The 51,588-nt window shown below is 39.7% G+C and overlaps 1 protein-coding gene across 1 annotated transcript; it reads left to right on the forward strand.

Moving 5' to 3' along the window:
• The first annotated feature begins 6,302 nt into the window (after window positions 1–6,302).
• On the forward strand, window positions 6,303–43,137 carry PHGDH (phosphoglycerate dehydrogenase). Its single transcript, XM_074188574.1, has 12 exons — window positions 6,303–6,494; window positions 14,589–14,740; window positions 16,900–16,965; window positions 17,949–18,003; window positions 18,099–18,197; window positions 31,062–31,194; window positions 32,061–32,209; window positions 34,025–34,177; window positions 36,990–37,122; window positions 39,727–39,857; window positions 41,527–41,764; window positions 42,808–43,137. The coding sequence occupies exons 1-12, from the start codon at window positions 6,357–6,359 to the stop codon at window positions 42,960–42,962; spliced, it is 1,602 nt and encodes a 533-aa protein (XP_074044675.1). The 5' UTR covers window positions 6,303–6,356; the 3' UTR covers window positions 42,963–43,137.
• The last annotated feature ends 8,451 nt before the right edge of the window (window positions 43,138–51,588 follow it).

Genomic DNA, 51,588 nt, shown 5'->3' on the forward strand with positions numbered 1-51,588 from the left:
CCCTGACCAAAGAGAGAATAAAAGACAGGGGAAAGATCAAAAGGCCATTTCAGAAGAGGAAAGAAATGGAAAAATGCCTACATGTGAAGCCTCAAAGGAGATTATGTTCTCAAATCCAAAAAGTCCTCTTAGAAGAGCTCAAAAAGGATTTTGGAAATCAACTTAAAGAGGTAGAAGAAAAATTGAGAAAAGAAATGAAAATTATACAAGAGAGTTATGAAAAAAAGAGTCAACAGTTTGGAGAAGGAAGCCCAAAAATTGACTGATGAAAATAACTCCTTTAAAAATAGAATTGGCCAAATGGAAAAAGAGCTACATAAGTTAACTGAAGAAAAAAATCATTAAAAATTAGAACTGGGCAATTAGAAGCTAATAAACTCTATAAAACATCAAGAATCCACCAAACAAAATCAAAAGACTGGAAAAACAGAAGAAAATGCATAGTAACATGTAAGAAAAGCAGGAAAACAGAACCAGGAGAGGTAACTTAAGAATTATTGGACTACCCAAAAGTCATGGTCAAAAATAAAGAGCCTAGACAATATTTTGCTGGACAATTTCTAAAATTCTAGAATGAGAGCGTAAAATAGTCCTTGAAAGAATCTACCTATCACCTCCTAAAAGAGATGCCAAAATGAAAATGCCTAAGAATATAGAAGCCAAATTCCAGAATTAGCAGCTTAAGAAGAAAATATTTCAGCAACCAGAAGAAACCCACAAAAACAAAAAACATAAAATACAAAGGACTCACAGTTAGGATTACACAGAACCTTACAGTTTCAACATTAAAGGATAGGAGAGTCTAGAATATTATATTCAGGAAGGCCAAGGAACTTGGATTACAACCAAAAATCAACTATAAACATAATCTTTCAGTGAAAGGGGGACTTTCAAACTTACCTTAAAAAAAGACCAGACTTTAACAGAAAATTTGATTCTCAAATACAAGACTCAAGAGATGCATAAAAAGGTAAACAGGAAGAGATAAAAACAAGTATGTTATTCACTGTTATTAAACTGTTTACATTCCCTAACTCTTGAGTACTGTATTTTTTTGAGGACAGTTAAAAAGCATATTCTTAAAGGGTGTGTATATGTTGATTTTGATGTGATGATTTAAAAAACAAACATAAAAAAGAATTATGCTGATAGAGAAGGTACAGGCAGAGTAGGGTAAATCATACCAGATGAGAAGACTCAAATTCCTACTTGTTATAAAAGAGAGAAAGAAGGGAGGGATTGAATCTTACTCTCAATAGATTAGGCTTAAAGAGGGAATAACATAGACTCTCAGTTGGAATTAGTAATTTATACTACGCTAGTAAAGGAAACTAGAAAGAAAAGAGAAGGAAGGGTTGATAGAAGGGAGAGCAGAAGTGGTAGGGGAAAAGGGGGGCACAGATAGAAGAGAGGACAGTTTGAGGGAGGTAGTGGTCAAAAGCAAAATACTGGTGAGTAGGGATAGGGTGAGAGGAGAGAGAAAAAAGAACAAATGGAGGAAAATACAGTTAGCAATCATAACTATGAATGTGATGGAATTAATTCTTTCATAAAATGGCAGTGGCTAGCAGAATAGATTAAAAACCAGACTCCTACAACAGGTTCTTTACAAGAAACAAGAAACAGAGTAATGGTAGAAAGCTAGAATGGAATATTATATGCTTAAGCTGAAGTAAAAAAACAAGCAGGGTAGCAATCTTGATCTTAAACAAAGCAAAAGAAAAATTAGATTTTTTAAATTAAATTTAATTTAAAATTTTTTCTTAATTAAAGAGATAAGGAGGGGGCAGTTAGGTGGCCAGTGGATAGAGCACCGGCTCTGGAGTCAGATGGACCCAAGTTCAAATCTGGCCTCAGACACTCAATAATTACCTAACTGTCTGACCCTGGGCAAGTCACTTAACCCCACTGCCTTGCAAAGAGAGAGAGAGAGAGAGAGATAAGGAAAGGAACTACATCCTACTAAAAGGCACCAGAGACAATGAAGCAATTTCAATATTAAACAAATATGCACCATGTTGCATAGCATCCAAATTCTTAGAGAAGTTGAGTTACAAGAAAAAATAGCAGACTATACTAGGTAAATCTAACCTCAAAAAAAAAGTTAAGGAGGTAAATAAAATTTTGGAACAGTTAGCTATGATAGACCTCTGAAAAAACCTGAAGAGAAATAGAAAAGAATATACCCTTTTCCCCCCCAATGCTACATAATAATAATGTTTGTCCTTCATTTTCCAAGAAGACTACCACATCAGGGAGGTGACGCCATGACAAGTACATGAATTGGATTTGAGTGTGGGGATGCTGTACTAAGTCACCAGCTTCACTTTCTCCCCCGGAGCCATCTGGGCTTGTCAATTAGTACATGGCTGTAGTCATTTACTGCAGTTTTGTTTGAAGCTATCCTAATTCGCTGGTCCATTACTCTATTTCTTTTTTTTTTTAGCTTTTGGTTTTTTTTTTGTTTTTTGCAAGGCAAATGGGATTAAGTGGTTTGCCCAAGGCCACACAGCTAGGTAATTATTAAGTGTCTGAGACCGAATTTGAACCCAGGTACTCCTGACTCCAAGGCCAGTGCTTTATCCACTACGCCACCTAGCCGCTCCCATTACTCTATTTCTTAACCAGTACCAAGCAGTTTTGATGACTGCTGCTTTATAGTATAGTTTTAGATCTCGTACAGCTAGGCCACTTTTCTTTCTATTTTTTTCATCAATTCCCTTGCTATTTGTGACCCTTTGTTGCTCCAGATGAATTTTGTTACTATTTTTTCTAGCTTGGTAAAGTAATTATTTGATAGTTTGATTGGTATGGCACTCAAGTAATTTAATTTGGGTAGAATTGTCATTTTTATTATATTGGCTCAACCTAACCATGAGCATTTGACATTTTTCCAATTATTTAGATTTAATTTTATTTGGGTGAGAAGTACTTTACAATTGTATTCATACAGTTTCTGGGTTTGTCTTGGGAGGTGGATTCCCAAGGATTTAATGTTGTCTACAGTTATTTTAAATGGAATTTCTCTTTCTATCTCTTGTTCTTGGCCTTTGTTGTTCATATATAAAAATGCTGAAGATTTATGAGAGTTTATTTTATACCTTGCTACTTTACAAAATTTGTTAATTGTTTCAAGGATTTTTGTAGATGATTTTTTTTTGAGTTCTCTAAGGTATACCATCATATCATCTGCAAAAAGTGAAAGCTTTACTTCTTGGTTGCCAATTCTAATTCCTTCAAGCTCCTTTTTTTCTCTGATTGCTACAGTTAACATTTCTAATACTATATTGAATACTAATGGTGATAATGGGAATCTTTGTTTCACCCCTGATTTTATTGGAAATGCTCTGAGTTTATTACTGTTACATATAATATTTGTTGATGGCTTTACATAGATACTATTTATTATTTTAAGGCAAACTCCATTGATTCCTAAACTTTCTAGTGTTTTTAATAGGAATGGATGTTGCATTTTATCAAAGGCTTTTTCAGCATCTATTGAAATAATCATATGATTTCTGTGTGTTTCACTATTGATATGTTTAATTATGTTAAGTGTTTTCCTAATGTTGAACTATCCCTGACTGCCTGGTATAAATCCTACCTGATTGTGGTGTATTATCCCAGTAATAACTTGCTATAATCTCTTTGCTAAAATTTTATTTAAGATTTTTGAATCAATATTCACTAGGGAAATTGGTCTATAATTTTCTTTGTCTCTTTTGGTTTAGACATTAGCACCATGCTGGTGTCATAAAAGGAGTTTGGCAGAATTGCTTCTTCTCCTATTCTTCTATTTTTTTTTTGTTTTTGTTTTTTAGGGGTTTTTTTTACAAGGCAAACAGGGTTAAGTGGCTTGCCCAAGGCCACACAGCTAGGTCATTATTAAGTGTCTGAGACCGGATTTGAACCCAGGAACTCCTGACTCCAGGGCTGGTGCTTTTATCCACTATGCCACCTAGCTGCCCTATTCTTCTCCTATTTTTAAAATAGTTTATGTAGAATAGGAATTAATTGTTTCTTAAACGTTTGAAAGAATTAACTTGTAAATCCATCTAGACCTGGAGACTCTTTTTTAGGGAGTTTATCAATGGTTTCTTCAATTTCTTTTTCTGAAATGGGGTTATTTAAGTAATTTATTTCCTTTTCTGTTAATTTGGGCAGTTTGTATTTTTGTAAATATTCATCCATTTCACTGAGGTTATCCAATTTATTGGCATACAGTTCGGCAAAGCAGATCTGAATTATCTCTTTAATTTCCTTCTCATTGGTGGTTAGTTCACCCTTTTCATTTTTGATACTGGTAATTTGGTTATCTTCTTTCCTTTTTTAAATTAGATTTACCAAAGGTTTGTCTACTTTATTGGTTTTTCCATAAAACTAACTCTTAGTTTTATTTATGAAATCAATGATCATTATTTTCTTGCTTTCAATTTTGTTAATCTCTACCCTGATTTTCAGAAATTCTAATTTGGTATTTAATGGGGATGCTTAATTTGTTCTTTTCTAGCTTTTTTAGCTACATATCCAATTCATTGTTCTCCTCTTTCTCTTTTTTTTTATTCATATAGGCATTTAGAGATATAAAGTTTCCCCTCAAAACTGCCTTGGATGCATCCCATAAATTTTTGTATGATGTCTCCTTCTTGTCATTTTCTTGGATATAATTATTGATTATTTGCTGTTTGATCCACCCATGATTTAAGATATAATTAGTTAATTTCCAATTAGTTCTTGGTTTATCTTTCCATGACCCTTTATTACATATAATTTTTAAAGCATCATGGTCTAAGAAGTGTGTATTTATTTCTGCCTTTCTGCATTTGGTTATAAGGTTTTTGTGCCCTAGTACATGGTCAATTTTGGTATAGATGCCATGTGCTACTGAGAAAAAGGTATATTCTTTTCTATCCTCATTAAGTTTTCTCCAGAGATCTATCATCTCTAAATTGTCTAAGATTTCATTCACCTTCTTAACTACCTTCTCATTTATTTTGTAGTTAGATTTATCTAGTTCTGAGAGAGGGAGATTGAAGCCTCTAATTATTAAAGTTTTGCTGGCCATGTCTCCTTGTAATTCACTCAGCTTTTCCTCTAGGAATCTGGATGCTATACCACTAGGTACATATGTGTTTAAGTAATGGTATAGCTTCATCACAAATGGTGCCTTTTTAAGAAGATATAGTTTCCTTCCTTATCCCTGTCAATGAGATTGATTTTTGCTTTTACTTTGTCTAAAATTAGGGTCTCTACCGCAGCTGAGGCATAATATATTTTGCTCCAAACTTTTACCTTTTACCCTGTGTGTGTGTCTCTCTGCTTCAAATGTGTTTCTTGTAAACAACATATTGTAGGATTCTGTTTATTAATCCATTCTATCTGCTTCTTTTTTCTTTCCTTTTCATTCATTCTTCCTCACCAAAATTTTACTACCTTTCCCTTTGACTTTTCTTTTAAAAATATAACTTTCAATTTATTTTCATTTGGCGGGGGGGGGGGGGGGGGGGGGGGGGGGGAGGCAGCTAGGTGGTGTAGTGGATAAAGCACTCGGCCTGGAATCAAGAGGACCTGAATTCAAATCTGACCTCAGATGCTTCATAATTGCCTAGCTGAGTGACCTTGGGCATATCACTTTAACCCCATTGCCTTAAATAAATAAGGGAAAAAATAACTATTTTCACTTATACCTTTGCCTTCCCTTTTATCAAGCCCTTCTTCCCTTATCTTTCCCTATTTTCAAGAGGTAAATGGTCACCCCGAGCATCTAACGGTCTGCCTGTCTGGTTTGTATCTCTCCTTTGGTCTCTAAGTAGCAAGTCTCAGGATACATGGCAGAGGGTACCCGGCCTGAAAAGGGCAGATGTGGGTTCAGACGCGAATATGGGGCAAAGCTCTTGTGTTTTCAGTTTCCTCGTGCAAAATGAGGAAGCTGCCCTTCCTCTTGAGTCTCCCTCAGTCTCCAAGTCCTATGACCCTTCCTCAGGGCATCCTGCGTGCTCCGTTGGCTACCCAGGGAGCTGGACTTCGGCCTCTTCGTCGGAGGCTAACAGAGAGCCGGGCACCGTGGCCAGAGGATGGAGGGAAGCAGTGGGAGGGAAGCAGTGCAGGCGCCGTCCTGTCCCGCTGAGGGTGGGCTCCTCCGCAGGTGGCTGCCCCTTCTGTGGGTGCGCGGCTCCGCGGGTGGAGTGGGCGGGGAGACGGGGCGTGCCCCGAGTGGGCGGGGTCATGCAGATCGAGAGCCTGTCTGCCCAATCACGGCCGCGAGCCGAGGCGAGGAGGCGCGAGGCCGCGGCCCCCGAGGCCAGTCTGCCGCGGAGCCCGAGCCCCGCTGCCCCGCGCCGACCCGCCAGTCCACCATGGCCTTCGCCAGTCTCCGCAAGGTCCTCATCAGCGACAGCCTGGACCCCTGCTGCCGCCAGATCCTGGAGGCCGGGGGGCTGCAGGTGGTGGAGAGGCCGAACCTGGGCCGCGAGGAGCTGCTGGCGGAGCTGCGGGTGGGTGAGCGCCCCCCCCGGGAGCCCCAAACTTCCCGCCGCCGCCGCGGGCTCCACCCGCAGGTGTTCCGGGGCGGGCAGGGCAGGGCGCTGGGGATGCGGCCAGAGCCTGGGCTGGGGGCGCCGCGTGGTGCCTCCCCGAGGACTGGGGGTGCAGGAGTGGGGCTGGGGGCCCCCGGAGGACTGGGGGTGCAGGGGTGGACCCGGGGAGGGGGCGCGAGCTGGCACTGAGGGCGGCGCTGGGGGCGCGGGGGCCCGCACGGGCGGGAGCGCTCCGTGCGGGACTGGGGGCGCGTCCGCTGGACCTGGGGGCGCAGCGGGGTCCTGACTCGGGGTGCCGAGGCCGCGGGGGAGGGGCCGCCTCCGTCTGATGCAAGACTGAGGCGCGCTTTCGCTGCCCGGCCCGGGGGGCGGGGGGTGCCACGCGGCCTCGCTCCGCAGAAGCGCGGGGGCCTGAGCCCGGCCTCGGGCGGTCGGGGCCGGGAGGGGCCTCCGAGCCCACCGCCCGCGTCCTACAGAGGGGGAAACTGAGGCCCGCCCGGGAGAGGGACGGGCCCCCTCCCCGAGGTGCCAGGGCACCCCCAGACACCTCCCCAAAACAAGCCTGGCCAAACTCAGCGTTCTCGGAAGTCTGATTGTTGGAGAGAGAGAGAAGAGAAAAATGATTTGATTGCTTTTGGGGGTCACCCACCCCACCCACGGGCACCTCCACCCCCTGCCCTCCCTGGCCCCCTCCCCCACCATTCAGCCCTTTTGACAAGCCCTTGAACTTCTCACCCCTTCCGGTCTTTCCCCAAAGTCTCCAGACTTCTGGGACTACACTCTACAGACTTGGGATGGCAAAGGCCATCGGCGCGCAGGAGCTGTGCAGTTTAAAGGCAGAGCAAAGCTTATTAGCTTCCACTGCTAAAAGTTGCTTTTTATGAATTCTGATGCTTCCCAATCGGATCTGATTCTTCTCCACACACACAGCCTATTGGATTAGATTGCTTTCTGTCAGGAGTAGAGGGGAAGGGAAGAGAAAGGAAAATGTAAAACTCAAAACCTTGCAAAAAAAAGTATGATCGTTGAGAACGACCATTGCTTGTAATTCGGAAAAAAATATTTTAAAATCAAAGTATTAAACAAAGGATCTCTAGGCTTCCCAAGTTCTCCTCGTGCCTCATCTCCAGGTCCTTCAGATCACACCAGACATGCCCCAAGGACACAGCTCAGCCGAGTCCATACACCTCTGCTCCCTTAATTATTCAGGACACAGCTCAGCCCACTCCATACACCTCTGCCCCCTTAATTATTCAGGACACAGCTCAGCCCACTCCATACACCTCTGCCCCCTTAATTATTCAGGACAGGGAACATGGGCTGTGAACTGATATCTAGAAAGTGTGTTCTAGGATATGCCTAGAAATGAGGGAGTTAGACTATGTAAGACCTGGTTCTTAATCTCTACACAAGATATCATTTACCTAAATGCTAAATTCTTTAAGAAGTAGGGGGGGGGGGGGGGTTAGGTAGGTAGTTCAGTGGGTGGAGCCACCAGACTTGGAATCAGGAGAACCTGAGTTCAAATTCAACCTCAGACACTTGATACAAGCTATGTGACCCTGGGCAAGTCACTTAACCCCAATTGCCTAGCAAAAAAAAAAACAGTAAACGATATGAACAGTGCAATCAGTAGATAGAAATAGGAAGAGTTTTCTGTGGAGTGGAATAGTTAGAGAAGGTTTTGTGGAAGTCAGAATCCTGCACCCATATGTAAATTGACTCAGATCTGACTCCATGGAGAGGAGTAGGGCGAACATTCTAGAGAAGCAGCTACAGGCTTAGAGTCAAACCCAGTCTCAGACACTCCTTGGCTGTATGACCCTGGGTGAGTCATTTAACTTCTGGTCTGCCTCAGTTTCTTCCACAGTAAAATTAGAATAATAGCATTCCTTTAAATGGGTAAAGAGATTTGCAAATCCTTTGTAAAAGGCTAGATAAATTCCAACTATTAGGAGCATGAAAACAAAGAAAGCCTAGAGGACAAATTGTGCTGATCACAGTACTTGCAGAACAGTCTGTGCTGGAGAGTGTCCTGGGGGAGTCATGGGACATAAGGTGGCAGTTAGGACTGGGTCAGAAGGCATTGCAAAAGCCAGGGTCCCAGGATCCCAGTAGAGTCTTGTCCTTTCAGTTAAATATCCCATTTCCCCATTATGTTCAAATGTAAGTAGCTGTAAAGATGGTCAATCCCCTGATTAAAGTCTGCAAATTGGGGCCTGGGCTTGTTGAGCCTCTTAAGAGGGTGTGAGGAGCGGACTTTGCTCTCAGCCCTGTTGGGACACTTCAGAGGAGGCTTCAGAGCATCACAGAGCACTTTGCAACCATTAACTTATTAACCTTTGCAACATCACCCTTCTCTCCCAGGACTGATGGTCACTTACCTGCTGATTAACATAGAGGATCATGCTGTTGGGAGGGTCCTTCGTGAGCAACCCGTTCCTGAAAACAAATTCCTACTGTATCATCTCTCTCAGGTGGCCATTGGTGGAATGCCTTCAGGGAGGACAAAGCCTACCCACTCCCTCCTAATGTACCCTATTCCACATTTGAATAATTCTAGGAATTTTTTTCTCCAACATCAAGCTTAATTTTACCTCCCTTACAAAAAAAAAAAAAAAAGCCTCCCTGTAAATTCCATCTCTTATCCCTCTGAACTAGGAAGATTAACTCTATAAAACTTATATGATAGTCTTTCAAATGCTTGAAGACATCTCTCACAGCCCCTTCCTCAATCTTTCCCCTCTTAAACAACCCCATTTCCTTGAATCAATATTCATATAACACAAAACTCAGGCATTTCCCTAAGCCAGTTACCCACCCTCCTCCAATTATTGACCAATTTTATCAGTGTCCTTTCTGAATGCATCCACTAGAAGTGAACACTGTACTCCCAGTGTGGGCTGATGAGGGCAGAGTACATCCGTGATATCAGACATATCCCTAATCTGGACCCTACGCTTCTCCTGAGGCAGCCTGCTATTGCAATAGCTTCCTTGGTCATCACATCAGGATGTTGACAACCATCAAATCCTGGATTTAGGGCCAAGGGGGACCATGAAACTCCCCCCCCTCACTTGAGAGATGAGGACCCATAATTCAGGGGAAATGGAGCAATTTGTCCAAGGCTACATTGCAAATAAATTGCTGACTCCAGTTTTGAAGTAGGGGAGAGCATACTCAGCACTCTTTCCACATTGTGTTTGTGAAGCTGATTTTTTTACAATCCCAAATGTAATATCATATCCTTCATACATTTAATCATTTTTGTCTGTTTGGTGTTCTCTAGATATACAGATCCATACATATATAATATATATGCTAGAACTTTGGATCATAGCAAACATATACACACATAGGCATGTAAAATACACATATATATGTGGTGGTGGTGGTTGTGGTGGTGGTGATATTTGTCCTTCGTTCTCAAGGAGGACAGTGATGCCATGACATGCAAATGAACTGGATTTAATGAGGGGCATCATAGCCATATGCCTAGCAACACATATATGTAGATGTGATACACACATATATGTGCATATGTGAATTATGATGCACATATAAACATATATATCTCTAGCTTGTCTGTATATATATATATTTATATATACACACACACACACACACACACACACACACACATATATATATATATATATATATATATGTTGGAGGGAAGGTCCTTCCTCTTTCATCCAGTACACTCAACTCAGTGTCATTGGCAAATCTGGAAAGCCTGCCATCTGATATCTTCCTCCAAGTCACTGAAGTCTGACCATCCGGCTATAGTTCTGCAACTCTCTAATTGCTTTCTGGCCAACTCACATCTTTTTGTTTGTATACACACCCATACACACACACACACACACACTCATACACATATGTGCATATAATGTGTATAAATTATTCAGTGTGTATATACATTGAATAATTTTTTTATATAATTTATATAATATGTGTATTTATATAAAATGAGAAACTTTATTAAATACTTGACTAAAAAAGCAGCTAAACTCCTAGTATGACATTCCATTGACATACTAATTTAGTAGTCTATCAAAAATAAAGGAAGAAAATGGTCATTTATTAGATGTCTCCTATGAGGCAGCCACAGATTATCTTAATTGATACTCACAACCTCTCTAGGAGGAGGGTACTTTTAGTTTCTATCTTTTATCCATGGGAAACTGAGGGTAGGTGACTTGCCCAGAGTCACACATCTAGGCTGTGGTGGATTTGAACTTAGAGCTTCCTACTTTCAGTTGCATCACATCTCTGCTTTCCTTCAGAAAAGGAAATTAGCTGGGCCTGACCTGTTTGTCAGGAAACCTTGTTTGTTTTTTGTAACCACTGTTTCTTTCTCTAAGTATTAACCAACCACCATCCCCCCCTTTTTTTTCATCAAGATCATCTAAAATTTTCTTGGAGATCAAAATAAGGATGGAATTTTTCTCTCTCCTTTGGGGCCTCTCCCAGCTTCCTAAATCTTTCAAATAAGGGGTCTCAGTGGTGACATCCAAGTCTTTTCAGAAGCTGAAAACAAACCAGTCCACATGAACTCACCAAAATGGGGCTTTCTTCTATTTCTGTTCTTTATTGTGCCGATCAATTCTCCTTTAGCCATATTTGTTCTGACCTTTCCAGCCCAGTGCTCTTTCTTCTTGGCAGAGAAAATGAGCAGAATATAAATTGAGAAACTCTCACAAATTACCATCTCATCTATTCAAAGCAATGATCCTAACCCTTCTTTCATTTTCCTCTTTTTCCAAATAAAAATTAAAATAAAAAATTTGAAAACCCTTTAACTCATTCTAAGTTTTATAGAATTGTACCATGCTTTTGTAACTTGCTCTGGATCTGTATTCTGGACATAGCTTCTTAAAATCTAAAATATTGATGAGTTCCCTAAGCATCCCTATTGATCTATCTAGATAATTGTCCTTTCTCATCATGGAAATTATTCTGCTCAAGTCTCAGAAAGTTGTTTTTGAGAACTTCCTGTCTCTTTCAGTTTTTCTTTACCTGTAGAATTTTACACTGGGAGATCCTATTTACCTTTTGAAACCTCTCTCTCCAAATCTTGGGTACATATCAGACTCCAGAGTTCTGCTCTCTCTTTGTCTCTCTCTCCTTCCCTTCCTCTCTCTATCCTTCTTCCTCTGTCTCTCTCTTCTCCCCCTCCTCACTTTCTCTCTCTCCCTCCACCACAAACCCACTAATCACTTCCCTCTGAAGTTCCCATCATTTCCATCCCATCACATATCTCCAATTTCCCCTTCATTATTTCCTCTACCTTTTGGAGGATGAAATAAATGATCATTAAGACAAGTCAAGAAACTGTTAATTGCTCTAATTGTTTAACAAAAAGAGGGCCAGAAGAAGTCTAGAGCTAAAGCCTTTGCTCATCCTCATAATCTATTTTCTTCTAGGAATGTGGGGCTCCTGCACATTACCTATAAGAGAAGTCCCTTAGCTTTGTAGAAATACAAATATCAGGGGCTTCTTGCAAATCACTCAACAACTGCCCCCGGCTCTCCCAGCTTCCTGGGAGTGGGATTCTCAGTTTTATTTATTCCTTTTTTTAATCTTTATTTTTATTTTGTTTTTTCTTTATTTATTACTTATATATTTAATATCTCAGCTATTGAATGGCTACAGATGGCTTGTTTTCCTATTTCAGAAATGGGCCACCAGTCTAGAGAAACCACTCAGTGCTCCTGAGATATTAGTAATGACTCTGAGATTTATCACTCTCTTAGATACTGGTGACTGTTAGGCCAGTCTTAGAATGAATAGAAGCATAGATAGAAATGGGGTTTGGAAGAAGAGGAAGGGGGGGAGGCAGCTAGGTGGCTCAGTCATAGTCGATAAAGGACCAGCCCTGGAGTCAGGAGTACCTGGGTTCAAATCCAGTCTCAGACACTTAATAATGACCTAACTGTGTGGCCTTGGGCAAGCCACTTAACTCCGTTTGCCTTGCAAAAAAAAAAAAACCTAAAAAAAATATAAAGAAGAGGAAGAGCTAGATAGTCTCTAAGTAAAGTTTGCAATTCTTTATGAAAGGTCAGCAATCCACACAGCCCAGACAATCCAGTGCACAGTGGTATTTAAAAATGTGAGAGAGAGAAAAAAAAGCAAAACCAAAAAAAATGCCATTCTTAGCTAAGCCCTTGGATTGTCATTTGCCAAATTTTGCTTCAGATCCAATTCTCCCAAGGCAAAGTTTAATGTAGGGGAACTTTTCTTCGTTCCAAGATGGAAAAGCAAGCCCATTCTCTGAATCCCCTTTTTTCTCCTTTGTAAAATTTATCTGTCAACTATTGAGTAAGGGATTAAGAACCATTAAGATCTAAGGAGGCGTAGGTGAGCTCACAATGAGAAGGACCCTCTTTCTGACTAACCCAAGGTGCCAGTGCTCCAACTGCACTCCTTTACTACCACGCCATCAGTAGAAAGAGGACTAACTTGAGCTTTGGGATTTCTCTGGTGGTGGCTGTTGGTTGAGTTAAATTTTTTTATTTCTCTTTTCTGTAGTCTTCCAATTCTGCTAGACCCCACCTTGGCTCTTTCTTAGGTTGCTTGCCCCAGCTTGTTGGACCCAAGGTAGTATTGCAAAACCATAGTTGAAGCACTCACCATTCAAAACTAACCCCTTAAGTTTCACTGCCTTCATGGCCTAGATCCTTGAACGCAGGAAAAAAAGGGAAAGAAACATTGAATGTGACATCTTGAAGAGGGAGAGGGCTAGTCCATCTCCTTCATTTCACAGATGAAAAAAAAACTGATACACAAGGAAGTTACCTGAAGTCACCTGCCTCAGTCCAAATCCCCTGAATTCTAACCCATTTTATTTTGTGGTGCATCACATGGGCTCTGAACCTGGAGCCAGAAGCCAACTTGCTTCCCATCCTGCAAGTAATGGAACCTCTCATCATGTGTCTAGGCAAGATTATTCTTGTTCTGGGAAGCTATGCATTAAATAATTCAAGATTGCATCAGAAACCTAAAATGGGGACTCCGGAGGCTTTCCTCAGGCTACCCACTACTTGCTGAGCTGGTTGTCGCTCATGGGATTTTAGAGAGTTCTTCCATCTGCCCTTCCCTTCTGTCTGGTACATAACAGGCATTTAAGAAATGTTTATTGATTGATTAGCTAATTCTGTCTAGAACTAATGTGCTCCCAATTTGGAGCAATTTCCACATCTCTGCTGATTAAAATTACTTTATATATCAATTTGAGATTTGCAAAACCTCACGACAACTATTATTATGATTTGAACCTCACAACAACTATTATTATCCCCATTTTACAAATGAGGAAGTCGAGGCAGACAGAGGTGAAATGACTTGTGCAGGGTGACAGTATCTGAGATTGGATTTGAACTCAGATCTCCCTGAATCCAGACCCAGAGTTCTAACCACTGGCTTTCTTCTAAGACCCAATTCAAGTCTCACTTCATCCACAAATGTTTCCTCTATAATGACCTCCCAGAGCTAAGAAGAGCCCATAAGAGACTACTCTCTTGGGGCAGTCTAGTGGATAGTGTTAGACTTGAGTCAGAAGGACCTGAGATTAAATTCTGCTAGCTGTGTGACCCTGAGCAGGTCACTTAACATGCTGCCTACCTCAGTTTCCTCATCTGTACAATGGGGACAATAACAGCCCAGGCTTTGTGGTAAGGATCAAATGAGATAATGAGGGTAAACTTTACTGGTTGTGTCAATACTATGTATTTGTATTTCTCTTTCCCCAAGTTTCTTGCCACTTAAGTCTCTCCTATGCATTAATCACATTTTATATTACAGATCTTACAATAATTCTCCTTATCAACTGAAAGTTCCTTGGGAATAAAAACTGTGCCATTTATTTTTGCATCCTGGGTGAATAAGCCAGGACCTCATCCATAGAGTAGGAAATACGTGTTGGTTGGTTGATATTATGTGAATTAAATTTCAAACACTATGTGCTTTTTCTTATATAAAATGTGATCTGTCTAGGACTTGAGAACATCAGAGCTTGGATTTCAAATATATTTCTTTCTTATGTTCCAGGACTGTGAGGGGCTGATTGTCCGCTCAGGGACCAAAGTGACCGCTGATGTCATCAATGCTGCTGAGAAGCTCCAGGTGGTGGGCAGGGCTGGCACTGGGGTGGACAATGTGGACTTGGAGGCTGCCACAAGAAAAGGTGTCCTCGTCATGAAGTGAGTATGGGCCATGAGGGACTGTGGGCTAGGGAAGAGTGATCTCAGGATCACTTCAGACTCTGGACCATTATAAGAAAATCATTTTGTAATTCTCCAAACCCTGTATAAATTTGAATAAACAATAGTAATGAAAGCGTTTGATGGAAAAAAGTTGTCAACTGGCAAACAAGGGAAAATGCTAATTATCGTTGGTCGAGGATAGAACAAATTCAGAAAGCCATCTACTCTAACTTTCCATTTCCAAATGGTTTGACCATGAAGAAAGATGGTGTATGTGAAATATAATACTAGTTAGCATTTTTATATGACTTTAAGGTTTGCAAAGAACTTTACCTATGTGATTTCATCTGAATCTCACAATCACTGTATGAAATAGATGCTATCATTCCCTTTTAAAAAGGAGGAAATTGAGGTTGAAGATAGTTAAGTGATTTGCCAAGGGAAATGCTAGGTAATTAAGTATCTAGGAAAGGATTTGAACTTAGATCTTCCTCATATCATCTATCCATTGAGCTACCTATGTTCCCCAGAAAGTCTGTACAGAAGTTTTGCCTCCTCTCCACAAGGTAGAGACAAAATGGGTATCTTTCAGAAATGGTCCAGAAAACTGGAAACAGATGTTACATAATGACATCCATTGTTGCCACTTGCTGAAAGAGAGATGCCAGAATCCACCATTTTCATTCTATTCACCAACTAAAGATGTTCTTAGGCTCTCCTCTGTTCTTATTGGGCTGCTATTTTCCTTGAGATCACCCTTTCAGTCTAAATTCACAGTGCAGAGTTGACTTGGACAATTCCATGTCAGATGTAAATAAAGAGCAATAAGAATAATCACTATTACCCAATTACTGCAATCAAGAAGGCAGAGATTCCTGCCAATAGTCCTCTTTGCCCAGACTAGAGATATCTACAATCAATATATTTGAAGAGTACTGTTTAAAAATGATTTCATTATATTGCTTTTGCAGAGCCCTTGAAGAAATGGATAAAATATGTCTCTATGGGATTTGATGTTTCTTATTCACTTTGCTTGTTTGTCTTTATTTGTGTTTTTGTTTATATGAGTTTCCCTGTCCCGGAGGAAGTCTTATTTACTCTATCATGATCTGAGCTCTCAATGTTCTTGGACACAATGGACACTGAGGGTTTTTCAGAGTTAAATATGAGTCATAAATAATCTAAGGACCACGGCATCCTTGATGTATCTTCTAAGACCTTCTTTGCATTTTCTGAGACATTTGTCCTGGATTCATGCAGGCAGATATAGTAGGACTCAGGTATAAGCAGCATCTATCCAGAACCACTGCCCCAACCCTATAAATTTAATATATAATATATATATTATCTATAGATAAAGCTATAAGTCTCCCTATAGATATATAGCTACATCTCTAGATCTAGATATCTTATATAGATATCGATCAATCGATTGATAGATAGATGGAAAGATAGATAGATAGAAAGACAGACAGAATGTTCTACATTTTATGAGTCTAGAAGTTAATTGTTATCAGTAAGACAAGAGAGTTGGGAGTAAGAAGGATTGCACATTAGTGCCACCATTTTCTTGGATAAACTTGGGTGCAACATTTTAATTTCCTTGTAACTTCTAAGACCTAAAAGAAATGATGTTTTCCCTTCCCCCCTTAGCTTTCTCCAAACCCTATCTCAAAACAACTCTTCCCTACAAACAATTTTTAAGTAAAATTTTTCCTCTAAGACTTCATTTTCCATTATATAAAACAGTGATAATTCATTTTTAAAAAATTTTGTTTATTTAAGACAATGAGATTAAGTGACTCCCCAAAGTCACACAGCTAGGCAATTATTAAATGTCTGAGGTCACATTTGAACTCAGGTCCTCCTGACTCTAGGGCTGGTGGTTTATCCACTGTGTGCCACCTAGCTGCTCCCAGCAGTGACTATTATTGTCAGAGGAAGGATGTAATACATAAAGAAGAAAGTCCTGAGACCAAGGATCTGACAAAGAGAATATTATGAGAATTGAAGAGAAATAGGTCAGGAAAGAGAACCCATGATGAGACATTAATATTGAAATTTGACTGAAATTATTTAACATTCTGCTTTGAATGGGAACATCTGCTTTAGTTCACTAGTTCCACTAATGAGTTTTTCTTTGCTTTGGTCTTCAGCACTCCTAATGGGAACAGCCTCAGTGCTGCTGAGCTTACCTGTGGGATGATCATGAGCCTGGCCAGGTAAGTTTATCCACCCATTAATCCAATGCTAATAGTTCAGTGGCATTGAACAAATCAGCCAAGAGAAGCTTTGATATTCTATATCAGTATCCAAATTAATTGAAAACAATGTTAAACAGCTTTATCTAAATTAATTGAATAAAAAAATTGTTAAACAGCTCACAGCCAAGCAAAAACTCCTGAGATATTCTACTGGAGGTCCCCTTTGGAGGTACTTTTGAAGTTTTAAGTGATTCCTTTATAGGGTATCTATTCAACTAGCTTCAAATCCCCTGATCTACTATGACCCAGTTCCTATGTCTCCTTATTTTTACAAGAATAGATTGAGAATTTTTTTAGGTTTTTACAAGGCAATGGGGTTAAGTGACTTGCCCAAGGTCACACAGGTAGGTAATTATTAAGTGTCTGAGTTCAGATTTGAACGGTACTCCTGACTCCAGAGCCAGTGCTCTATCTGTGCCACCTAGACGCCTCAAGAATGAGAAATTTTTAAAATATTTTGCTAATATCTCATTGTAGGTTCAAGATTTGCCTCCTTCAACTTACTTTTAAAGTTTAGACAAGCCATTTAATCAACTGCTGCCTCAGTCTCTTCATCTGTAAAATGAAAGGTTGGACTAGATGGTTTCTGAAGACCCCTTCAGCTCTAAATTTGTGATGCTATGAGCTATATAGCCAGTTGCTAGACACTTGCCTCTCATCTAGAGCTTAAAGTTTAAATTTTAGACTCCTCCTTAAGTATATTCCCCAGAAATTCCCTCAGCATTTCTAACTATATCTAAGAAGCACTGGAGAGGCTTCTAGGGCAGAGATTCTGTCTCTATTCCTAGCCACCCTATGGGTTCCTAGGATTGAACTTCTGCTATCTCTGTGAGTTAAAATGATGATGAGAAAGGCTGTGATTGTTCAGGTCCAGAGTCCCCATGTCCTTTCTAGGAAGATGGGCATCATGACTTCCACTGCCTCTGGTTCTCTCTTTCCAGGCAGATCCCCCAAGCAGCAGCTTCAATGAAGAATGGAAAATGGGAACGAAAAAAGGTGAGTAACTGGAGGAGTCACTATTTCTTCCCCCACTTCCCATATGAACATTGGTGACGACTTGATGACCATGCCTTTTATCTGTTCTGCTGTAGTTCATGGGGACCGAGCTTCATGGAAAGACTCTGGGGATCCTGGGTCTGGGGAGAATTGGGAGAGAGGTGGCCACCAGGATGCAGTCCTTTGGGATGAAGGTAAGGAGCAAGAAGCCCACACTCGTGAGGCAGTCATTTGAAGAAAAATGAAATCACCTTCAAAGCAGCTGTAATGGACTAATCCCAGAATGGGTTCTTTCTTCCTATAGGGCAAAGTGGTATTTTTTTTAAGTGCTGTGGGATAACCCAACAAGACTGTTTACTTTTGGTCTACCTGTCTTAAAAGGATAAAAGAACGCAGGTAACACCAGTGACCTGCAGCCTCTTGTCCCAGGGACTTTAGCATCCTTATGGAGAGGTCAGATCTAGCCACAGACACCTACTAGCTCTGTAACTCCGGACAAGTTGCTTCACCCTATTTGCCTCACTTTCCTCATATATCAGATGAGCTGGAGAAAGAAATGGCAAACCAGTCTACTACCTCTGCCAAGAAAACTCCAAATGAGATTCCAAAGGGTCAGACACAACTGAACAATAACACTCATCTCTGAATCATTCTCAAATTCCATTATCCTGACCATCAATGTTTCTTTGAGTTGTAGATAAGTAGAGCCTCCTTCCAGTTTCCAAACTCTATTTTTATCACTCTCCCTTAACATTTTTCCCAGATTGAGTGACCAACATGTATCACTATATTTTAAAGATTGCATTATTATAATAAAATCTCCCTTATTTTTCTACAGCAAAGAGAATGGTTGATTCCTCAAGCCTGCCCCATTCTTCCCCTAGACCCCTACTAATTTCCTCTATGTAGAGATAGCACCAACTCTTGAGTCCAAGGATCTGGGTTCCAATGTTGCTTTTGACATAGATGACTGGGGAAGGTCACTTAACCTCAGTTTCCTCATCTGTAAAATGGCATTTGATTAAATATCTTCTGATCCTAGTTTTAGGATCTACCTTCCTCATTTAGGTTTCAGAGGGAAAAGGAATTTTTTTTCCTCTTTAAAAGAAAAATACCTAGTTTTCTGTGAGATTAGACTTTAGATACCTGTGACTATTATGCAACCTGTTCCTTCCTCCCATCTACTTGTTTGGATATAAGGGGGGGAAAGGAACAAGCTATGTGTGGTCATTTCAAAGCACTTTCTAAAGTCTTTATTTAATATACCTATTTTTGCTAATTCTTAGATGTCTTATTTCTTGTCAGAAAGACAACACTTTGGGGATCTTTTTAGTTTGAAACTAAAAAAAGACTGTCTCTCCTTAAAGGGGTAAAATGTGCAGAATGATTTTTAAATGGTCAGACCTGGTCAATGTATTAATTTGTGTGATTTAATTATACTTTAATACCCAGATTGGGTGGGATAGGTGAAATATAAATCACTGGAAAGTAAGATTAATGTTAAACATATATGTATCAGAGCATCATGAAATCATCAAAAATAAAAAAAGATTGAATTCACACGAAGAATTCCTGAGGTTCGGAGCATGGATGTAGCAGGTGAACTGAAGGTGAGATCAGATGGCCTTATTGTATGTGATCTTGGACTTTTACCATCTTTGTGAAGATAAACAGGAAAGTGTTTGGAGAAACTATCAGACCATCATAGATAACACATCCCCTGCCATGGCTCCTTGCCCCGAGGACAGCCTGGGATTCCTGCTGGAAATGTCAACAACAGAGAATTTTAAATGCTCAACTAAAACCAAAAACCCAGTTTCCATCCTTGCCTGAATCATTGACAGCAAGTTTTAAATCAAGGTAGGAATAACTACTCATCAAGAAAATTCTAGAAAAAATTGTGGCAGGAAGAGGGGATGCTGAGGCAGTTAGGTGGTACAGTGTATAGAATGCTGGGCTTGGAATCAAGAAGACCTGAGTTCAAATCACACCTTTTATATACCTACTAGTCCTCTGACCCTGAGCAAGCTACTTAACATGTTTGCCTCAGTTTCCTCAACTGTCAAATGGGAATAATCATAATAATGCCTGTTGCCTGGGGTTATTGTGGGGATTAATTGAGATAATAAATTTAAAGCAGTCACATAGTAAGTTTATTCCCTTCACTCCCCCTCCATTATTGAGTTTTCCCCTTATTGAATCACCTGCCATTATTCCACTTTCAAAGAGGATTTTTTCTGTCTGTATCCCAGTGTGCTGTACATAGTAAACACTTAATAAATTCATTCATTCATAAGGTCCAGTAGACTTCCTCCTGGAAGAAGTCACTCTATAACTGAACCAAAGTCTTCCATTCTTAAGTCTTGTCTATGTCTGAGAGAGGGAGTAGGGAGCAAATATGGAGGCAGCCTTCCTGCCTCCTTGTTTGGAAGTACCTCTAGCTTGGGTTCTCTCTGGTCTAGACCATGAGACTTTCTCTAAGATTTTATGATCCTTTTTCTGGAACATACAGTTTAAAAATTCCATGATTAACTCAGAGTAAGGAGCGATTTAAGTTCAATGAATAAATGTTTATTGATCACCTCCTACTTGTCAATCAGTTCATAAACATGTATTAAGTGTCTCCCTGCCATCAGGGAGCTGATGAGGGAGCCAATAGGCAAACAAGATAAATTGAGGTAATCTCAGAGGGAAGGCATTAAATTAAGGAAAGACTTCTTGGAAAAATGTGACTAGAACTGAAAATTGAAGCTAAGAGAATATTCTAGACATAGGGGACAGCCAATGAAAATGCTCAGTCATGAAATAGAGAGTCATATGTGAGAATAAAAGGGGATAATATGAAGTAGAACTGGACAGATAGGCTGATTTAGATTGCTGAGGGTTGATTTGATGGGTGTTGGGGGAGTCAATGAAGATTTTTGAGTAGGGGGTCATATGATCATAGAAATGTATTTGGGAAATTACTCAACCCAAAGGCATTTGGATGAAGAAAACAAACATACATAAAGGTCAGAGGAAGAAAAGCAGGCAACACTAGTTTTGTTAGCTAATGATTCTTTTTCTCTACATTGAGGACCAAATGCCAATGTGAAGGAGACAATATATTAACAACTATGTACAATAAAAGATAATAAATTGGAGATAATCAACAGAGAGAGAGAATTAGAATTAAGAGAGTGTGGGGCAGACTTTCTGCAGAAAGTGAGATTTTTAGCAAGGACTTAAAGAACTGTCAGTTAATCCCTGATAAAATGACAATTGATAATTTTTGAAGTTGTCTTCATAATTTGTTGCATCATTTTCATTTCTGAACATAATCCCCTTTGTGCCTCCCCTTGTTAACAAAGGTTTAAAAAAGTTCAACAAAAATAACCAACGCAACAAACTTGCTATTCTCCCCTCACTATCCTCCATCTCCAGTAAAAGGGGGAAGGTGCATCTGTTCACCTGATAGAAAAAGCCAAGATTAAATAGTTTCATTTCATTGGTCTTTCTGTTCACTTCATTGTTAGTCACTTTTCAAATTGTTTTCCTGGTTCTAACTTCCTTTACTCCAATGTTTCTCTCTCATATTTTGCATTTCTTACATTCTTACAGTAAAATACTCTGTAATCTTCATGTACGACAGTTTTTTTATTCATTCTTTATTTTTATTTTTTTCCCACTTCCCCATTTGAATATTATATATGGGGTCTTTCTTTGTGTTTTTGACCGCCTGGGACCTATGCACCTAAAATGGGAATCTGAGGCAAAGAATTTATACTTATTAAGTCATTTTTTTTGCATAATTCTATATTACTGCCCAGAATGACTGATAAGTTCACATCTCCAATAATAATTAAGATGTTACCTATCCACTAAGAAGGGGGTCTTTCCCAGAGGTACTTGAATTTGAAAAGGGGTCAGAAGGTAGAGAGAGGTATGTCTGGGCTCACTGAGGCCACCCCAGCTAAGCCTATCTCTCTTTAATGTGGGAGTATTCTTAATTGTCCCTACTTTTACTCTGTAGAGAGATATCAAGGTAGGTTTTGGGGTTTTTCAGTCCCTCTGAAGGCTTCATGGTTTTCATGCTAAATTATTTCATCTATCCTTGGTATCAACAGAATTCCTCCCACTTGAAGTTTCTCTATAGGAACAAGCCATGTAGAATAATATACTGTGACCTCTTGGGGTTCCTCTGTCTATAATATCTTGGGGAACACCAAGTTCTGCCCTTCTATCAATTAGTAGACCAATGTGAGTCTCCTATTTAGACTTTTCTCTTTTCTTATTACAAACTGACTGGTATCTCTCAGCAATATCCTTTTTTTTTTTAATCAGCTTCCTCTTTCCAGTTCTAGCTTTAGGGTCTTGGAGGAGAACCCTTCTTTATCTGTGAGAGATTAGAGACCAGTATGATAGACCTTTATGGGATCCTTAAGAACTTTGGCTTTGATACCATTTCATTGATAATTGACTTCAGTCAAACTTCTAGTTGAAAACAAGACAAAGCCCAGCTCTTGCACAAATACCTCCAAAGATCTAAAAGAACCCCATTTGAAACAATGATTTTTAAAGATAAAAGAGAAGCACCTGTAGATCCCTCCCTCCAGTTGAAGATTGTACAAAAAGGTGTCCAGAATTATTTATGAGCTTAGAAGGATAATACACAAGGGGAGGGGATCCTACAGATTTAACATGCAAAGTGTTTGATATATCTTCACAAAAACCTTGATGGGTAAGTGCTGCTATTATTTATTCCTCATTTAAAATATGAAACTATATAGAGAAATATTTATTGATTTGTCCAGGGTCACACATCTTATATGTGACCTAAAATCTCTAGATTTTGGCCATCTTATAATAATAGTCAAACACAAGCAGCCAGAAGGAAAGAGTTCAGATAACAAGAAACCATAGTAAGAATCACACAACACTATATATGAGAGGAATTTTTAGAATATAATTATTCCAAAAGGCAAAAAAAGGGGATTACCAAAAAAGAGTAATTAACCTTGCAAAAATAGGATAATTTGGTTATTGTCCTTTGTTATCAGAAAAGACCAAAATGAAATCCGAATGTTTGAGACAAATTGCATTGTGTCTAACTGTGGCTGAATATAATTTACAGGAGAAAGAAATGAGCTTTATGATAATTTATAAGACTTTCAAATATTTCTGATGAAATGATCAGAGCTGAATAGAATCTTCAATAAATGTAGAAGAGGAGATAGTGTAAAGGAGGGGGGGAGGATCAGCATCTCATGAACTTCCTTCTTTTCTGACCAAGACTAGGGAAATTTCACATGTAAAAGGACTTTGTTGCAGAAACACATTAAATTCAATAGGGAAACAAGTAGTTGGGGACAGAACAGGGAGGAAGAGTTAAAGAAGAAAGGTAGATTTGTCATAAGCAAAATCAATTTCAGAGGGTGTGTGATAAATAGAGAATTAAAAATAAATTTAAAAGTACAAGATCAAGGTTTGGTCTAGAAGGAAGAAGAAGCATAGGAGTGAGATCAGGCAACTTCCAGGATAGATTCTTATTGATGATCACATTCCATTTCTTTCTCTGACTTGTTAATGTGGAGTTATATAGGAGGGAAAAAGTAGATAAAAGTTATAATGAAAAGAAAAACCATGAATGTAAATGGTATAAACTCACATAAAATGGAAGACAGTAGCAAAATGGAAACAGAATTTAGCAATATTTAAAAAGAGAAAATGACACTTAAAGATTAATACCTATGGACTCATACATAAAATTTAAGAAAGTAGTGAAATGGATTAGAAACAGAATTCAGCAATATTTAAAAAGAGAAAAAAACACCAAACTTAAAGATTAATACCAAGTTAAATTTAGAGGTGACGTAGAGTAGAATTTATTATACCTCAAGCAATTTTTTAAAAAGGTGGCAATCAAATCTTAAAGGCAACAGAAAAAATAGACAATAGATTAATGCTTGATGAATAATAGAATATGTGTATGTCTATGTTTCAGAACTAGGTAAATCTAATGAAAAGATAAACAAGAACAACATTAAAGACCTGAGTAGATTGTTAGAAAAGTTAGATATGACCATTAATAATTGAGAACAATCAGCCAATAAGCATATAACAAGCCCCTTATGTTGTTCCAGGGGCTGCTAAACACAGAGGTAGAAAGACAAAAATAGTTTCTGCCCTCAAGGAGCTTACCATCTAATGGGGGAGGCAACATGCAAGCATCTATGTGCTAACAGTTTTGGACAGGATACATTGGAGGTAATCTCAGAGAGAAGAAATGACATTAAAGGAAATCAGGAAAGGCTTCTCATGGAAAATGGTCTTTTATTTGAAATTTAAAGGAAATTAGGCAGGCCAGTAGGCAGAGATGAGGCTGAAAAGAATTTCAGAAATAAGGTACAGCCAGTGAAGATGCTCAGAAGCCATAAATGAAGGAATTTATGAGAAGAACATTGTGGACTGAGGAAGGAGGGGGACCCTGCTATTACAAGGCTTCTCTGCAGACTTAATAAACTAGCTAAAACAATCAGAATATGAAGAGAGTGGAAGACAAAAGACAGGGTTAAGATGGGGTGAGACAGAGAATGAAGATCTTTGAATACCAAATAGAGGGCTGTAGATTTGCTCTGAGGGAGTATGGATGCACTGTCAGATCTGTACTTTAGAAGGATAAACTTGTCAGTTGAGTGGATGGACTGGGATGGTCAGGGAGACTACTGGCATCTGTAGCAATAGTCCAGCCAGGAGGTGCTGGGAGCCTGCACTGTAGTGGACACAGCATAAGGAAAGAAAGGAGCATCTGTCAGTGATGTAGAGGTAAACTCATCAGACCTTTGTGACATACTGGATCTGGAGTTGATAAAGAGCAAGAAGCTGAGGATGAAGTCTAGGTTACAAGCCCAGTTGATTAGGAGGAGGGTGTATGTCTATATCTACAAATAGATCTATGGATACACATACTTACACACAAAAACATGCACATGTGCACATATATGCATACACCCAACACACATACATCATAGATACAGACACATGCACGTCTATGCACTGTGCATCATTGCATGTCACATGTGTCATGTTATGCACGTATGTTTGTGCATAGATGTGTGCTGTGTGTATGTATGTCTATATATCAGCTGTTTATGGCATTTTTATAAAAATTAACCATATTTGAGGGGATAAAAACCTTATAAACATATGCCAATCTTATAAACTTTTCTGATTACAATGAAATAATTAATACAGGGTAAAACAACAAAAAATCAAAACTTAAAAGATCCAAACTTAAATGGGAATGTAAAATCCTAAAGAATGTTTGGATTAAAGAATATCATAGAATTGAAGATGCCATTGCCCTCATCAATACCTCAGGCAGAGGCTGACAGTGTGAATTTGTATGGTTATCAGAGATAGAACAGAGAAAAGGACCTAGCTAGGGGGTGGGCTACCTATAATATCAGCCCCCATTGAGGTGTTATTTGCAGAGAACCTCTGCTTAAAGTGCAGGTGTTAGAGGGGAAAAAAAGTAAGAAGAAAAGAGAGCTGGGTAGGTATTTTCTTTTTGAAAATGCATATCACTGTCCATATAGCTTGCAATTTGCCACCAGCATTCACTGGCTGAAATTTAATTTGGTGGTGTTGTCACTCTGGAATCAATATTCTCTCTATTCTTGTCTCCTTCACACCCCCTTCCACTCCTCCCCCAGAGCTGAAATGAACTGGGTCATTGTTTTAGCCAGTTTATTAAGTCTGCAAACAGAGAAGCCTTGTAATAGCAGGGTCCCCCTCCTTCCTTGGTAATCTTGGAGTTTTCTGACTTAACTTTCTATGTTTTTGGCCAAGAGTCAGCTGGCTTCATCCTCCCCTCTGGCTAGGACTCTCTATTGGGTTAGCCTCTCTCTCTCTGAAATCTAACCACAAGTGACAATGATTTCTTCTCCCGTCTCTCCAAAGGGTGGGGGATACTTTCTAGGAGCTCCCCCCTTTATCACATTCCCTCTCTGGTTTGACTGGTCCTAGCTTTTCTGCACTGATTAGAAACTCTGCATGGGCCTTCTCTGTGATGCAGTTAGAGCAGAACTCTTGTCTAGTTATAAGAAGGAATAACTGAATTTTCAAGGACTAATGACTTGCTTTGCTCAGTGTGATGTATTTGCTGATGTCTTAGGAGTAGGGCTTCAGATGACCTCAGAAAGTATTTGGTTTGTACCTCATCTATGCACTGATCATAATCATGTATTATTTGGCATTATAATGATCAATGTGTGTGTTATATCTCCTTACTAGATTCAACTCTATGAAGGCAGAAACTATATTTTGAATAAGGTTGATAGGATCACTGTATTTTACATGATACCCCAATACCTGTCCTGAGAATGATGATTCTATTCAGTTCCCAAGTCTAGAAATGTTTCTTTGTTCCACTCCTCATCTGGATATCGGATAAGGTCACAGGATGAGTCTCAGAAGATTTTCCAGGAAGTGTATTCTTCATTCATTCCTTCAGTGTCTCCTAAAAACCTACTTTGTATAGAATCCTATACCAGCTGCCAAAGGAAATACAAACATTAAATAGGCCTCATTGAACATAAGCTCCTTGGCACAGAGGCCATGTTGTAATAGAATTTTTTTTTCACTTCCAATGGATCAAAAAATGGTGTTCTGTCTCCATTAGATACCTAATCGATGGTTTTTGGATTGATTCAAAATATAGTCCCTGTCATCATAGAGGAGTATCTAATAGGGAAATATAAGAAAAATTGATAACAACAATACAAATTGATACAAAATCATAATTAGTGCATAGATAAGACCCAAATAAGTACTTTCTTCAGTCATTTTGGAAGGGAGTTATCAACTGGCAGTTTGATTGCATAATTGATAGAGTGAAGTCAGAATGATCTGAGATTAAAGCCAGTCTTAGATATTTGATAACTGTGACCCTGGGCAAGTCACTTACCTCTGTTTTTTCCTCAGTTTCCTCATCTGTAAAATGGGAATCACCTCCTTCAGAAGATTTTTTGTGAGAATCAAATAAAATAATATTGATTAGATTATTAATATCAATGAGATGATCTAGCATATAGTAGATGCTTTAGAAAATGTTAGCTAATAGTAGTAGCTGAGATGGATGAAAAATCAGTGGAGGAGTATAATTTTTGAGCAAGGCTTTAAGGGATGATTAGCTTGGGGGACCAGAGAGAGGTAAGGCATCCCAAAGATGGGTAGCAGAATAAATTAGACATGAAAGCAAGAAATGGTTGGAAATATAAGAGGAATTGAGTATGTAAAATATATCAGTGATTGAAAAATCCAGATAAGTGATTTTGATTATTTGGAAGGGAATAATAATGTAAGATAAGACTAGAAAGGTAGAGTGGCCCCAGTCTGTAGAAAGCTTCAAGTGCCAGACTGAAGGGTCTGAACTTGAGTTATCTGATAGATAATGAAGAACCCTAGAAGGATTCTGAGCCCAGACCGTTAGTAAACCGAGGTCCTCTACCTCAACATTCGGTGTTCTTATAACTGTGTCTCCAGGTGCCCATGCCTGAGTAGAGTGCCAATCAGTGGTGGGATTCAAATAAATTAACAACCAGTTCACCAAGGTATCAGTTCTGCTGAGCAGGCATGAACCAACTGAATCCCATCACTGATGCCAGTCCCAGTGTCATAAAAACTCATGGTTCCTGAGTTCAAATCTGGCCTCAGACACTTTCTAACTGTATAGCCCTGGGCAAGTCAGTTAACCTTGTTTGCCTCAGTTTCCTTATCTGTCAAATGAACTGGAGAAGGAAATGACAAAGTACTCCAGTATTTCTGCCAAAAAGCCCCAATGGGGTCATGAAGAGTCAGATACAACTGGAACTATTGAAAAACAACAATCTGTGCTATGAGGACTGAGAACAGTCAGAGAACAGGTAAGGCATTCTGTCATCCTGAGTCATCAACTGTTCACCTGCTGTCTGTCTGTTCTCCAGTCAGAGCCTAGGCACTTTCCTGAGGGGCCACACTGCCCTGCTGAGGGAAAGGCAGTTCTCTCCTTTGTGCTTTTGGACTTTGACCAGGTACTTGTAGTGAGATGCAGGTGTTGTAATTATTCATATCACTGCAGGCTGGAGCACTAGAGACTAATCTAACTCAACAGCCCCTTTCCCCTCCCTGTCCTCACAGGGGAAGCCTCACCAAAATCTCTTACTATTAAATATTCATGGACTTGAAGCAGCCTCCTAGACTTTTCATCTCCTTTCTGAATCTAGACTGGCACTCCCAACACCCTCGCTAAGGATCAGCCTTTCCTCTTGTCACCAATTCCTGTGTCAGATCTCACCAGGCCCTGGCCATTTCAGATGTCAACTTCCTCTCAAAGTTCTTCCTTTTGGTCATGCAAAAAAAAAAAAAAATCATTCCATTATTCATACTCTGGTTCCCAGACCTGCTGGTGGAACTCTAACCCAGAAAAAAAGAAAGCATGTTGTCAAAACGATTAGAGCAGGATCACTGGCTGAAGAATGAGCCAGTGTAACACCTGGGGTCATATTTTATCTTTGCCTCTTTCTACCTTTGTGATCCTGGCAAAACTCCAACACTCTTGAGCCTCAATTTTCTTATCTGAAAAATGACAGAGCCAGCCTTAGATGGCCTCAAAAATACCGTCGTAGCTTAAAATCTTTGTTCCTATAAAATCACCTAACCTCAATTTATTCATTTGTAAAAGGAGGGGGAATAATTGCCTCAGTTTACTCATTTATAAAGGGGGGGATAATTGCCTTCTAAAATCCCTTCAAATGAAATCACTTTGAGCTTCACTTTACTCATTTATTGTGGGGGGGGGAGATAACTGTCTACTAAAATCCCTTCAAGCTCTAAATCTATAGTCCTGTGATCCCATGAATTTCCTATTGTCTCATAATAATTATATCAAATTTTAAAAGTAATAATAAACATTCAGATTAAGCAGATGTCACTCTACCATGTAATAATAGCCAATACTATTAAAAGGTTCAGTCCTTAATCATAAGGGGCTTACCTTCTGAAGAATGAGATGCAAAAGCAGAATCCAAAGGCTCTCCATGAGTGCTATCTGCATACATACCACCAACAATGTATTGCCAAAGAAGCCCCCAACCCATGGCCCCATCATTGCAGATTTTAGTGGGTTAATGAAGATGGCGGTATTGCCACTTTGGAAACTACAGAAGCTTTATCCTTAAGGATTCTTAACTTAGGCCAATGTATGACCTAGGGCAAAGGCATCTAGTGGATAGAATGTTGGGTCTGAATTCAGGAAGATTCATGTTCCCAAGTTCAAGTACAGTCTCAGATATATGAACCCTGAGCAAGTTACTTCACCTTGTTTGCCTCAGTTTCCCCATCTGTCAAATGGGTTGGACAAAGAAATGGAAAGTCATCATAATATCTTCACCCAAAAAATCCAAATGAGAGTATGAAGACATAACTGAAAAACAACTGAACAATAGTAACAAAGAACATGCAAAGAAATAGTGGAGACTGTGACCTATGACTTCACTCAATAAAAAATGTAGCCTTTTTCACATTCCCAGCCAGACACCACCTGATAGGCAGAAAAATGCATGGGAAGCTTACTATCTTTCATAGTCTGACAAACAACATGGAGCCATATTTCAAATATAGACCCTGGAAACCAGCTCATTTTCACAAATTGAAGTTGCCCCCAGTTCCATTTAATTGCTTCACAAAAACTAAAGAATGATGTTTTGAGTAGATGACACCATTTTGAATATCAGTCTCCAAGTTTCGTGGAACAAAATGTTTTGGCTTATTTTTATTTATTTTTTTTGCTAGGCAATGAGGTTAAGTGACTTGCCCAAGGTCACACAGCTAGGTCATTATTGTGTCTGAGTTCCTATTTGAGCTCAGATCCTCTTGAGTCCAAGGCCAGTGCTCTAGCCACTGTGCCACCTAGCTGCCCCATAACAAAATGTTTTGAAAACTGTGAAGACCTCTGGAAGAAAACGGGCAGCACATCACCCTTGCTGTCTGCCTGCAACTGGAGATATTACAAGGATGCTGTCAGGGAGTCTGCAAAAGATGAGCTTTCACTCTAATATTATTGTTCAATGAAAGAAGCAGTTTTTTTTAAATCCACCTTTATAATATATGTAGACCACTGACCATAAAGGAATTAAGCAGCGTAGCTGTTCGTTCCAGGAATCTATCTGAAGCTCATTGGAAAAGATGAGAAGAAGATGATAAATAAAAGAATGTCCAGAGAACAACACTTATATCCAAGTTGCTTACGTGTCATGGTGTCACCTCTCCGATGTCAAGGTCCTCTTCAGGAATGAAGGACAAAACAACAGGATTAAGTTACAGAAAAGGTGCTCACCTCCATTACAGAGGGAGGGTACTCAAGTGGAATCCTATTGATCCATCAGTTGACAAGTCTAATCCATATCAATCAGGTTGATTCTTTCTCCAGGTTGATTTACTTATTCTTCTTTATTTTTTATTTTGGGATAAAAGGACTTTGTTAAAGAAATTTTGAGTGTCAGAAAGTTTATGGGCCTATTGTGGGCCTAGCAGGGAACAAGGGGCATTCTGTAAGCTTGTGAAATCCTACCCACAGAGGCTCCTTATAAGGTAAACCCTGTTTCTCCTCTGGAAGAGATTTGTGTGCAAGCTTACCAGCTCCTAGACTGGACCACTCTTTCTTCCTCTCTTCCATCTTCTTTCTGTTTTGATTTTTCTCAGGTTTTCCTAATTCTGAAGTAGCTGACATTTGGTTCTATGGTTCTTTACAAAGAGATTTCTATTCTCTTTTTCCTAAATAGTACCTGGGAGAATATTATTTCCATTCAAGAGCCATTTCAGGTAGCCATACTTTTATTACGGGAATTGTATCACTTTGGTTCTGTATTATTCATTTTATTCTTTTCTTTTTCTTTCTCTTCTGCCTACTTTCCATTCCTTTCTTTTCCCCCTTTTATTTCCTATTTTTCATTCCTACTTCTTTTCCCCTCTTCCTCTCATCTCTCTCTTTCTGCTCATTCTCCTCCCCTTCTTTACCCCTCTTCTATTTCCATTATCAGACAGTGGGATATGATCCCATCATCCCTCCGGATGTTTCAGCATCCTTTGGGGTTCAGCAGCTGTCCCTGGAGCAGATATGGCCCATTTGTGACTTTATCACTGTACACACACCTCTTCTGCCTTCAACAACAGGTAGGTTTGTTAGGTCTTCTTGTGTTGGGTGGGCACAGATTTCAGAAGACCAGAGCACTGTGCTGATCAGTCAATCAAGAAATATTTATTAAATACCTGCAATCCTAAATGTTGCAGATACAAAAAGGAAAAAAAAAGGGTAAGAAATAGTCCCAGCTCTCAAGACCCTCACAATCTAATGGGAAAGAAGCACTATGTACAAACAATACTATATAAATAGGAAAGGCACTGTCATTGAAAAGGAATGGGAAAAGGTTTCCTATAGATGGTGGAAATTAATCTGAGACTTCAAGGAAACCAGGAAGAAGACTTGAAGAGGAGCATATGTAAGGCCTGAGGATAGACTAGACACCCAAAACTAGGAGATAAAGTGTCTTATGACAGGAGCAGCAAGACCAAAGATTAGATTACAGAATAAAGGGGGAGGGGACTGGATAAAGTGTTAGAAGATTGAAAAGCAGGGGCAGAGATTATGAATGCCAGAGGATTTTACATTTTAACCTAGAGGTGACTGGAAGCCACTGGAGTTTTACTTAGTAGTCTGGAGACATGGCCGGACCTGTGTTGTAAGATTAATAACTTTGACAGCTGAATGGAGGGTGGTTGTGTTTTGGGAAAGACTTGAAGCAGGCAAGTTATTGCAATAATCCAGGTGTGGATGACAAGAGAAACTGGAAATCTTTCAAGTGAAGAGAGAAGAGCTGCTCTGGAGGGACCTAGTATCTGGGGAGAGGAATTCAATTATAACAGAAGAAAGGTCCATTTTCATAGTGAAGGGATAAGAGTTATGTAAGGGAGGGGTCTTGGTGAGAAGGTGGGGACAGGGAAGGTCAGCCTGGCTCATGGGAAATTTCCTTCTTTCTCAGGTTTGCTGAATGACAACACCTTTGCCCAGTGCAAGAAGGGGGTCCGTGTGGTGAACTGCGCTCGGGGAGGGATAGTGGATGAGGGGGCTCTGCTGCGGGCCCTGCAGTCTGGCCAGTGTGGGGGTGCCGCTCTGGATGTGTTCACAGAAGTAAGTACCGGGCTGAGTGTGGAATAAAGAGGGAGATTGGTCAAAGGCTGAATAGAACCCCATTTTTGACATTAGAGCATTCACTGGTGTGATTGCAGTCCAAGGACCAAAATCTGTAGATTTGGAGGAATGTGGGAAATAGAGTATTTGTATTACTAGTGAAAATGAGTTAGCCTCTCTTCTCCATTCTTACTCACCCAGACTCAGACTGGGATGGGCCTTTGGGGGGTTCCCCATTTTCTATTGGCTAACTCCCTTGGGTATATTGACTTTCACAGCCAGTTGAGAAACTACAAGAACCCAGAAGCAAAATGGGCAAGTAGTGGTAATAAGAGGCAGCTTAGTACAAACACGGGGGCTAGCCTAGAAGACCTGGCTCAAGTCTTTCCTCTGACACAAGCCAGCTCAATGAGCTTGGACAAATCACTTAGCCTCATAGTGCTCAAAAAATTTTCTAATACTTTAAGTTATACCAAAAGTTCCCAACTTCCCTTTCCTTTAGAACATTGGTGGGCACTATTGACTTAAAAAGCCATACACTAACACCATCTGTCTTCTGATGTACTTTTTATTAAATATTTCTCCACTATATTTTAATATGGTTGGTTTGGTTTAATCTGGTTCTGTCACCCCATCACACAGCATCTTCTTCATTTGTTGGTGCTCATCTGGTTTTATTTTCATTCATTCATTCAAACCTTGCATTCGCTGGACCAGACACCTATTGGCTGTTAGCCCGTTCTGAAACTTCAGCTTCCTTAACTAATAAGAGTGAACAGGGTTTTAAGGTTTGCAAAGCACCACACATTTCATCTCATAACTACCAGGGATGTGTGGTAGGAGCTATTATTCATCCCATTTTATGGATAGGGAAACTGAGGCACAGAGGAAAGCTAGTAAGTGGCCAAGGCAGAATTTAAATTCAGATCTTCCTGCTCCAAGTCCAACAACTTTAAAAGAATAAGATAATAATGTTCCCTCTGCTTATCTTCTTTCTTTGCAAAAATGAAGAACAATATATAGGAATACAATATGGAACTATATATATATATATATATATATATATATATATATATATACTAATCAAACTTGGTTGACATGATGCTGAAATGTTTTTCTTCCTCTCTCCCTCCATCACTCCCTCCTTTCTTTCTTTCTTTCCTTCCTTCCTCCCTCCCTCTCTTTCCTTCCTTCCTTCCTTCCTTTCTTGCCTTCCTTCCTTTCTTCTTCCCTTCCCCCTATTTCTTTCTTATTATTTGTCATCTCAGGTACAGAATAGAGAGTATATTGGGAATTAAAAGTGATAGAAAAAATGAAAAGTTCAGAATAAAAAGATTTTTTTCAGGAAAGATATTTTGATTGTATTTGTGAAGTCCTTTGTGAACTTTTACCTGCTACAGAAATGACCAAGTTGATGGAGACCACAAAGTCTCCAGGAAAGATCTCTCCTTTGGTTCCATGTGATTCCAGTGGTAAAACCAGGTGTTTCTCCCAGGCAGACCACTTAGCTGTTAAATGTAGTTTAAAAAATTTTATGTGTGTGTATATACATGAACATGTATATATTTGTCCTTTATATCTACCATGTGCATATACACAGACACACACCTACATGAATGCATACATGTATCTCTATATCTATTTCTATAACACTATATACATAGATCCTTATATATCTATATCTATTTATTTAAATGTGTGTGTGTGTGTGTGTGTCCACTGTAGGACAGGAGCTGGTATAGGACACCTGCTATCCCCTTGTTCTCGAGATCACACCCCAAGCTGTGTTTTTATGGAAATGTTTTTTCTGTGTAGGAGCCCCCTCGAGACCTGGCCCTGGTGAACCATGAGAACGTCATCAGCTGCCCTCACTTGGGTGCCAGCACCAAGGAAGCCCAGAGTCGGTGCGGGAAAGAAATTGCAGTCCAGTTTGTGGATATGGTGAAGGGGAAGTCTTTATCTGGGGTTGTAAGTATACTATTGGCTGGGGAAGTGGGGATGAGAGGGGAGGGGAATGAACAAAAGAATTTGAGTTTGGAAGCAGCAGGGGGAGGTGAGATGGGGGCAGTGAGAGAAAAAAGGCGAAACTGGGACCATTGCCCAGTTCTGGGGATTTGAATAAATGAAACACATTCTCCCTCCCCACACTCTGGGGGAGGCGCCTGACCAGGAAGAGTGGAGAGCGCCTGTCTCCTTCCTTGGGTCTGGGCCATGGACTGGTAGGCTTGATGTGGGTGGCAGAGGAAGGGAAGGAGGCACTGAAAGACTCAGCCCTGCTACTTTGTATTCCTAAGCACAGAGGGATGCTACTTCCCAGGGCCCTCTACTCCCTCCCCACCACCACCCCCACCCTAGAGTGATCTCAGCCAGCTTTGGCTGACTTTTATGATTGGAAAGATCATGAGTGAAGGTTGGGAAAATTAACTCCCATGGGAAGGAGAATGGTAAGGGAGTCAAAGAACACCTCAACTAGCCTCCGATTTCCCTCATTAAGTTGGTAAGCCTTGTAACCCTCCCCATACATAACCCTCCCAGCCCCATCCAAAATAAAAGCACAATTTCCAGCAATCTGTTGTTTCAAAAGGAAGACCCAGAGCGCAGGATACCCATCTGTGTTCTCTGATGCTATTAAAGATAATTTTCTCTCCCTTTCTTGTTAATGAATCTTTTCCTGTCTGTCTCTATCATCCCTCAGACAACTAGACTCAAATGTCATCTTTGGCTATGAAAGAACAAAGGAGTCATTCAGACACAGAGTTCTGTTGTTTCCTCCTTTGTGGTTTTCCCTCTTTCCTTTCATCCTTTTAAGTCCCACTGTGGCTCTATTTCCTTGCCCAGGTTCTTATCAATGACAGTGAGTCTAACTAGATCACCTACCTTCCACTTTGATACGACCTGTATTTTACTGCCAATTAGGCATGGATTTTTACCATTCTGCTCAAAATCTTTCTAGGTCCAGACTCCTCAACCCACCATTTAAAGCTTTCCTCAGTCTTCCTTCCTAACCTGTCTTTGCAGCTTTATCCTCAGTGATGACTTTTGTTTGAGTAATCAGAGTACTCCCTCATTTCCACAATTTTTTATCCTTACTTTGAGTCTTTTCCCTATATTAGTTCCTCCACCCCAATACCTCACTTCAATCTGACCTTCCCTTTCCTCTTTTCCCACTAAGATCTTCCCCATCTGAAACCTGAATCAAGTACCACCTCCTCCATCAAGATGACTCTGAATTCTTTGACCTCTGGGCTCCTAGAATACTTGATTGTGTATAGCAAAATCATAGACTCTAATAAGAGTTAAGAGTCCAGACCAAAGATTCCCCTACAATATTACTTACTGTTGGTAGTGTCCACCAATCTCTGAAAATTCACCCGATAGAGAGAAACCTACTGTCTCCAAGGCAATTTATTCTACTTTCAAACAAGTAATTCTTAGTAGGTTTTTCCCCTTATATAGAGCCTAAATCTGTCCTTTCAATTTCCACCTATTATTCTGAGTTCCACCCTCTATATCCAAATAGAACAAATTTCTTTCACACAACAGTCCTTCAAGTAAATAAAGATAACTATCATGCCCCTCTCCCAGCACCTGGCAGACAATAGGTACTTAATAAATATTTGTTTATTGATTGATTCTACTTAATAAGGAGCTTTTCTTTTTTAAGGCAATGGGGTTAAGTGACTTGCCCAAGGTCACATAGCTAGGCAATTATTAAGTGTCTGAGTCTGGAGTTGAACTCAGGTACTCCTGACTCCAGGGCTGGTGCTCTATCCATTGTGCCCCCTTGCTGCCCCCAATAAGGAGCTTTTCTTGACCACTTTTCTCAGCTACAATAACCATATAGCTCACACACACACACACACACACACACACACACACACACACACACACACACAATATTTTGAAAAGAGAATGAGACCAGATGTGCTGGTACATGCCTATAATCCTATAATCTTTGAGAGAGATTGAGACTGGTTGATCTTTTGAGCTCAGGAATCAGAAGCTTCAATGGGCAATGCCATTCAGGTATCTGAACTAAATTCATCATTAACCTGGTGAATCCAAGGTTGGGTAGGGCACCAGATTGCCTAAGGAGAGGTTGAGCAGGCCAGATCAGAAGTAGAACAGATCTAAGGTTTCAAGCTAATCAAATCAAATCAAATCAAATCACATTGGGCCTGAGTAGATGCTACATTTCTAACTTAGGTGAGGGAGGATGAAGAGAATACTCAAGGGTTGTATGATAACAGTCAAGAAGTATTTGAAGGACTCACATGTAGGAAAGAGATTGGATTCTTTTTTTTTTTGCTATGTAACCCCAAAGGAAGTATCAGAGAAAATTTGATGAAAGGAAAAACTTCCTAACAAAAGGAAGGAGCTTAGTGTCCATGAATGAGTGAGATGTCTCACGAACTGGTGGGTTCTCTTCCTTTGGAAGTCTTCAAGTAGAGGCTAAATGGCAGCTTTTCTGGTAATGTTATAGGGAGATTCCTCTTTTCATGTGTGGTCTAGGCAAGAGGGCAACTGAGGTCCTTGTACCTCTCAGATTATGTGATCCAACCCTCAACCCCTGATTCTCCCAAAATCCTTGGGAAAGAGTAAGCCAAGATGGTGAACCATTGCATCCAATCAGAGCAAGAGGGTCTTTGTTCATTGGTATTCACCTTCTGTCAACTTTCTGTGGGTCTGTCTCCATCCAGACAATTCCAGCTTCTGAGCTGACCTGGGCTGATCAGGTCTTTCATCAGCCTCAGCCCTTACTTCCCTCTTCTCTTTGTAGGTGAATGCCCAAGCTCTCACCACAGCCTTCTCCCCCAACACCAAGCCTTGGATTGGTCTCGCAGAAGCTCTGGGCACATTGATTCGTGCTTGGGCTGGGTCACCCAGAGGGACCATCCAAGTAGTAACACAGGGTAAGTCCAGACTTAACTTTGTCTTAGTTAGAAATGAAGGTGCGGTTGAGGACGTGGGAAAGAAAATTATCCCACTATGAGAAAACCTCTCCAAAAAAATCCTAGCTTCCAAAATAGATACACGACTTTTTCTTTTAAAGGAATGGTTCTTTAGGTTCCTTTAAAGAGAGTAGTAATCTTGAGTGACTTCTCTAATGCAATGCCTTAAGCATTTCATCTGTGACTCTTACCTATTCAACTCATTTATCGGTGGCTTGATCAAAAGGGTAGATGGTCTTGCTTTTCAGATTTGCTGGTGACACTGTTAGAAGAAATGGGTAATATATTTTGTGGCTCAAATTCTGTTACCCAGTATCTTTAATGAGCTGAAAAGAAGAGCCAAAATTAAGGACTTGCAATCTAATTGGCATGAATGTCATCTTGGACTCTTAAGCTGCATTGATAGAAGTACAATTTTACAAAACAATTTATTTCTGTGATCAGAAATAAATCAGAAATATTTTGAAGAGGCAATTGAAACACTGAAATGTATCTAGAAAACAGTGACTAGGATAAACTGGAATTTGGAAACCATATTTAGAAATAGTTTTAAAGCTTGAGATACTTTATTACTACTACTACTACTACTGCTGCTGCTGCTGCTGCTGCTGCTGCTGCTACTACTATTTTTCATTATTATTGTTCCTAATAATAATAATCTTTCATCTAGATGAAAGGAGATTTTAGTGACAACTCCAAATCTGGCTTCTCACGTCAGATGGGATTGAGCATTTGATTCATTCTATGAAGTCCAGAGACTAGGACTGGTTATAGACAAAGGTCACAGGGAAGCAGACTTTGGCTAAATTAAAGGAAAGCATTCTAACAGTTCCAAAAGTAGACTAGGCTGTAGAATAGGTAGTGAGCTCCTCACCACTGGTGATATTTGAGCATGGGCTGTATGATCTTAATAAGGGGACTGTGAATGAGCTGGTAACTTTTGTAGCCTATTTGAAAATAACCACGTAGCCAAGTGGCTGCTGAAATCAGTCAAGTCTTCATTGTCATCATCATCATCATCATCAATATTATAATGTAACCTAAAATAACATAATATAACATGCTAATATGTATAATATTATATAATAATAGCTCTAATAATATAACCCTGTAACATTTACAGAGTAGTTTACAAATGTTATTTCATTTTACCTGAAAACAGTCTTGAGAGGTAAAGGGTTATAATTAACCCTATTTTATAGGGACACCTATAGTTTACATGACTTGCCCAGGGTCACACAACTAGTGTCTATATCAAGATTTGAACTAAGGTCTCTCCTGATTCCAAATCCTGATTTCTATTTACTGAACCACATATTTATGCTTTCCAGGCAGAATTGAATTTGATAAAGCTCAAACTTTTACTAAGCACACACTGAAAGGAATAACCATTCAAATAAAAGTGACCTTGGTGAATGCTGGATGTTTATTGTTGGTTTTGAGTAATTTCTCAGTCATATCTGACTCTCTGTGACTCTATTTGGGGTTTTCTTGGCAGAGGTACTGGAATAATTTGCCAATTGCTTTATCAGCTCATTTGGCACATGAGGAGTCTAAGACAAACAAAGTTAAATGACTTGCTCAGAGTCACACACCTAGTAAGTTGTCTGAGACAAGAGTTGAATCAGAAAGATGAGTTTTCCTGAATCCAGACCACACATCTGGGCAAGAAAATGGCAAATCAGTCCAATAGCTTTGCCAAGAAAACACCAAGTGGGGTTGCAAAGAGTTGTATAGAATGGAAAAAAATAACTGAACAGCAACATGATCATCCAGTCTCCTTTTGACGGCAAATTTTATTTTTAGACAATTTGAATTGTTAGGAAATTCTCTGATTGAGCCAAAATCTACCTCCCAACAGGTTCCATTTCTGGTGTTGGTTCTCTTCTAGGCCTTTTCAGAACAAGTTTAAATCTCATTTTCCATAGCAATATTTTGGATTTTGAAGATAGTGATCATTTTGTCCCCAGAGTTTTCTTTTACCGAGATTAAATATCCAATCCTTAGCTTTGCCTATTGATGGACCTTCTGTCATTAGTTAGATCTGGTAACCATTCTTCCCTTGGGTTACAATGAGACCAGTGCCTTGTCTGGTCCAGGACCTGACTCCTTTATCATTTTGACCAAAAAAAACAGGTAGCAGCCTGGTGGTCCTGGTAATTCTTAAAGGATTTTTTTAAGAGAAAAAACTGGAAGATACTGAGCTTCATGATTTAGACCAGAATTGATGCCTTTGCCCAGGGAAGGCATAAAGATTTCAGGAGGGATACCTTGAAAAGCATACCTTGAAAAAGGTGGAACCTAGGAAGTACTGGGGCCTCCAGCCAGAGGCACCTGCTGGCATGGGGTTGGCACTCCTTCCCCAGTTCTCTTCCAGAGAGTTGCTGCTTTTGCCTGGAACAAAACCCCTCACCAGGGCAGCTTGACCTTCTTAGATAGCACATGTTTTTCTCCCTCTGATTTTTCAGATAGTGTCTCTGGAATGCTCTCCAAACAAAATGGTGGCTTGCCTAATGTACACATGTCTTTTAGATATCCATGCACTCTCCTTCTCTCTGGGTCCAGGTTCATCTCTGAAGAATGCAGGGAATTCTCTGAGCCCTGCAGTCATCGTCGGCCTGCTGAAGGAAACCGCCACCCAGGCAGAAGTAAATTTGGTGAATGCCAAGCTTCTGATGCAAGAGGCTGGACTCCATGTATGTTCTCTCTCCCCTAGAATATCCCTTCCTTTCAGTCTGAGAAATCCCTAGGTATTATTAACTCCTGGGTATTAAACAGAATGTCTTGGCCACACTTCTCAGCCTCATTTAAAAAAAGTCTTCCTTTCATTTTTTCCCAAATCTGAGATGCCCCCTGAGCCATATCTATTCTGATCCATAAATCAAAATCCTCCCTAAATACTACACAGAAGGTTTTGGGACTTCCTATTTTCCCTCTTCCCTATAATCTCTTTTTTAAATCATACTTTTATACAGATTATACTAGGTCTACACTAACATTACAGGTAATTTTAAAGGGAAAAATAATTAGAGGCATTGTACAAGAATTAAAAAAGGGGGTGATGGTCTTGGAGTGACTTGCCCTGATCTATCTAATCCTACCATACACCCCAAGGATGCTTCCACTTAAGCAGAATTGATGAAGGGTCACAACCAGAGAGACAGTTTGGTAATGCATAGGTCACTGTACTTGGAGCCAGTAAAATGAGGAGATTGGATACAATAGTCTATAAATAGTCCCTTCCAGCCCTAAATTTATAGTCCTATAAAGTGCAACTATTGGCAGAACACCAGGATGATCAGGGGTCTGAAATTATGCCATACAAAGATTAGTTAAAAGAACTGAAGATGTTTAAGAAACTGAGAATTAGTGAATATAATAACACTTAAGGTTTCGCAAAACACTTTGCAAATATTATCTCATTTGATCCTTACAACAACAACCTGGGAGATAGATGCTCTTCTTTTCCTTTTCCCCATTTTTACAGATGAGGAAACTGGTGCATATATGTTCAGTGATTTGTTCAGGGTCACATATCAAGTGTTTAAGTGTTTAAGGCCAAGTGTGAACTCAGTACTTTCTGACTCCAGGTCTAGTGTTTTATCAGCTTTGCTACTACCTAAGCTGCCTGTCTATAATAGTATTCAGACCATACTGGAAAACTGGTCAGGACCTGATTATTAAATTTTCAGTGTGAGCATTTATATCTCAAAAATCATCAGACTATACAGATCAGAGCTCCAGGTATTGCTTTGTTCATTGACTTTAAAAGGAAGAAAGCATTAATAATGTAAATTATACTTGAAAATGTGTCCGATGTTCATTTTTTTAAGAGAATCAGTGGTTAAACATTTACTAGCACACCCCTGTAAATATTAAATCATTGTCAAGTATTTGAAGGGCTGTTATATCGCAAAATGATGTAGTTTCTTTTGGATCTCGGAGGGCAGAAGCTGGAAGCCAGAGAGAAAGATTTTTATCTCTGATTATATGGAAAATTGTTATAATAGTTAAAGCTACCCAGAATAGACTAGACTCCCTCAACAGTAGTGAGTTCCCCAGTACTGAAGGTCTTCAAGCAGGAGGTGATTGACCACTTCTGAGGGGTATTGCAGTAAAAGACGCATGGATAGGCAGAGTGGGAGTGAACTAGAGTCTCTTCTATCTCCAAGAGTCTCTGTTCCTGTCTCATCATGACTGGCCACATTTCCTAGGTCAACACTTTTAGCATCCCTTGTTGCAGTTCTCCCTAAGCTTAGTTTCTTTGAGGAGGATCCATATTCTAAGACATGATGTATGTTTAGAGTTGTAGGATGCTGAGACAATATCCAAAGGGGCTAACTTTCTACATTTTGCTGCCTCCAGGTCACTGCCACACACAATTCAACCACCTCCCTGGATCAAAGCAATGGAGATAGCCTGCTGACCATCTCCCTGGCAGATTCCCATTATAGAGCAGTGGGTTTGGTCCAAGGGACAACTCCAGTCCTGCAAGAACTCAATGGTGCCATCTTTAGACCAGAAGTGCCCCTCCGCCAGGACCTACCCCTTCTGTTCTATAGGACCCAGCACTCTGACCCAGAACTGCTACCCACCCTGATTGGTAAGAGTATACTGACTGCCTTCCAAGACCCAACAGCCCCCAGGCTCCCAATCAACCAACTCAGTTGCACAAAGAGGTGGAAACGAAACCTTTTTAGAGTTTGTGCATCTGTCCAAAGTATTCCTAGAGATTTTCCATCTCTCACTAGCTTCCCTTCTTTTGATTAAGATATCTCTAGCCCAATCTAGAGTCATCTCCTAAACATTCTGTAAAAGATACTGAGGTGTTAGTCCATGGGCTCCTCTTGTGGCATAGGGTAGATTAAGGGAGTGACTGATGCTACAAAGAAGTAACTCAATGTTACAAATGAAGCCCAAAATTAGGAATCAAGAAAGACACAAATGACCCAACACACCCATCTTATAGGTGAAAAGACTGAAGGACAAAGACATCAAGTAGTTTGTAAAATTTGTCTGTGGTAGTGATAACCTAGAACCTAGGTTCCTCATTCCCTTTCACCATGTTGCCATTCCAGTGTTATATTTTCCTTTTAATCCTAACTCAGAAATTCAATCTTCATGACCTCCTTCATTGTCACAGAGTCCTCTGGTGGCCATGGACCTCATAGACCATCCCTTAGAACTGACCTCCTTAGGGGTGGGCCTAAAGTTACCTTAGACTTCCTGGGCCCATTTCAGTCTTGATCTTTGTTCTTATTGGAGATCCCCCAGACCACCGAATCTAGTTCCACTTCTGAGTTTGGAAACCTATCACAGAAAAGTCACACCATGGTCTTCAGAACTACATAACTCCTTCCATAATCAGAATTATGGGATAATGGATTTAGTGCAGTGGATAGTGTTAGATTTATTGTCAAAAAGATCTGAGTTCAAATGACACCTCAAACAGTTGCAAGCTATTTGACTATAATAAAGTCACTTACTGTCTGCCGTGTGTGTGTGTGTGTGTGTGTGTGTATGTGTGTGTGTGTGTGTGTATTTGGCCTCTAAAGTTTCTATCTGTGAATTGATGAGTCCAACTTCCTCATTTTCCTTCTTCATCTTCAGACAAATTAGATCTTTTTTTTTCTTCCTATATCCCAGGACTCTTGGCAAAGTCAGGAACTCGTTTGCTGTCCTACCAGACATCAGAGGTGTTGGATGGGGAAACATGGCATGTCATGGGCCTCTCCTCCTCACTGCCAAATCTTGATGCATGGAAGCAGCATGTGACAGAGGCCTTCCAGTTCAACTTTTAAACCTGCTCATCCTCTCCAGGGCTCTTCTGAAGCAAAGTCATCAAGAAGACAGCCCTGGCCAGATCAGCAGGGAAAGTGCTTGGGTTTCAATGGTGGCTTCTGTCCCTATTCCCATAACAGAATGTTATTCTTACTGTAGTTTGGAAAAAAAACATTTAATAAAGAAACTACCAGAAACTAACCCTGTGTTTCACTGTCTTTCTTCCCTTGCAAAGCCACTAGAAAGCTACCACCAACCATTGAGAGTAGTAAGCCAGTCTGGATGGAGGCAAGCCTCTGAAGATTGGGTGGGATAGACTTGGTGTTATGGGTTAAATCTGGATGCTCATTAAGTTTTGCTTCCAAAGCTGATCCTTTTAAAGACAGAGTATTTAATCTTATTTCCATAGACCCCTTTGATAATTGGGGAACTCCTATAGATCCTCTTCTCAGAATAACATCTTTAAAGATATAAAATACATTGAATTATAAAGGAAACCAATTATATTGAAATATGTCATCAAAATATCAAGTTAAGACTTTTCTAAAGACTTGTTTTTCCTTAAAGGGCTTAACCTTGACATATAAATACTAGCTAGCCTAGTCAGAAGGCCAGAGTTTGAACTTCCAACTCTGTTACTTAGTATTTTAAGCAAAATGAGTAGGTGAGAAAAGAGGGTTTCTGAAGTCTCTTCTAGCTCTAGATACTAGAGTTTTCAACTGGAGAACCTTCAATTAGACTCCCTTCTAGCCAAGAACCTTGAAACAATTCAAAAGAATTTTTATTCACAAAAATCAAAGCAATCTTTGCAGAATCACCAATTTTGAACTCAAGAGTCCTAGAACCCATTTGATTGAACATCTTTATTTTACAGAAGCAGAAATATACCCAGAATGATAATTTGCTTGTCCACATTAAGAAGCTGTCAATAATTGAACCCCAGTTTCTATCTCCCATCCAACACTCTTACTTCTTTCTTCACCATGCAACCTCCTCATTCACAATAACTCCTTAAGGGTCCATGGTTTCATAAGTCAGTTGGTGTACCTGTGTGCATGAGGACCACCTATATAGATGATATTCTATCTCATTTAGTAGATGGATTTATAAGTGCCTATGGCCAAAAGAATTCTTTCAATGACCAACAGTCTCGAGATGAATTCTTCCCTCTAAGAGATAGGTTATATTTTAGTGCATCTCCAGCCTGTAGAACCTACTAGAGATTGCAAGTATTGGCTTTTAAGAACATTGGCTTGAGGAGGCTTCTGCAGAATTCCTTAGTAGAGGTTTTTCTATAATATGTGATAAACCTGTGCCTTCCTTATTACCTGAAAGTAATTACATATTTTGAGGATTTTTAAAAAATTTATAGCAATTACTCATTTGTTCTGATGCATCTCTACTGTCCTCACCCATATGGTTGGTGATTTCCATTTGTGATCTAGCTGGGCAGAGGAAGGAACCATAGGACAGAGCAGAGAAATCCACCTGGGATTTCTATGTTCAGATGAAATGAGACGTGTACTAAGTGCATAACAAAATGCAATGCATTTTATAAATTTCATTTATTCTTAATATTAATACCTACATAGAATGCCTTCCCAGGATAGCAAATGGCTTTTCATATATATTATCATATTTATCCTTGTACCTTTCCTATGGTGGATAAAACATGGGTATTATTATCCTTTGATAGAGAAGGAAATAGGAGTTCACGTTATTCAAAATCATACCATTCATTACTAGCTGCTAAGCCAGGATTGGAATATAGATAGATATTTCTCTCTCTCTCTCTCTCTCTCTCTCTCTCTCTCTCTCTCTCTCTCTCTCTCCCCCTCACCCCCTTACACACACACACACACACACACACACACACACACACACACACACACACATCCAGGAAAAAGACACAGATGCCTGACATCACTACCTCAATAAAATACCAAGCCCATGTTTCCTGACTCAAGACTCCCTTCTCAAAATCTTATATATAGTTTTGTTATTCTGAGCTTAACCACTTCCTGGACTCTACCCATTGGTGTTTTTGCCCAAATAGTAGAGATTTATGACTGGCATTGAGAACAAATTCTTAAAATAACTTCTCAGTACAAGCCATAGAAGAGACCCTGCCCCCACCCCACCCCACCCCCCAAATCCTTGGCCATATGAATTGAAAAGGTTCCACTCCTTGGCTATGTAGATTGGTTGTCAGAAAGACAAGGTCACAAATGAGCAGTCATGCGATTTGGCCTGTGGTTTGCCACCTCTCAGGGAGCCAGCTGCATCTGGCCCATTCAGAATAGGACTCGTTCTCTTGTGACTGTTGGCTCTGAATGCTTCATGCCTTCATGAGGGGTGGGGGAGTGGACAAATGCTGAAAAAAATCAGCAGAGTTCCACAAGCCTTCTTTGCAGGACACTATGCTGGTGTTGGGGATGCAAAGACATGAGCAAAAGAGGCAGATAAGAGCAAGAGAATGAGAGAAGGGAGGAGACGATCCGGAAGGACTTACTATTGGAGGGGACAGTAAACTCTGCTTTGAAGGAAGTAAGGGCTACTAAGGGAGGTAACAGTGTAGTGGAAAGAAAACTGGGCTTATAAGACATAAGGAGGAAGGAAGGAAGACAAAAGGAGTAGGAGAATGGAAGAGTGAGATGAAAGATACAGAGGGAGAGGAGAGCTGGCATGGCCCTGGCTTCTGCCTCAAGTGTCCTAGGAAGCTTCAGTCTGAGGACCCAGGCTATGGGTCAATGTGACTTGAATGACTTGCTCCCAAAGATCATATAAAACCAGGGCAGGAGTGAGTAGGGGCAGCCAAGTGTCACAGTGGATAGAAAAATGGACCTGAAACCATAAAGTCTAAATTCAACCTCAGAAACTCCCTAGCTTTGTGACCCTGAACAAGTCAATTATCTGCTTCAGTTTCTTTATACATAAAGTGAGGATAATAATGGCACCAGCACTTATATCCCAGAATTGTTGGAGGATCCAATAGTATTTGAAGTTTTTTTGGAAAACTTTAAAGTGGGAAATGATAACTTTTTATTCCATTCTTATGGTGGGGAATTTTTAACCCTTAAAAAAGGGCAATTAATTTCCTTGGGGGAGAAGGAAAGAGAAGGAGAGTTAAAGGAGGACTGGAGTACATGCAATCCTGTCTTTCCTAGTCAGGTTGGCTCAACTGGTACCCTGCAGGTCTGATCAGAATAACCAGGTGGGTGGCTCTCTGAGCAGCTAAAATAAACTAATAACAGGAATTGCTCTTCTCAGAGTTCTTGCATCCTTCCCCTTCACAAATCTCATTTTTTGGTATTTTTTAAACCCAACACTTCAGTCTTTCATTGTCTTGGAATAGGATTCTAGAAATCTAGATGTCTCTGATGAGGAGAGAAATGCTCACATACCCACCCTCCACTCATCCCAAGCATTCTCATCCTCCATCCTTGGATTTGCCAAGTTGCCCAGGGAATCATGACTGCCTGGATCTGATCTTGACTGACAAGAGAGTCTCTTCTTTCAAGAAGCATTGTTAAGGAGGGGGCAGTTAGGTGGCGCAGTGGATAGAGCACTGGCCCTGGAGTCAGGAGTACCTGAGTTCAAATCTGACCTCAGAAACTTAATAATTACCTAGCTGTGTGACCTTAGGCAAGCCACTTAACCCCACTGCCTTTCAAACAAACAAACAAACAAAAAAACATTGTAAGGAGAGAAAGGGCAGAAAAGGGATAAAAGCAGAGAGGATGTTCCCAGAAATGGCAGAGGATCTGGAACTTTGATGCTAAGCTCCAGAACCTTGACTTGTGTAGATGCGGCTTAGTGGAATCCATTAGGATGACAAAACCCAAGGTTCTGAGTTCCCATTTCCATTCTTCCTTTTCCTTTAACAACAGCTTAGATGGAACTTGGAAAAAAGTGAAAGGCGAAGAGGCTGAGATGAGTTGGGAGAAGATTCCAGATACAGGAAAGAGCCAGTCAAATGCTTAGAATTGGGAACTTTTTTTATGTGGGGAATAGCAAAGAGGCCAGTGTCATCAGATCATGGACATCCTTCCCTCCCTTCCAGTGAGGACATCTACTTGATATGTTGGAAAATACCCTGTTTCTTATTAAAAGTGTCTACTTTTTTTAATTTAAAAGTTTCCTTTGTCTCTTCCAGTAATTGTAATAAACTGTTAGAGCTTTTCCAAATTTAAGAGTATTAATCAAGAATATAGTAGGAAGGAGAAGTTAAGAGGCTGTAATAGAGGCAGAAAGATCCCCCCCCCACCCAATAATTCACCAACTCAGGACTGAGTCGAAAAATAAAATTATTGATTAGTTTTCTGTAGCTTTCCAGGAAATGGAGAGAATATTCTGAATATATGACATATGACTCGGTAGTAATTCTAATAAGCAACAATGATGTAAAAGACATTGTACTAAGCTCAGGGGAGACAAACATGATTTTCTCAGAGTCTTGGATCAGAATCCCATACAGGTAACCTCATTGACTTCAGTCCTCTGCCACTTCCATGGCAACCTTGCTCCCATTACTGCCCTGTCTTATCCCTCTATGCTTCCTTCTTTCTTTTCACAATACTTTCAAAGAATGGGGAGAAAAAAGGTAGATTATTAGTCTTAGTCAGTCCCTCTACCAGTCCCATGGTCAGGGCAAACTCCCTGAGGGAGGAAAGTAGGAAAACATTAGATTGTTGCCCTAATACAGCTCATCTCCTTGGTGATGCCTGGAGGAAGCATAGGCAAGACAACCCTCCATAGGATATGTAATGTTCAGCATCCATAAAAATGAGTTGTACCCATGGCAGAGACTATTGAAAGAGCCTAATAATGCATTCCCATTTTGGGATAAAAAGGGCTTTCAGTCATTAGTTTGTAGTTAATCCAAGGTCAACAGATGGATTAAATCAGCATTTCTCCCAGGACCTGAAAGTTTCTCAGCTCTCATTGAAATCGGCACAGATTATCCTTGAGGAATGCCAAATACCAAGATACAGCATTTTCGTTGTAATCTTATTTAAAGGGAGATTAATGCATTCTCTATGCAGCTTCAGAAGGCTACCACCAGAGGGTACCATGGTACTTTAAGGAAACTCCCTTGATTAAAATTATTGAGTTTAGAAACCCTTGGGAAAGGAGAAAGAAAATATAAAGCACATGCAAAACCCTTTATCCTTGCTGGAGACTCTAGTTATTATGGGATCAATCATATTAAATTCCCCAGATTATCATGGGAATGAAGTAAATCTTAGTGAAGCAACCCATCTAAAAATTTAGGGTAAAAGGGAAAAATAAATAAGCAGCTCACCCCCTCCCTAATAAATTTGGAAGGGTCAAGGAGTAAGGTCAAATATAGCCTAAGTGAATTTGGGGGTCAATGTCCAAACCTGTAGTTGCACATATACTAATAGGCTGTTAGCTAGGATACTACAGCCATATTGGTAGTGGTAACAATTATTTCAGTTGTGTCCTAACTTTTCATGACTCCATTTGGGATCTACTTGGAAAAACACTGAAGAGGTTTGCCATTTCCTTGCCCAGCCCATTTGACAGATGTGGAAATGAGGCAAATAATGTTAAATGACTTTTTCAGAATCACATAGCTAGTGTTTGTGTTCATATTTAAACTCAGGAAAATGGGTCTTCCTGGTCCAATCCCAACACTATATCTGCTACACCACCTAACTGACCTCTACTACTACTACTACTACCATCATCAACCTTAAAAAAAATTCATCTCCATCTCTATTTCTGCCCTCTGCATCCAGAACAATTTGCTCTTATATCAGTTGGAAGCCATGGAAGACTTCTCAGGCTTTGGGAAACCAATAAAACTATTTGTGAACAATATTCTGATGCTGCCAGAGTGCAGACAACCAAAGAACTGACCATCCAGAGACAAGTTCTCCCAGGACAAAGGGGTCATAATAGGAGTTGTCCTCTCCCCACCTCATTTGACCCACACCTGAATTTTAGGACTTTCTAACAGGCCCTTTCCAATCAGTAACTACAACAAGTTCCAGTTTGAGTAGAAAGTATAAGCAATGATGTGGAATTGGTCCTCCCTTAACAAGATCAGATGCCCTGGCAATTTTGTACCTCCCTAGTGGGTAGCAGGTGAGAAAACTGACATGTACCCATGGAGTTCTGAAGATAAAGAGCCAAAGAGCAAAGTAGTCATTAAAACCTGATAACTACCCACAGGGAACAGGGAATAGTTTCAGTGTACAGCAAAACCAAACTCATTTATTCCTATAAATGCCTTTGTGAGTATCTACAATTAAGGGAGAGTTGAGTTGATGATATAGACAGTGGAGGGGCATTCTCATCAAACTGCTGCTCCTAATGCTACACAAATTACAATGAATAAATACAATTATATAACTCAACAGGATTTCTAGTACCATCATTTTTTATCACTATTGCATACCCATCATGGCAAAACAAGGAAAAAAGGGGGAAAAATTAGCACAGAGAAAAGAGTGAAATTTTTCTGAACAAGAAGAACCACCTGGAACTACTGTAATTGAAAACTGAATAGCTTTGGAAATTAGTTTTTGCAACAGACTTAACAATCTTTCTTAATGAATTTAACACAAAATCACAAAGCAAAACAGTATGTGAATCATACTGTGGTAGTCATTTCAACAACAGTTGAATTACAAGTAATGTCAAACTGTTTTATATATTCCTCATGTTGCCAAAACTTAAAACACAACTTCCACACAAATAAGTTCCTGCAACATGTTTTGAACTTCAGTACTAGTACAAACTAGTACAAACAAAATTTCCATATTTAAAAATTCATTTAAGTGTTAATTAAGAAGTATCTAACTGACTTTCAATTGGAAGTGATTGATCTGCTATGTAATGGCATGCCAAAAAAGCAAATATCAGAAGACTCTAATAGAATTCTATAAGTGCCTTCTAAGTGATGAATATGCTTAATTAAAATTATATGCTCGGGTATTGATATCAATATTCGTTGATAGCGATCTGCTTGTAAAGATGCTTTTAATTCGAAATATATAAAATCTTGTTACAGAACAGTATTAATAGCAATAGTTACCATTTATATAGTGCTGGGCTTGTAGTCAGGAAGAGCTGAGTTCAGATCTGGTCTCATACACTTAGCAACCATGAGTACCCTGGGCAGGTCACTTCACCTTTTTGCCTCAGTTTCCTCATCTGTAAAATGATATGGAAATGAAAATGGCAAACGATTCCAGTGCATTTTGCCAAGAAAACCACAAATTGGGTCATAAAACAACTAAAGAGCATCAATATGGCATTTACCATGTTCCAAGGCACTATCCTAAACACCTTAAAATATTGAATTGGGCAGCTAGGTGGCATAGTGGATAGAGCACCAGCCCTGGAGTCAGGAGTATCTGAGTTCAAAACCTACCTCAGACACTTAATAATTTTATAGATGAGAAAAGTGACTTGTCTAGAGTCACACAGCTGGTAAGTATCTGATGCTAGATTTGAACTCAGCTCTTCCTGACTCCAGCCCCAGCATAGTTTTATCCACTGCATGATCTAACTGCTCTAGCAGCTACAACACATGAATATTTGTAATTCATTTTGATGATAGGGAACACTAACTTTAAATTCCAGTTAATGTAAATGCTATCATTTCAAGAAGGATTCCATTCTTCTCATTAGAAGACTTGTAGAAAGATAGATAGATAGATAGATAGATAGATAGATAGATAGATAGATAAATAGATAGATAGATGATGAGTAGAAATAGATATGAGTAGAAATAGATAGATATGGAGATATAGAGAGGGATATGGATAGAGATAGGATAGATAGATTTGAGGATAGATAGATAGATAGATAGATAGATAGATAGATAGATAGATAGATAGAAAATATTCAATTATTACTATATCTTGAAATTCATTGATGCAAACTTTATGTAAATTTGTTTTCTCTCTTGTTATATAAGTACCTGCATTATGAATTGATGCTGAGTGAAGTGAGCAGAACCAAGAGAACACTGTTCATATTAACATCAACATTGTGAGATGTTCAACTATGATGGATGCAGCTCCTCTCAAAAGATCAGTGATCAAGGACAATTCTAAAAAACTTGTGATGGAAAATATCATCCAGAGAAAATACCAGAGAAAAAATTATGGAGTCTGAATACCAAGCAAAGCACACTAGATTCATTTTTCAAAACTTCTGTTATGTTTTTTCTTTCTTTCTCATGGTTTTTCCCCCCTTTAGTTCCGATTCTTCTTTCACATGACTAATATGGAATTATGTTAAATACAATTATATTTATATCAGATTGTTCCTTTACATGGGGAGGGAGGAGGGAAGAGAAGGTGGTAGAAAAATATGGAACTCAAAAGCTTGCTAAAGGATGAATGTTGAAAACTACCTTTTGCATGTAATTGGAAAAAATAAAAGAAAAAACACTTTAAGAAAGAAAAAATGATAAGAACCTGTAAATAGTCTCAATTTCACCTCTTGACCCACAGAAACTAAAATATTTATTATCTGATCCTCTACAGGAAAAAAAAATTAGATTTGGGACATATAATGCCAAAGAAGATGGGCTTGTCATTATCCAGATTGACACAAAGACCCTAATTTTATATGAATAAGCAAAGAGTTGGCTAAGGGATTCAC

Source organism: Macrotis lagotis, chromosome 5 (assembly GCF_037893015.1).
Source record: "Macrotis lagotis isolate mMagLag1 chromosome 5, bilby.v1.9.chrom.fasta, whole genome shotgun sequence".
In the NCBI taxonomy this organism is placed as follows: Eukaryota; Metazoa; Chordata; class Mammalia; order Peramelemorphia; family Peramelidae; genus Macrotis; species Macrotis lagotis.

Excerpts from the sequence above, each read along its gene's own strand:
- PHGDH (XM_074188574.1), top strand. The coding sequence starts at position 6,357 with ATGGCCTTCGCCAGTCTCCGCAAGGTCCTCATCAGCGACAGCCTGGAC. Across the intron at positions 14,741-16,899 it reads AAAGGTGTCCTCGTCATGAA|CACTCCTAATGGGAACAGCC; the intron begins GTGAGTATGGGC and ends TTTGGTCTTCAG. Across the intron at positions 32,210-34,024 it reads CTCTGGATGTGTTCACAGAA|GAGCCCCCTCGAGACCTGGC; the intron begins GTAAGTACCGGG and ends TTTTCTGTGTAG.